Here is a 60,948-nt window from a genome sequence, read left to right on the forward strand (position 1 = left end):
ATGTTTTTTGCACTCGTTACGAAATATGCTATTTCATCACACTGTCCGTAAGACGTCGTTCCACGTAGCCCACAAATATTGTTAAACCACAATTTTAAAATTCTTTCATAAAATATATGCAAATGTGATTTTTTAAAAATGATAACCATATTCATTTGGAATAATTAAATTCGGTTTTCGATTTAAAAAATGATTTTTTTGAAAGAAATAAATTGTTTGTTTAATATATTTAAATCCTTTTTCTCAAAACAAGTAAACAAGTTTATTGATTTGTAACAAAAACATTCTTGAAATAAGTAATACATTTGAGATGAAGATTTTCATTTGATTCAAAAAAACATTTTTCTGGGTGTGTCACAAAATGAAAATTTTTTAAGAATACATCTAAGGAGTTCTCGCCCCATAGCACCAAAAACCCCATCAAATTCTTTGATTTCAAGTGAAAAAAACATCAAAGGAACAAAAATTTCCTCATTCTCACCATAATTTAAAATGCACATCTCTATTTATATTCAACAAATTGAATGACTAAACCGTTAATCCCTATGTCAGCACTCCTCAAACATCTATTCCTAAGCGTAACAACTCCGCCCAGTTCTGTACCATCTTAATAGTATTGTGCATTTTTCCATGTGTCAGTGAAAGATTCAAATTTAAAAGTCATCAGGAAGTTTGAAATGGTAATTAAATTCATCACCGACTTATTCTAGGACCATTTCGGGAAATTAAGGCATTCAAATTTCATGGACCCTAGCAGGCTCATGAAGACCGCCCCTAATAAAAGACATAACGAGAGACAATTTGAACTGTCCAACATCGTTAGTCTGTATAACGGATTCTCCTTTATTCCCCAAAATCATAAAACGGAAAAACCTATTACAGAATTTGAAAAGTAAGAAATATTAAAAAATTACGTACACTGAGGAATAAATGCAGGAAGAAATCCGTTTTTCTTCAACGAATTTAATCCTTTACGTCTCCACCCCTTTTCGGGAACACCAGAAATTTCGGGGCCTTGTCGGTTGTCGCTTGACTCAGCTCGAGCAAAGAAAATAACAAATAATATTGTAACGCCTGGATCCATTTAATAATAAATTACTCTATTGAAAGAATTTGGGGCGAAATAAATAATACACTGAGAAAAAAAATTCTAATATCTGAAACATATTTTCTTGAGACAAGTAATTTTTCTTCAACTGTTCAATTCTCCCAGGCGTCTCAACTCACGTGGCCCGAGAAAGGTCTCGTGTTTTAACATATTCTTGTTCTCAAGTATGATTTTGTCGTAAATGAACTCACTCAAATCGCGTATAAGAACCGTCAATCTTCAAGTATTTATTGTTTTCATGATTTTTTTTGTTATGCAGTTACAATATTTCGATATGTAATATATTTATGATATAATGCGGAATCATTTGCTTGTCTCAAGTAAATATGGTCTACATATCAGAAAATATTTCTCTCAGTGTACAAAGATTGCGCCCTTTGTAACGGAAAATGACAGATTGTGGGCACAAAAAACGGTTCCCGGATTTTTTTGCCCCGTGCAAAATACCGCGGAAAATTTTTCCCCCGAGAAAAATGTTCCCCAGAAAAGTTTGTAAGACCCCAAGGGAAAAAACCATGTAAAATTTCCCTAGAAAATATGAAATCAGACCCATATTCAAACACAACATCAATTCATTTTTATTTAATGTAACATCCACTATTTTCTAGAAGTCACCAATTTCTGAACATCACGAATAATTTACACACACTTTTTCATCAAAATAGAATTCAATTCTTCAAATAGAACATCTACAGTCTGACAAAATTACTGACACTTCAACAATCTAAAATTATTAATTTTTAATATAATCAGGAACATACAAATGTTCACATTTTCGTACGAATATAAATTGACTCATCAAGTTAAATATCTACAAGAAAACAAGATAGCCACATTTTGATGAAAATTGACAAAAATGAATGACAATAACTTCGCTCTGCCTGATTGGGGCTAAATCAAATTCAGATCCGATAGGAGAGGGGGTCCAGAAAGTCGAAAAAACCCGTGACGTAATATTCACTGCGAAAACTAAAGTCTGAATTTCAGACACTTTTGTAAACACTTTTCAAACACTTTGGGGGCGATTTTGTAGACACTTTTGAGACATTGAAATGTGTCTGAATCAATGGAGGTATTTCAATTTCAGACACCAAGATGTCTCAAATTAAGATACAGACATCATTTTCAGACACAAGCGGTATTTGAAATTTTTAGACATCAATTAGATTTTCAGACACTTGTAAAGATTCAGACGTTTTTTGCCATCTGCCATCTTAAATTCAGATGGTTGTCAGACACCTAGTTTTTGTAGTGGATGTATCAACTTTTCAGACATGAGAAATATCTTAAAAATTCATGTTTGAATGGACTTTGCCGCCTGAATCAGGTGAGATATCTTAAGGGTGAAATGTTTGAATCGCTCACAAATAACTGAATTTCAGACACAGAAGATATCTGAAAATGAATGCCTGAAATTTTTCAGACAAAAAATGTCTACCATCATTTTCAGACAGAAACGGTGGTTGAAATTTTCAGACATTAGTCAGATTTTCAGACACTTTTGAAGATTCAGACGCCTTTACCACCTGACATCTTAAATTCAGATAGCTGCCAGACACCTGATTTTTGTAGTGTTTCAATGGCCCTTTACACTTATCTTTTTCGGTACATTCCTTCAGGTGTGTCTTCATTGTAGCATCCTTAACTTTTCCGGGTCTCCGTAAACAAACCAACTTTCCAAAACAGCACGGAGACTTTTACCACAATCCCGCTAGAAAAAAACTTATCTGTTTTTTCATCGATATACCAAACAGTGTGAGAATCGCGACGTGCCATCTATTCCACAGGGCAACGTTCGCAGGTCCACAAATAAATCAGCCGAAACTGGAGGTGCACGTAAATCTGAAGACTCGACGGTCAACATGACTCGGCCATCACAACATTTTCATACGAAAGTGTTGTAAAGTTAATGCGGTGAATGTCACTGCGAAGTGAAATGCATAAAACTTTATAGAACCCCCAAAATAAGGGATAAACAAAATGAAATGTCCAAAATTAAAACTTGGCAGTAACCGTCGTCATTGGCTGTGTAGCCCGCCAATTACTTACCTTTATGGCTTTATCATTCGGAATGGCTCATTCAGTACCTCGAAGAACCTTTTTATTTTCATAATTCATTGCAGTAATTTAAACATTTTACGCCTTCCAAAATGACCGAACTAGATTTATGGGATCATTAAGAAGGGATACTTCCTTCATCGAAATGTATTTTTGAGAGAAGGGAGAGAAAGAAGTGGATAAGTGATAATTATGGATAAATATAAAGATTAAACATGCAGTAGTGCGAGTGAAAATTAAAAAAATTCACGTCCGTATAATATTGTTGACGATAATTTAAGACTAGACTTGTCAGAAACACTGAGACAATAAAATTGAAACTTCAGGGATAGTTGAAAAATAATATTATTTCGCAGGAAAGCGAAATCCAATTCGTTTTGGGAGGAAAGAGGAGGGGGGCTGTTTGAAATTTTTCGTTTCTCTGAAAATTCACTAGAATTCCAAATTTGTTAGCAGTATGGATTCTGGAATTTTCAATAAAAACGAGATTATTCAACACAGAGAAGAAAAAGTTTTAGTTTTGTTTAAAATTACGTTAAATCTTCAACACAGAGAAAAAAAGTTTTAGGTTTTTAGAACACATAGGTTTCAGGAATTCAGTACTTTTGAATAATCTATCCATAACCCTTAAGTGGTCGCAGCTCTTCACCGAGTTAATTTCTTGGAATCCTCGACCGTAATCACTGAAATTTAGTGGCAAAATTCCTGGTGATCCTAAAGTTTAGTGACACAATCAAAATTAGTGACAAAACATTCCCGATTGTTGATGTTCAAAAGCGGTCTTCAGCAATTTTAGGGTACACGGAGATAAATATTCAGTAAAAATTACGGAACAATTCACGTAATCCACAATGGGAAATCGTTTTCCGGCAATTTTTGTAGGCATGGAAGGAAAGAAATCTGAAACGTTCAGTGAATTTTCAGGTTCATCACCGAACAAAGTACAAAATTGTCACGTAATTTTTCCCGAAGAAGTAAAATCTTACAGAAACTTTCCGACTCATTATGCCTCCAAAACCAAAAATTCTTGAACGTTCAACAATTTTATGAAGCTGGTGAGTTACGTCTACGTTCCGTTCCGTAAAATTTTTCAATCGTTGAGGAAAAATTACGGAATGACATTCATTCACCCGAACCAATCAATGTATCAACTTCACCTTATTATTATACTCTATTTACACCAACAAATTATTACTGTATACCTCCCGAGTCGAATATCTAGACCTTATTCCCCCCTATTACCTTCTCGAGTCGAATATCTGGATCTTATTCTCCCCTATTACCTCCTCAAGTCGTATATCTGGACCTTATTCCCCCTATTACCTTCTTGAGATATTTTTTCCTCCTTTCTTCATCCTATACATCCTAAATAACTCCTTATATGATCCTGCCTCATCCTAAAAACGTAAAAACCCTTCTCAACTGATACTTTTTTCCCCCTTCTCCTCCTGTCGAATGAAAAGGAATCATAAATTCCCTGAATTAACCCTGATAGCCAGAATGATCTGTTTGTAGGCTCTTTCCAGGAGGGATGGAGTGGAAAACATTTTAGGGAGTCCAGGCAATAAATAGGTTTAACACACCTGTTTTCCTCCTGAACCCTCGGAATTTGGAAATAACTCGCACGTTCAGGCGGAAACCAGGGGGTCTTTCTGAATGTAAATACACCCTAACTTCATCCTGGTCCTCCTACTCATGATAGGTGTTCAAGGGGGAATTCAGGTCCTAATATTCGACTCGGGTATGTACTTATGAAAACACTTGGCTGAAGGCCCTCGGGCGATGGCCTATTGTAAGAAAAATTTTTTTTTGTTGTTTGTAATTTTCTTGCAATAAATTCCGTTAAAAATTAAAATTAAATTACGGAACGGCTTGTTGTCTCCACAACGGTGAGTCATCAGACGGGTGGTTAATTTTTACGGAATAAATTGCAGAATATCCATGTGGCAAAATTTCTTCAAATTCCAGAGGAAGGATCGCTTAATAACAATTTCCAAGAGGTGTAACAAAAATTTTACTCCAAAATTTTTAACAGTAAAGAAAGAAATACCAAATTCTGTCACATTTCTTCACATTATCATCATTAATCCCCGTTTTACTGAACAAATACATCATGAAAAACAGCATCAACCAATCAACTAAATCTCCTCATTTGTAAAAAGTAAATCACTCTATCGATGCGAGGAATGAACGAATGAATGAAGAATTGAATTTCCGCATTCCCAGCGTTGTTGACGGAAACTGTGACATCGATTTTCCGTTGAGAAACCCTAGTAAATCCCAATGAACATAGCGTCAGTCCCAAGCGCCGAGTAATCTCGATGGTGGTCGTGCTCGTTCATTCTTGTATTTTCCCCCGGTCCCTGGAAAATCGAGAGAATCACCACGCGTTTTGTCGACGCCGGCGCAATAGATCATTCCGATCGATTCACACAGACAACTTCTAGCATTGCATCGATTTATCCACCAGCCTATCCGACCTTTCAGCAAACTCCAATACTAGAATGCATTATTGATGAGGAATTAGAATCCAAACGATTCCTCCCATCGATCATGACATGTGTGTGCGATTTGTCAGAGCAGAATTTCTTGGCAATATTTTTTTCGGCATTCAGTCGACATAATATTCTGAACAGTTCGCCGTTGTGATTAAAATTCAATTACCTTGTGAAGAGAAAAATCGTGGGGTTCTTCATTGCGTGAGGTCCCGCAATTTCAAGGGGACCAATGTCATTATCATCAGTTCAGCATCAATTTGTCATATACATCATTTTTTTCCTGAGTTACAGGAAATGTACTTCAATGCAGAATTCTGCTTCCAAATTCATAATATTCTTCGGTAGCTTTGGTGTAGCGTGCAATTCGGGTCTCCCCACTCCCGCAACGAGAAAACAAGTAGAAACAATAATCAAGTTAGAGGGTTAAATGATACGAATTTTTTTTGGGTTTAACATTTTTTTTCTTTATTTTTTCACGCCATGTAAAAATCATTGTGAGTTGATTTTCCATCAACTTCGTAATTTTTCAATATTAGCAACACCTTTTATTAACTATTTCAATGTTCAACCACTCAAAACAATAATTTTTCTATACGATATGAAAAAAAAAAAAACAATCAGTAAGCCGAAGATGAGAATTTTCCTATGACCTAATTCAGATAATCTGAAAAAATAATGGCGTAAGAGGATATCATAGCCAAAAACACGAAAAACAATGTTTCCGCTTTACGTACAGGATAAAATGGGTTGAGTCCAAAATTGTTCTTACACTGTTAGAAATTTTTTGAAGTTTCATAGAAGATATTATACCAGTAAATCTCATGAGAGTGACATTGAATCGGATTTAGGGAAAAATGGTTATGAAATTTCAAGTTCTAAGTAGAATTCACGGAAATTCATAAGTTTCCAGTGGGAGTGAGATGAAAATTTTACAACTTGATTGAATTTTCAGTGGACCATGAATATTCAGAACCAAAACGACATGAATTTTCAATTTTTCCCTGAATTGTCCTGATTTTTCTGAATTTTTACAAAATAATTGAAATTAAAAATCAAGTATTTTATTGATCTCTAGATAATTTAAACAGAAAATCAATGGAATATTCAATTTTTCAATGACAAGATTTTCTGAAATTTCAATGGAACTTGAATATGATAAAAATTTCCGGAATTTGGCACGGAAAAGTCAGCCAAAAATTTTAAACAGTTCTTGCATCTATTCCTCCTTTCATCTCCATTTTCCTCTCCCGGCCAATCCAACCGATTTAATCGTTGTGAATTTGCGATCACCTTCCCGATCATTATCACACCTTTGGAATGCCTAAAATGCCCCGTGATGATTATCATCGCAGGATTAATTTGGTGAACGCTTTCATTTGAAATTGAATTCGAATTCACACCGTCGAAAATTCAGATGACGCTGCGACTGAAATTTCAAGAAATTTCTAACAGTGTGTTAGAAATTTTTTGAAATTTCATGGAAGATATTATACCAGTAAATCTCATGAGAGTGACATTGAATCGGATTTGGGTAAAACATGATTATGAATTTTCAAGTTTCAAGTAGAATTCACGCCAATTCATGAGTTTTCAGTGGGAGTAAGATGAAAATTTCACAACTTTGATTGAATTTTCAGTGGAACATGAATATTCAGAAACAAAACGATATGAATTTTCAATTTTTCCCTGAGTTGTCCGGATTTTTCTGAATTTTCACAGAATAATTGAACTGGAAAATTAAGTATTTTAGTGATTTCCAGATCATTTGAACAGAAAATCAATGGAATATTAGATTTTTCAATGACAAGATTTCCTGAAATTTCAATGGAACTTCAACACGAAGAAAATTCCCGGAATTTGGCACGAAAAAGTCAGTGTGTTACAAATTTTTTGAAATGTCATAGAAGATATTATAGTAAATCTCATGAGAGTGACATTGAATCGGATTTAGGGAAAAATGGTTATGAAATTTCAAATTTTAAGTAGAATTTCCAGTGGCAGTGAGATGAAAATTTCACAACTTGATTGAATTTTCAGTGGACCATGAATATTCAGAAACAAAACGACATGAATTTTCAATTTTTCCCTGAATTGTCCTGATTTTTCTGAATTTTTACAGAATAATTGAACTGAAAAATGAAGTATTTTATTGATGTCCAGATCATTTGAACAGAAAATCAATGGAATATTTGCTTTTCATTGACAAGATTTCCTGAAATTTCAGTGGACCTTGAAGACGATAAAAATTTCCGGAATTTGTCACGGAAAATTCAGCTGAAAATATTCAACAGTGTATGTTTTATGCACCCCACGATGTATCATATTCGCCCGATAGCTATTTTACCAACCGAAGACTTCCCAACTTCAGCTCGGTAGCCCCTTAATCAAACCCATCTGATGATCTCCAGGCTCCGCAAATCTCCAGAGATGAGACTTTGAGACACAAATTTTATCGCGGAGCGAAGTTCATTCGACCTGAAACCTCAGTTCTAAGTGGAATGTCAGTCCGCGTGCACCGAAATATAGAGACATTTGCAGGGGGAACTTGCAGCGTCGTGGTTTCAAATGCAAAAGTCTGGGTATTCATGACGTTAGGTTTATGAATTCTTGCCAACAGTATAAATGCTTTTTACAATTTTAACGCTATTTGCGGCAGTGGGGTTAGGATTAGTGCCACCACGACGAGAGGATAATAGGAATTACGAGGTGGACGTGGCACGGGATAAAACCGCAACGATTCAAGACTCCTCTGGATAGCCTGGGTAACGTAATCCGCGAGATGCCTGACGCCCCACAATTACTTAACCACGATCGTCGTTAGAAAAAAATAAATAAAATGAAAACGAAATTCCTCGAGGCAATGAATTCGTTTAAGTTGCAGATGAAGGTAATGATTAATGTGGATTTGGTGATCTGAAAGTATTCTCTCGGACTATCAACCGTTTTGACGTTATGGATGCATTAAAAATTTATCAGCAACTTCTGGGAACTGTCGTGTGAGAGTGCAGAGTCATGCAAAAGACGATATCAGGCTTTTCAGCGAGTAGCCTCGTCCACATGTTGACTTCTCCCCTTCTTATTCTCACCGTTCTGCCTCGTAAGTGATAAATCTCAGTGTTTTTTTTTGTACCTCTGTCTGTCTACCTCACGGGGGGGACTGAGTTTCTTCAGGTGTGCTGTTACCACGACTCGTGCGACTCAGGATTTGTGTAATGATACGTGATCAGCCATTGCTTCTTGCCGCTTTTAACTGCCACGAGGTACCTGTTTGACACTAGTGGAATTGTCGTGATTCTGTGTTGAGATTATTTGACACGTGCTCCGCAAAACTTACATCAATATTTTTATTTTTATTTTGAAGTATATTTCTACAATTTTACCAACATTGCGGGAAACAAATTTAAATTTTATATAGAGGAAAATTCATTAAGAAAATTTTAACGCCACACAGAGAAAAATTGGGTGAAAATTACCGAGAAAATGGTGGCAAATTTTACTGTGGGAAAGGTAATTGAGGAGCGAAATGTAATTCAATGAAAAAATTACTGGTTGTGGAGGATATTTTACGATTCGTTCGGTGAAAAAATATTTGCAAGGGTGGGGGGAGCGGTACATTGAAAGCTTCTAGGCCTGGGAGAACGCAACACACTATCAAGCTAAGACTTGTGTACGGAGAGAACAATTCAGTAAAAATTACCGCAAGTAATACCACGAGAGCTTCAAAATTATCGAGCAATTCCCGATAGGTTCATTGCAAACAAACGAAGGAGTCAGATTTTTCCTGAAAAACTTGACGACTTCGTTTGTGTGCAGGGAACCTTGAGGGAATTACTCGATTAATTTTGAAGCTCGAGTAGTATTCGGGGGGGGGGGGAATTTTTCCATCCAAATTTCTGCCAATAGAATTACACTATGAGACAAAGTCCATCTGTCAGTTTCAACGAGGGGTTCATTCGACCTAGAAATCTTTTGTTTTCCATATTAGTACATTAGAGTACAAGGGCACAAATTTCGTTTTCAACGAATGTGTAGTTTACAGGCCGAGCCGAAAGCGAGGTCTGTGCACACATTCGTTGAAAACGAAATTTATTATCGAGTGCTCTATAATATTTTATGTCAAGTCGTGCAGAAGTCGAGTTTTGAGCAGGCTGCGCGAAGCGCAGCGTGCGATAAACTCGACTTATTGCACGGCGCGACATAAATACATATAGTCAACATGAAAAATTCCCAGTTGAATTATCAAAAAATTATCAGTTTAATTTCGTGTTAACTATATAAAAAACAGTCGAATAGGGCAATCCTATTGGCTGAAATTTGGATGGGAAAAATTCCCAGAAAAAATGTAAAGATTACGTTTTGAAACGTAATTCACGAGCGAAGTAAAATTGAATAAAAAGTGTGAGTCGGAACTGAAATTGTACGAATCGCCACGTAAATTCTACGATTTATTCCGTAAAAATTAACCACCCGTCTGATGACTCACCGCTGTGGGGACAACAAGTCGTTCCGTAATTTTTCCCCAACGATTAAGAAACTTTACGGAACGGAACGTAGAAGTAATTCACCAGCTTCATAAAAATTGTTGAACGTTCAAGAATTTTTTATTTCGGAGGCATAATAAGTCGGGAAGTTTCTGTAGATTTCACTTCTTCGAGAAAAATTACGTGACGATTTCGTACTTTGTTCGGGGATGAACATGAAAATTCACTGAACGTTTCAGATTTCTTCTCTTGCATTCCTATAAAAATTGCCGGAAAACGATTCCCCATTGTGGATTACGTGAATTGTTCCGTAATTTTTACTGAATATTTCTCTCCGTGTGACTTGAAAAAAGAACCCGTAATAATCCCTGTATAGTTCTCGAAAAACTTTTCTCCACATTGAAATTGAGATTGTGTTCTTTTTCTCCGTGTCATACGAGGAAAATTTCTAAGGACTTCAGTAAAAATATCATATAAAGACGAAAAAAATGAACATGCTGCACGATAAAATTTCGTTGTCCGAAATTTAGTTCGTCTGAAATTCCGACACATTTTCATTTTATTCAGACGTTTTTTAGTGTCTGAAAAATGTCTACAAAAGGTGTGTGAATTCAGACATTCCTTTTTGCTCTGTACCGGTTTCATCGATTCTCTCATCAAACAGTGAATTCTCAATACCATTCTCTGAAATCCCAGTAGAACTGTCACTTGATAAAAATTCCGGAGAAGTCGACGGAAAATTTTATCGAAAAACTCTAACAGTGAAACTGTTAGATCTTGAGCAATCCAATTTCTGATGACGAATTTTTCATCCCAATTCAAGGTAAATAAATAGTATCCGACTTTTCAATTTAATCGATGCAATAATTCAAGTCATGAATCACTTTGATCCCCATTAAATTCACCACTTAATTCGCGAGGAAACACTCGAAAGGCATTTTAAAAATTCCATTTTTATAACTTTTGGAAATTTATCAGCAATAAAAATCTCTGAATCATTAAAAATCAGATGATGCGACAGGCGCATGCATTCGGGCGTAAAAAAATGCCACACAGCGTTTCGTACACAAGAGTTAGAGGGGAGGAGGAGGAGTTGATTGAATTGCATAACCTCAAAATTTGGTACCCCCTTGGTGGCCGTTAATTTACGACTTAGCTGCTAAATTTCTCGCATCTCCCCTTCACCTCACATATATACTCAATAATTTTGAGTTCATGTCGAGCGGTAGCTCCACAGCCGCGCACACCTTTTGGTTTCACCGCTTGACAAATGGTCGCATGTGAGTTTTATCTCTCCCCTGTTACTAAAGTATATTATCGAGGTATTATATCGACATAAATAAGTGTAATGTGAATAAGCGCAAGAAGTTGAATTTCACCAACATGATGCGTAGTAGATCGCTTCATGAATATTCAACCCTCTGCGCATGCGCAAAGGATCTCGCCAGGATTTATCATCATCAGATAATAACCTTTCTTATTTATTAGAATTTTATACCGTGAATCAAGTCAATTGCTCTCGTAACCAAGAAATCCAATTAAAAATTAGGGAAAGGAAATTAATTATTGAAACTTTGATGATGGAAATCAGTGGACTCATCTGGGTGAAAGAGTTATCGTCTCGTTAGAGAGACCTCAAATTCTTTATTGCAGTATTAAAACGTAATGAGTCGACTGTGATCATCGAAATGATTCCATATTGCACTGTGATTACGAATATCACTCCAAATATCGAGTGGAGAATCGAGAAATCTGAACTGAATCTGAACTGAACTTGAATTAAATATAATTTTTCTATAGATTCTGTTACAAAAATTCAGAAATTTTCAGAATAATTCGAAGGAGAAATTAAAAATTCCACTCGATGATGATGAAAGGACTAACAGCTGTTGCAAAAGTTGAAGTTCACAATAAATACAGAAGGAAAGGGTAATCAAAAACATGTTGCACTGTTAAAAAAATTTGGCTGTGCACTTTAGAAAATTATTTTTGAAATTTCAAGTAAAAAAGCTTGAAATTTCCACCAACTCCAAAGTTACGTGAACTTTTTGTACATTTCTTCATTCGTGAATCAGTGAATGTCTTGAATATTCAAGTAATTCTCGATTTCCAAGTCCATAAAGCACTGAAAAATGTTGAAAATTGGAAAAATTCAGGCACATTTCTAGAAATCTTTTGAAATTTCCCGGAATATATGATAGTAGTTCTCATGAGAGTGACATTGAATTGGATTTAGAGGAAAGATGGTGATGAAATTTCAAGTTTTAGGTATAATTCAAGGAAATTCACGAGTTTTCGGTGGGAGTGAGATGGAAATTTCACAACTTGATCGAATTTTCAATAGAATATGAATTTTCAAGAGCAAAATGGGATAAATTTTCCATTTTTCCTTGAATTTTCCTTATTTTTATGAATTTTTACAGAATAATTGAGCTGAAAAATCAAACATCTAATGTTCAATTTTGGCAATGAGTTTGAAAATTCAAGCTTTATAAGGGTCCAAATAAAGTTCACAAGGATCAAATTAAGGGTTATGAAGGTCAGAAACTAAGGGTCAGAGTAAGGATCATGGAGCTCATATGTGGGTCAGCCCCCTAGTATATTCTAAAATTTCCAATTAATAGAAAATTCTGCATAATTTGGTACTGAACCTTCATGTTTGGATTCTAAATTCAAGCAAAAGCAAGCTGGGGACTTCTCGTTTTTCTACAGCTGAAAACTTTGAAATTCCACTGAAATTCAAGCGAAATATGCAATTTCATAATTTTGCCCCCTCCAAGTCGCATTCAATATCCCTTTTCTGGAAATCACTACTAATCTATCCATGAAATTTCAATTCCAATCTAACCATGTGGAAGATCTAAGAAAATGCAGTTGGGAATGCAATTGCAGATTCTTCCGCACAACTCCAATTATACCTATGAGTGAGATTATTGTAACTTCCACATTCGTTGAACATGAAAAAACTGCATTTACTAGAATAATCCACATAAACAAGCAATTCATGGATGATTTGATCAGATAAAGTCAATTCAAATTAACGTTGGAAATTGGCATGTAACCATGAACTAACTTTCAATCAACTTTTAACAGTGTCAATAAACAGTCGAGGGACTTTCCTTATCGATATTTTTTTCAGCCACTAAAAGCCTCGTCATATTATGCTCCAAAATGGCTCAATTACTAGATAATTGACTGATTGAAAGAAATGTCATAAATTCTATTCCGTAGAGGAAGCACAGGTAAACAAAATAGAGAGGCAATTCGATTTGCGCACATTCAAAGACTTCTGATCATCTCTCGATACTCAAATGCCTCTCGATTTCGCAAGAAGGACTTCCGTCGCGAAGGTTCTTAACAATTTGTTATCTCTCCAGGGGCTCTCGAGTTTTTTTCATGAGTAATTTATTCATTCTAACGTATATTTTATTCTTCTCGGGTGAACATCTAATATTTAACGATGCTGATACCATTTGAAATGACTCCTCACTTGAGAAGGCGACTGGGCCGATAAACGTAACACGCCGAGTACTCATTACGAAGACAAGTCGCCTCTTCCTTCATTTTTGTTTTCTCTGGTGGGTTCTCTCGTGAGCCGGATCGTCAAGGCACTCGTAAATTGAGTGAAGAAGGAAACATCTTTAGCCACGGGTGGGCCCGTTATGGCCCGGACCAAACGAAAACAGCCCTGGACATTCCAGCTGGACATTCTTGACTCTACCAGGATAACAGGTATCCTCCTTTACGACTACCGAGCTTTTTATCTTTATTTCATTCTGTTTCACTCCTCTCAGCGTCAATGAGTGACTTAGAGAAGTCATTCAAATGGTATTATTGGAGGACTTTCTCTCGAGGGGTTTCTTGCGGATTCCATGCCATTTTGAACTTTGAAGATCGATTATAGGTGTCTAAAAACGAATAATTAGTACAAGAAAATTAACTGTTCGTTTGTCCCGTAGATGCTTAAAATGTTAAAAATAGTTCAGGGTCAGTTTTTAAAAAAATGTTTACAATAACAATTACGAACTAGTTTTTTAAAATTCGAATCTTACACAGCCAATTTCATTTTTTTAATATCAAAAATTGCACATTCATGTAAAATAGCCAGAAAAATGTTTCTGAAAGAATCGAGAATATAGTTTAAATGTTAAAATATATTTTCGTATATTGTCGTTGTAGGCGTCGAATTTTAAAATACTAATTCGTAATTGTTATTGTAAACATTCTTTCAAAAATTTTGAAAAAAATCGCCGTACTAAAAAAATTAGAGGCCCTGAACTGTTTGTAGCATTTCAAGCGTCTGCGAGGCAAACGAACAATAAACAAGTGATTTTTAAGCACTAATCATTCGTTTTTAGACATATATAATTGATCTTCAGTGCATGATAAAACTCCAGTAAACTGTAAGTTTTAAAACTCGTAACAGTCTCACCCTTAAAGGTTTTGATTTTCAGGAACAGGTCGATCGATCACTGATTTTCAGGAATCCAGCATCAATTATTGGTGATATTGACACTGACCTACGGAGTAGGATAACCCTGATAATCAATTATTTTTATCACTGAAATTTGGTGAAATTTGACATCATTAACTGTCTAGAATAACCTTGATCATCAATGATTTTTATCACTGAAATTTGGTAATGGATTCCTAAAAATTAGATATGGATCACTACAAATCAGCGACATCACTCTGAAAATCAGAGGTGGATCTTTTAAAATCAGTGACATTGCTCTAAAAATTAGTTATGATGTCACTGGAAATTAGTGATAATGTCACTCAAAATTAATGACCATCGCTGAATTTCACAATCGCGAATCCCTAATAATTGCGGATAAATTCCTAAAAGTCGCTCACTCCTGAATTTCCTGAATGTTGACAAAATTTGGTCTTTCTCCCTCATAATTTTTTTTATCAAAGACGGTTCTGTAAATTACAGAAAGTTTTCGTGTTTCTTACTTGATTCGAGTACAATTTTCCTTGTGTGATGATCTAATATGATTAAACACTGGAGAGAGGAATCGAAATTTCATGCACATGCAGTTAATAACAATTTTCTGACACTCTCAATCTCACAGTTTCATTGTCGAGCGGGAGTCTCGTAAAAGAGACGACTCTACCTGGGCATGTTTTTCCCTCAAGTGAGGTTTCTTCTCGTTCTTCCGCGAATGCGGTACAGGGGGTTGGGGGTGTGATAAGAGGAAAATCATAAAAACCCGAGAGGGTATACGAAAAGAGAAAAAAATATATAACTATCAGAATACATCGTAATGGTTGGGTGAGTTAAGTGTTGCTCCAGGAGACATCCGAGTGCACCTGCGTTTAGCGCGGTTAGTATTTAGATGGGTGACCGCTTAGGAACACCTTCGCCCAAAAATTTCGGAAGGTAGACACGGCGTAGTGGCCTAATGTGCCCCTCTAGTCAGTGTGACAGAAGGGCACATTAGGGCTCTCCACAATCGGCTGGCTGTACGACTGGGGTTTTTCATGGTTTTCCGTGCAGTCTTAGCCCGAATGGGGTACAATTACACTGTTAGAAAATTACTCTTGAAGTTTCAAGTAAAAAATCTTGAAATTTTTAACAACGAATAATTTACATGGAATTTCCATTGATCTATCTTGTTATTCATAAATCAGGCAGTATTCTTGAATATTCAATTAAATTTGATTTTTCAGGTTCATTCGACAATGAAAATTACTGAAAATCATAAAAATTCAGGCAACTTTTCTCCTGAATTTTCAATCTGTTGCTTAATTTTCGCGATAAGATTGAAAATCCAAATTGTCATTGAAAATTCAATGATCATTCATAATGAAAAACTTAATTTTATTGAATTTCCAAGATAAATCAGAAATTCCTTGAGCAATTCAGTCTGAAAGTGAATTCAAGTTCAGAATATTGAAAATTCAAATGCATCTGTTACTTAAATTTTAAAAAATTTCTCACAGTGTAAGAGTAAGACCATGATAACGCAGATAAAACTCAGAAGAGAGAAGTGGGAGAGGCAAGGCAGACGAATGGGAAGCCTATATGACTAAAATAAAAAATATATAACTTTTCAGTACCAAATTACGCTGAGCTCTTATGATTTCTATCAATTTTCATGAAATAACTGAAACTTGGATTTTTCAACACTTTCAACACAAAACTTTTCCAACAATTTCGAATTTTTGATGACGAAATTGCGTAAAATTATAATAATAAATGTTCACTGAAATTTCGACCAAAATTTTACAACACTGATGCAGGAGACAACTCGAAATACACCTGAAATGAGAAATTTTGTTTTTTTTTTCAAAGGAAATACATTCTGAAAAGAATAAGATGCCCGGTGGCTTGGCACAGTGGGTAAGTTCGTTGCCTCACATGCGAAAGGTTCCGAGTTCAAAACCCGGCCGAGTAGAATGGTGAGATCCAACCATTTAAGGGGAGACGGAACCCCTTTGTCTATATCAAATCTTAGAATTGTGTTTTCTCCTACAATTATTAATTTCTATCTATGAAATTACTTTAACGACTCGATTAAAACATTGTTGAGTCAATGAAGTAGTTTAATGGATAAAAAATAATAATTGCAGGAGAAAACACAATTCTAAAGATTCATATAAACGCAGGGGTTCCGTTTCCCCTTAAAGTCCTGATCATCATCGTAGCATACCCCAACCGGGTCGAAGCGATGTAGAGTAAGGATAAAAAAAAAGAATAAGATCCTCAATTTCAGAAACACTTTACCTTCAATTTTCCTAAATAGTTGCCTATTTCAATTAAATTTTTGTTTTACTGAAAGACAATGTTTTCTCTCCATAAAGTTCATTTTTCGAACGCATGGCATCATTCGAAATTTCGAAGCATGTATCCAAACGGGAAGAATAACCCCTCCCCATGCGGACGATATTTTGACTAGCAAGTGCTTTGACTTTCTTTCAAGAAAAATTATCAACACTTTCGTCGGTTATTTCAACATCTCCCCGAACATGCACTCGAGAGAATCAAATATTTGTGGATAAACAGAAATTTTTGCGCTACGCAAGGATTCACGAGTTGGACGTGCACGTGCGCAACCACAAGCATATACTCAACATTTTTCACTTTTTCACTGAATAAAATGTCTCCTCGGCTACGTGGCTTCAGCATCACCGCCATATGTTAATAATCACGCAGATATTTTACCATTAATTACAGACAAAAAATTCGAGGTCATTTGGAATTCACGTTGACCGAATATGTAACGAACTGGTTTTCGTTTCGATATTTTCGTAAATCCTCGTAATCTCCTTGCGGTATCGGTATTCCCAATGAAGTTCAAGAATTAAAAATTCATGATACTAAACTGTTAAACTGTCACGAAACACCTAGGAGTTGAAATTGTGATCAATGCGACGGACGGAATCTCAGACTACGGAATTAATTGGTCAATGTTAATAAGCGACATTTTTGGCTATTTTGGAGTTCATCAGGGGACATTAAAGTGTCTAGAGGTCTACGGTCACTGATCCGTTGCGTCACTGAACGAGTTTGTCTAATGCTCTTCACTTCTGAAGGACACGAATGTACCCAGACACCTAGGAATTTGTCTAATTAATTTCTCATTCATACACGGAGAGAATTAAATAGTAAACATTATCATGGCTATAGGAGAGATTGCTATGATAACATAGTAAAAGAGTTTTCAACTGTGCCTACATAGTAAGCTACATAGCATTACTATGGAACATAGTATTACTATAGTATTACATAGTAGTAAGCATTACTATGGAACATAGTAAGGCATTTACTATGGTTTAGGGATTAGTAAGCATTATGGAACATAGTAATGCTTACTATGTTCCATAGTAATGCTTACTCAGCATACTATGTTCCATAGTAAGCATTACTATGTTCCATAATGCTTACTAATCCCTAAACCATAGTAAATGCCTTACTATGTTCCATAGTAATGCTTACTACTATGTAATACTATAGTAATACTATGTTCCATAGTAATGCTTACTACGTCCACAGTATCTGTTACCATTGAGGAGCTTACTATGCCCCATAGTAACTATTATGATACTCCATAGTAGTCATTATCATGTCCATAGTAATTTACAAAACTTTAGTAACGTTTACTATGTGCAAATTTTGACATAGTAATCTTTACTATATAATAAAAAAGAAAATTGAAAAAAATGTTCATTTGGAATAATTTTATTATTTATTATAGGGCATTTCGTGTAATATAGGGAGGTCTACTATGTAACATAGTAATTATTGCTATGTCCATAGTGTCTAATTACCATCGAGGAGCTTACGATGCCCTACAGTAACCGTTACGATGCTCCATGGTAGTCATTACCATGTCCATAGTAATACTTACAAAACTTTAGTAACGTTTACTATGTGCGGATTCCGACATAGTAATCTTTACTATTTTATTTTCTCCGTGTATGTTTAAAATTAGGTAGATCGATGGGTTAATACTAAACCGGTATTTTTCGCGGTCTCGCATGTGTAATCATCACCTTTACACATGGATAATCGAGACTGATGGGGTCCGAAAATGTTTGATCGTATCACACCTAACTCATCGAAATTCGTGGCCAATTTTTCCCTGGTGTCTCGGATAATTGCTCGCGATATATACGATACATCTCAGTATCGTGGACCCGTGATTAAAATGCAATTAAAATAATTAAAATTTAATTCTTCATCTCCGATGGAATTTCACTGGACAAACTGATGTTCAAAGTGAGATGCTTTTTTGTAGTTATCTTTAGGATGCATTTATGGTCATTGAGTAGGCATTTTTGAGATACTGAAAAAATATAAATTAGGCGAAGTGTCGGATCCTGAAATATCTTAATTATTCGGTGAATCGTACCGGAATGAGAATTTTATAGCCTGAAGGGATTATTTTATCAAAAAAATGCACGGGCGACTGTAAAGCCGAACTTTATCATTTGCGAAAGGAAACATTATTTTTGTTAGTGGCAACATAATTCTTATTCTTGTATGTTCATCAAGTACTTTTCCACTCACATCATTACATTCAGATGAGAAATATTTTACCTATCTTTTGGATTCTTGAAACCACCCATAAATTTGATTGTTTACTTCCAAAATATTTCCTTCGATGAAATTAATCTGTCTATTAATCTCGCAGGGATACATACGAAAACATTCAATAGACAAACTTAGTAAATTCGTTAGACAATTCTATTGGATTTCTGTTGAATTTTCTATTAGTTTTTGGCCGATTCTATTAGAATGTTCAATAGAAAATATTCAATAGAAAAAGTCAGCAGAATTCGATTTTTCTATACAACTTATTCTGTTGAGGTATTTTCTATAGAATTTCGTTGGTTCAAATGTTTCACGTTTTTTCATTCTATATGCAATACAAGAGTAATTTCCCACTCGTTTTATACGATTTTCTTAATGAAAAGAAAAGAAAAACAGAATGAAAAAAACTTGGAAAATTTGAGCCGAGGAAATTCGGTAGAAAATATCTCAATAGAATAAGTTTTTTTTTTATTGTTTAAAGTGCTCAGCTCTGAATTGAATTATTCACACTGCCGCTTATTACAATAATATTGGGTGTAGCCCCTCGCCTATAACAGTACAAAAAAAGTTGTACAGAAAAATCGAATTCTATTGACTTTTTCGAAAGATTTATTTGTTGTTAATTTGAGAACGCAGATTTTGCTCTGTACTGTTAGCAAATGACTCTTGAAATTTCAAGTGCAAAAACTTGAAATTTTTAACAACGACGAATTTCTATATATTGTATTTCTTCAGTTAATTTCTTGAATATTCAAGTAATTCTCGATTTTCAGATCCATATTGCACTGAAAAACATCGAAACTTTGGGAGATTTAGGCAACAACTTTTCTGAATTCTCAATCTATTGAAAATTGAATTGTATGTGATGTTCAATTTTCACGATAAATTTAGAAATTCAAGCTTTCATTGAAAAATCAATGTTTGTTTAACATGAAAAATCCAATTTTCTTGAATTTTCAAGATGAATGAGAAATTTTGCGAACGCTTTCATTTGAAATTGAATTAAAACTCACAACACCGAAAATTCAGATGGCCCTGTGACTGAAATTTCAAGCAATTTCTAACAGTGTAAGGAGCAATGTTCTCAATTCAACTATATTTTTTTCAATTCTATAATAAAGAATCTCGGTGCTGCCTAAAACCATTTTGACATTTCTGACTGAAAGTTCCAGTTCATATCTAATTTAAACTCAAAGCGTTCTTTTTTTGGACGACTATTGGAAATAAAATGACGCAAGTACGTTAATCCACGGATATTCTCTTCGTCCTGATTCCCTGCAGGCGGTAGTGACACCGGGCATATTCATGATGCGTCGTAAAGATAATCAACCAAATGAATTTTTCAATCATTAAAAAACCCCTTGAATCGTGCTGAAACGGAACGGAATGATTTCTTTGGCTTCTCGGGCAGCTCAGCTGGATCCTCCATTGGTCAACGATCTTCGCCGTAAGATCCGCGCAGAGTGGAACACTTCAATGACTTAGAAACTCCCGATGAAAACCCGTGGAAATACACTTCAATATTTCCTTACTTCGTGGAAATTATTTGGAAAGATGAGAGGAGAGATATACGGTTTCTTATTCTCATCGATTTATGATTTAATTTCATGCGTCTATTTTTCTCGCTAACGGTACCAAAAAAATTGTATACGGTGGGACGCACGGGATGGTATCGACTAGGCAGGAATGTTATTTTTAGGTATTGAGTACCCCAATTTAAATGTCAGTAGTAAGTTTTAACAGCTTGGAGGAAAATTAAAAAATATAGTAACGTATTGGATGATATTTTATTACTTTTTCGTCACCAAATATCTTAACCCATTTCTTTTAGCCTTGATAAAATACACGAGAAAGAGGATATTTTTTGAGAAGTACATCTTCACTTATAGAAAAAAACTCATGACTGGAAAATTGACAAAAAAGGAATATCTTCCACTGCACGGAGAGAAAAGTTGGAGAAAAAAATACCGAATCGGGGGTGAACTCGATTTTCAGTTCTCTACAGGAAACGTGTCAGACGATTGGTGAATTTTTCTCCATTGGCCCGGAAAAATTTACTAAACGTGAGGGTAATTTGTGCGGAAACTGTAAAATTTACCGTGCATTCCATAAAAAATTATAGTGAACGTGAATGATTGCTCAATAGTTCGTATGTTTCTCTAATGGAAAATGATTTTTTACCGAACACGTGTAGTCTGATAATTTTTCTACGGCTAAGGAAATTATCGGAAACGTCACGCACGAAAAAATTTAATAGAAAAACCTATCGAATTCGTTAGAAAATCCTATTAAATTTCTATTAAACTTTCTATTAGTTTTTGGGTGATTCTATTCACATGTTCAATATAGAAAATATTGAATAGAAAAAATTAGCAGAATTAGATTTTTCTATGTAACTTATTCTTTTTATATATTTTCTATACAATTTGCTGGACTCAAATTTGCTAAGTTTTTTTCATTCTATTTTTCTTTTCTTCTCATCAAGAAAATCAAACGAAAAAACTTGGAAAATTTAAGCCGAGGAAAGTCTACAGAAAATATCTCAATAGAATAAGTTACATAGAAAAATTGAATTCTATTGACTTTTTCTACTGAATATTTTCTATTGAACATTTCAATAGAATCGGCCAAAAACTAATAGAACAGTGCAATAGAAATTCAATAGAATTTTCTATCAAATTCGATAGGTTTTTCTATTAAATTTTTTCGTCCGTAGTGTCACGTGACCCCGAATACTGCACTGTGATTGGCCGAATGTTGCTCTTCTGAAAATTACTACTGAAAAATCCATGAATTTCCTTGAATTCTAAACAAGGCTGTCACAATCATTTCTCCCCTAAATCGAATTCAATGGTACTCCTCTGTAAATTCATCGACGAAATATTTATTTCTTTATAACCGTATACTGATAGAAAAATTTATTTTTATTGAGATATTTCTTAATATACTCGAACCAATTTCAAATAAATAAGAGCTTACGGTGAATATCAATTATTTATTTTTGAAATACCTTCACTTGAATCAAATAAAGCAGTCCTTGGCGTCAAGTCACATGTATTCACCGCAAAAATGGAGTTCTTTTTTTTTAACCTACAAGGAGAGAAATGTTCAGTAAAAATTACGGAACTCACAATTCACTCACCGATTACGGAATCGACTCAGACCATTCAAGTGACGGTATCGGAATTTTTCACAGGAGATTCAGATAAAAATTACAGAACGCTCCGGAAAAAAACCGTGACAGTTCCGTAAAATTTCCTACAACCACATTTCGCTCCGAAATTACAGAAGAGATACGAAATTTTTATTGAATATTTCTCTCCTTGTAATATAATCTTCAGTCGAGAAATTATCTACTCTCATGAACTGATCAAAAAGTCGCACCTAGGAGATCAACGATGATTACATTGAGGAATCCATTTAATGTTATTTTCTCGAGTGAAGCCGATGTTCAAATTGCGCTTTCCGCACATCACATTGAACGAAATTTGTGCTATCCAAATTTGCGTCAAATTTATTGTAAACTAATGCGATTTTTTCTAGTCAAGAAATCTAAACTTCTTTCAACTCAACGACACCTTAATACAATCTCAAAGCTATTTCCACGTAACAATATTCATCCTGACTCGACATACGAAATTCTCACTTTAAGTAGAATTCACTTGGAACAACTTATGATCGTGTTGATTGAGATAACAACGTATTTAAACATGAGAATAATGTTGATTTTTGAATAAAAGAACGAATTTCTGGAGTTAGCAAACTTTTGGCTAGAAGAAAATCAAATACTCTCATTATTGCGACAAATAAAAGGAACTTTAATTCTAGAGAAGTTCGATTTCTCTCTCAAATGATAGTTGCCCGAGTGGAAATTTCACTCAGTTAGCTTGGAACTACATTAGTTTTAGGTTCAATACTGGTCAGAATTTATTGATTAGACTTTCGGATCAGGATCTGATGAGATTCTGAATGGAGCATCTGTATCCATTGTGGCGGAGTGAATTGTGATTCTATTCTGAACAGTCAAATCTCGACTAGATCCGTATCGGATCCGGTACTGTTCAGGAAGATCGAATCCTAGAATTGTGACCAGCCATGGACCCAAACAAGCGTTACATTTCTGATCCAAAATTGATCAAAATCAATTTTTACTGGTCAGCCTCTTATTCTATCCTAATTTGAATTTCCACTCGGGTGATTCAAATAAAATTCTCTTGACAAAATTAATTTTTTCTGTCAGTGTCTATCGGTCGAAGTCAAATTAATTTAATTTTTGAGGATATATTCATCGTCGTAGAGGTGCCCAAGTGCGCGCCGGGAATCTGGATTTGCCAAGTTGATTAATTTGTTAACGAAGCCTAGTCATTCCTAAATGAAGTAATGCTCCAACGACATAATTATCGCCCAGAACCATCGAGTTGATGCCCATTAAACAACTTACGACTCCAACAACATGAATTGATCCTAAAGGATTAGCTTCTATTTTCCAATCCTCATAAGCACTAAAACTCACAGTTGTCTCTTCGCGTGCCGGGCGTTATTTTTCAACAAAAATACGAAGAGAGCCATCCTCGAGGCGACATTCCTTACCCTTAACGATCGTCAACTGCGAACGCGCACCACCGCTCGTTAAAATTAATTGATATAGGAAGTGTCGAGTAGACGAGCACCGTGGAATAGCACCGTGAAGGTATACCCAATGGCGCTATGAAAAAGTGAGGATGAATTTTCCAACAAGGTTTATTCATATGCTAAACATTGTTGCAGGAAATTTAATCAATTTGAGTTTTTTTCTTTTTTTTTGCTTCATTTTGTATCGGAGGGTGAGTGCGTCATTGTGAGGATGATTTTTCGCGCGGGCTATTGTGATTTTGTTAATGTGCAAACGTCACCTGTTGCCAACAGGTGCACAGCGCGAGAAGAAAATCACGCAGCCTACGCACGAGAAAATAGGATGAGTCTGCGGGAGAAAAGAAGCGGCATTAGAATGAAAATTGTTGTTTCTTTGGTGGCATCATGCCGTCTAAAAACATATAATCTAGAGGGGACGAGCGGAGTGGAGATACGACAAGGGGATAAAGTCAGTCTTTCTTATTAGTCATTTTATCGGGCAATTTGGTTTATCAAGCGGCAGAGCTAATTCATTTTATCCACGGAATCGCTTATAATGAGATATAAATACTTGAATAATTTGATAATAAAAATTATAAACCACCTAACAGTATGATGGTCATTAGTTAAGTATAGATGTTTTCATGGATAATGGAGTTATCGTAACTGTATTTTTCGACCTGATTAAATTGAATTTCATTCGGTCGGCTGAATAGAAATTATCATAATTTTGTAAGTGGAAAAGCTGTCAGGCTATTTGACAAAAGGTTGTTTTTCAAGAAAGTCGCAAAAATTTCCGCAAAACACCCAAGTAGGGTAGGCGGTGCATGTACCGCTCAGTTAAGAGGGAAAACTACATATTAGAACGCTCATTTTTATGCTATTTTGGGAATTTTTTTGAAGGGGAAGAAATGATTGGAATTAATTCTAACTGCGAGGTCATTTTATTCACATTTCAAACTATATCTCTGAATTTTTTCAAGTATTTTTCCTCGAAAATTTCAAAGTTACAAGCTGCTGTTCATAGAGGTCCGTCGTCAGAGTCCACTTTTCACGTGTAATGCTCAGGTCGCAAATTTCACCTGAAAGCAACGAACAGAATTTTTCACATCATTTACATGTTTTTCTATTAATTGAATCAATTGTTAGCTGAAAATATTGGAAATTGACAAATTGAGAGGCGTCTGAGAAAAAATGTCTTAAAACTCACTTTCTGAAAACTCACAATTTGATTGAAAAATCAATGAAAAATATAAATTTCAGGTCACTCATTCACGAATATCAGTGAAAATTGAAAAAATTCTGGCAAATATATCCTTTAATTTTCAAACAATCGAAAATTCAACGGAATTTGGTATTGAATACTCATGTTTTGATTGAAAATTCAAATAAGTGAGGAATTCTTGCCTTTTCGTTCTGCTTAAAATCGTAGATCTTGTAGGAACGACGCACTGATAGAAAGGATTAGTTATTGTTAACGAATGGATTTGGTTGTCGACGAGGGTCTATTCAGTTTCACCAAATATTGATTCGTTAATAGTTTACAAATCCGTATTTGAGGAACCTTTTATGACTCAATTTTCACTTTTCCAGTGAACCATTTGTTAACTATTAACGAATATTCATTTGGTCATATTCAACTCTACCATTCGTTAGTAGTTAACAAATCTCGTTTGGAATAAATGAATCAGTCTATCAGTGTGGATCTGCATCGTCTCTACAAGACCTAAGAACTTGAAATTTCCCGAATCTCACATGTGAAACACCTCAGTCTGAACTATAAATTTTCCTGTAAACTAATATCGAGAATGATCCTGGTTCCCCTCCTGCCTACTCTAAAATCCTATCCAACAATACCCTGTGACGTCACAACATGTGGAACGCTATATCAAATCCCGTCTTTAGTGAAATTCGTAACGCTGAATGTCAAAAATTGAATGGTTGAATTCACTTACGGAGACATAAGAAACACATTCTCAAACATATTACAACGAAGGGCTAATAACCCCCAGATCGAGTGACACCATGACTGGTGACTGCACTCGATTTCACCTGACGACATCAGTGATTTCAATGACTGCATTGAATTCACGATTTCATTTATTTCGAGCATACGATTTCCAGTGATTTCATGACTCATCATGATTTCATTAACTCTATTCGACTGAAATCAATGATTTCTACGTAATTAAAATCACTGAAAACTCAATGACCCGAAATTGAAAGAATAATCGAGATCAAATAATTATTGATCAAAACGATTGATTTTATTATCATCATAAAACATTTAAGGAACGCTTGCAAATTATTATGATTTCTAATAAACGAATGAACAATACTAGAAGTACTTTTTTACTTCTCTCAAAATTTTTTGGTCAACTTTCAAGTGCTCTTCATCATCAGACGTTGGAGGTGAAATTGTTTTTCGATATTGTTTAATATCAACATAGCCCTGAGACGTCATTGGCTGTGACAGTAACGTATCTGAATTTGTCTTTAAAATGTCCCAACAACACAAAACACCTATATCTTTTTTGTTACCACCAATACGCGCGTATGAACCAGAAAATTCTCGAACCAAAAATTCTAAAACGATTGTAGAGCGCGGTGTATTTTCGGTCGAGGGATTCCCTCGTGATTTCATGGATTTCATTGACTGCAAATGATTTCATTGTGACTTCAAGAAATGACTCCACACTGATAGAATGATTCATTTATTCCACACGAGATTCATTAACTATTAACGAATGGTAGAATTGAATATGACCAAATGAATATTCGTTAATAGTTAACGAATGATTCACTTGAATGGCGAAAGTCAGGTCATACAAGGCTCCTCAAATGTACATTCGTTAACTATTAACGAATGAAGATTTGGTGGGACCGAATAGACCCTAACCTCCAACCAAAATCCATTCGTTAACAATAACTAATCCGTTCTATCAGTGCATGAATGGGAATCACGAGATTTCTATGATTTCACTGATGTCAGCGATTTCATGGGTGACTCCAAATTGATTTCACCAGCAACTGACACCATGATTTCAGGAGTTGCTAGCCCCTCGTATTAGAAAAATCCAACTAATCCATCGAAAAAGCTAAATAGCCTACTGACCACCATTTATCTTCCCCATCGATTTGTCTATTCCCCTCTACCCCTAAAACAACCGGCAAATGAGTATCCCGGTGACTCCGTAAGGACCGCTCGTTAAATCCCGTTGCTCAAACCATGCTCGGACTCATCCATTGGGCGTCGTCCCATGGAAGTGGAAAAAGTCGGCTCGTGCCGCCACGCATCGGCGATCGTACCGCACAAGAACAAGGGTAAAACTTGGTGCTACAAAGAGCCCTACAAAATCAAAACAAAACTGACTATATAATGACAAAGTGAAGACAGGATGAAGAAGCTGCGATTACATGTGGTCCGTTTTAACGCACGAACATGAATCGGCATCCCGTTCCACTCTTATTACGGGCAATATAAGTAACCTTGGATTGTGCAATATGGATACGCCCGGGATTTCCTCGTACGCCCCCGGGAGAAATCGCAGTATCACTGTTAGAAAAAAAGACTCAAATTACATGACTGGTTTACACTTGAAAATTTTCGTATGTAATACCACAAGAGCTTCAAAATTATCAGGGATTTCCCGATAGGTTCGTTTGTATGCAGGAAACCTTAAGGAAAATACCTGATTAATTTTCAAGCTCGAGTGGTATTCGAAAGGTTATTTTTCCAACCCAAATATCAGGCAATATAATTGGCCCATTCGACATCACGTGGTACAAGCTACAGGGTTTTCAACTGATAATTTTTTGATAATTTTCTCTGGTAGTTGCTATATAAAAAACAAAACATCATGCAGTCGAATTAACCCCTCGTCAAACTGACAGATTGAATTCAATTGTATCGGTGTGTTAATTATAAAATTTTCGTTTCTCAATTGTGAGTTTCGTCTCATGGTCCAATTATATTGCCCGACATTTGGATTGGAAAAATAATCCCCCGAATACCACACGAGCTTCAAAATTAATCGGGCATTTTCCTCAAGGTTCCCTGCATACAAACGAAGTCGTCAAGTTTTTCAGGAAAAATCACTCGTGCTTCGCACTCGTGATTTTTTAACCTGAAAAACTTGACTCCTTTGTTTGTTTGCAACGAACCTATCGGAAAATACCCGATAATTTTGAAGCTCTTGTGGTATTACAAGTGATTATTTTTCCAACCCAAATATCGGGCAATATAATTGGCCCATTCGACATCACGTGGTACAAGCTATAGGGTTTTCAACTGATAATTTTTTGATAATTTTCTCTGGTAGTTGCTATATAAAAAACAAAACATCGTGCAGTCGAATTAACCCCTCGTCAAACTGACAGATTGAATTCAATTGTGGTAATCCGAGGAGTTTTATTCGAAATGAGTGTTAATTATACAATTTTCATTTCTCAATTGTGAGTTTCGTCTCATGGTCCAATTATATTGCCCGACATTTGGATTGGAAAAATAATCCCCCGAATACCACACGAGCTTCAAAATTAATCGGGCATTTTCCTCAAGGTTCTTCAAGGAAAAACTTGACTCCTTCGTTTGTTTGCAACGAACCTATCGGGAATTGCTCGATAATTTTGAAGCTCTCGTGGTATTACTTGTAGTTATTTCCCCCTAGCTTTTGATAATTTCCCTCTAGCTCTGCAATTGTTTCTCTAACCAAATAACTGTCAAATATTATCCTGTGGAGTGAAAGAAAGTCATGAAGAAAGTCAAAATGAGTCGGTTTGGGAAGGATTACCGATTACCAAAAATAATCCGTCGAATACCACTTGACCTCCAAAATTAATCGGACATTTCGCTCACGTTTTCCTGCGTATCAACGGTCGGGATAAGTTTCTCTTTCAACTCGGGATTTTAATCTGCAAAACTTCTCCCTCTCGTTGCTACGCAACAAAACAATTAAGAAATATCCGATAATTTTGGAGGCCTCGTGATATTACTACTGATTATTTTTGCACCTATGCTTTTGGACAGTCAGAGCCAATCAGAATGCAGCATTTGATGACAAATGACAGGCTGGAGGAAGTTTTATTTCGGATATTTCGCACTAACATATATATTTTTTCGGTTATTTCGTACTCACATACATATTTTTCCGGATATTTCGTACTAACTCTTCAATTGTTCTCGGATGACATTTTGAGGTTGCGTAAACGACACTCCTGACCAAAATCCGTACGTGAAAAATAATCCGACAAATACCCCTCGTGCTTCAAAATTATCTGGTATTTCCCTCAAACTTCCCTGCAAACAAACGATCGTGTCAAGTTTTGCAGGAAAATCCCTCGCGCAAGCGTTTGGGATTTTTAAACCTGCAAAACTTGACACTTGACACTTTGTTTACAACGAAGTTATCGGGAAATACCCGATGATTTTGAAGCACTCGGGGTATTACTACTGAGAATTTTTCCATGGAAATTTCGGCCAAGAGAATTGCACCATGAGACAAAATCTATCTGTCAGTTCCAGAGGGGCTCATCCGACCAGGAAATCTTTTGTTTTTCTTTTGAACCTCTGGTGAGGGTCGGGTGAGGGGCTCACCCGACCAGGAAATCTTTTGTTGATATCATCAAGAAAAATTACCAGTTAAATTATTAAAAATTATCAGTAGTAACACCCCAAGAGTTTGAAAATTTAAAAAAGCATCAATTCTGGGGGCGAAATATTTTATGAATTCAGTAGAACATCACTTGGATTTTTTTAAATCATCATTCTACGGAAGAAAACCGAAAAATTTCTCTTGAAATTACTTCTTGTTATTTGCATAATAAAAAAAATATTTTTTTTTTCGCAGCCAATCATGAAAGATACGGGTGGGCGGAATTACCCACTGAGAGGTACAGGCACCACCTCCCCAATTCAAGAAATATTTTGCGTGCAACCTTACGGAATGATCACGAATGCCCCTCCTTCCCGAGTTCCCATCTCATTCGTATTTACCATAAGTAACATCTTTGACGAGTAAAATTAGTTATATCAGGTATCCCATGCCAAATGAGTCAATGGCTGACCCTCACCCTTTTGGAAAATAATCTCGATGTTTCTACAATAGGGGGACTACAAAAACTATCTCTCAACTTTTTTCAAATTTTTTTGACAGTCCATTTTAGAGATATGATTTTTTCTTTATTTTTTTCATTAACTCGGGTTCCATTCCGCCGATTTAAATTTATGACGGCTCAAAATTTTCTATTTTCTATCATCTATAAGAAGATTTTGGGTAATCTTTTTTTTCAATCCCTAGGTGCTCATAATACCGAATTTTCAAAAAAAAAAGAAAAGAAAAACTTGAATTTTTAAAATTCTGTCACCTTTTATTTTGTTCATTTTTTTTCAGTAACTCTTATAATCAAAACAAGTATTTTGAGCCATCATCCATTTTGGGTTTCGTCCTGGATCTATTTGATTTTTAATTTTTTTTCTCGAAATTCTGCGAATTTGGTCAACACACTCCAAAAAGACTTCAATTATGTATCAGAAAAATACGTAACACATAAGTATATATTTAAATTCACTTCATACTGTTTATAATGAAAGTCAATCAACGCCATTTTGGGGTATTTTGACCGAATTCGTGGAATGTCGAGAAAAAAAAATGAAAATAAAATAGATCTAGGACGAAACCCAACTTGTACGACGGCTCAAAATACTTGTTTTGTTTACACGAGTTACTGAAAAAAATACGAGAAAAATGAAACGTGACATAATTTTGAAAATTCGAATTTTTCAACTTTTTTTTTTTGAACATTCAGTGTTATAAGCACAGAGCGATTGACAAAAAAATACTCAAAAGATTTTTATAGATGGTAGAAAATCGAAAATTTTCACGTGTCATAAATCAAAATCGAATGAATAGAACTGGAGTTATTGGACAAAGAACGAAAAAACCAAGAAAAAATGATATCTCCGAAATGGACTGTTGAAAAATCTGAAAAAAAAAAAATTCCCCCAATCGTAGAAAAAATCGAGATCAGTTTCCAAGAGGGTTGACTCATTTGACATGGAATACCTCATATAGTAATCAACCTCCACACTATTCTCTTTTACCCCATTGTCCATCTTACCTCGCTATCCCTTATTTACCTGAATTCCGCTGATTCGTACTCATCTACATAAAGCTTCATATAAATTGATACAAATCAGGGGAATTCAAATTGAAATAAAATTTATAGGTGCTATTTTTTTTTATTGCATTATTCATCTTCAATGACAAAGTGCCTTTAAATTTGGGTGGAACTGTCATTGGATAAAATTTTCAAGAAGTACCGGATATTTCAGCGAAGAATTTTGACCATTAAGGCAGCATAAAATTTTGGATGGTTCTGAACACCTCGTGTAATGGTTCGGAACACCTACTGACGCATTTCCCAACTCCATCAAATTTATCATTCTCCATAAATCACGGCTTGATGAGACAAATTTATGGTCATCCATCCTGTTTTTTTCGTGTTTTTGGTTTTTAAGTGTTGAATGGGTGAGCTCGTATATGAATTAATAAAAAAAAAGACGGGCAATTAACATTATTAATAGCATCACAAACATTGTTGAGATTTATGGTAATTGGCTTCGATATTGGCACGTGAATGTGAGCTCATGACTTTTATTCGTTTTTTTTTAGAATGCTGAGGGAAAAATGCTACTGTGGCTTCTGGTTATTTTGGGTGCCTTACGGTTTCCGTGCGGGGCAGCGCAAGAAGTTTCTGTTGTGAGACATGTCGATGGAGATATTTTCATGGTTGAAGGTGAGTTGATAATGATTATCTTGTTTGGATAGTCCATGAAGTTGATCGCTAATACCTACATGATTAATGAACAGCCAATTCTATCGCACTAACAGAGACGAACTTAAATTCCATGAACAGTTAGTAAGAACTTTCAGAAAACCGATATTGAATTCAGTTTAGGAGTGAAAAAAATGAGCTTTCGAACATTCAATGAAATGAAAGGTTGGCACAAAGAAGATGAGAATTCCCCAACAAACTTGAATGCTCAATCAAACACACACGACAAAATTTAATAGAAAAACCTAGCGAATTCGCTAGACAATTCTACTGGATTTCTATTGAACTTTCTAGTAGATTTTGACCGATCCTGTTGAAATTTTCAATGGAAAATATTGTATAGAAGAAGTCCATAGAATTTTTTTTTCTATGCAACTTATTCTATTCAGATATTTTCTGTAGAAATTCCTTGGTTCAAATTTTCTACGTTTCTATTCTATTTTCCTTCCCTTTTCGCCAAGAAAATCAAACAAAAAAATTTGGAAAATTTGAGCCAAGGAAATTATATAGAAAATATCTCAATAAAATAAGTTGTATGGAAACATCGAATTCTATTGACTTTCTCTGTAGAATATTTTCTACTGAACATTTCAATAGAATCGGCCAAAAACTATTAGAAAGTTCAATAGAAATCCAATAGAATAGTTTTGCGAATTCGCTACACGGAGAGAAAAATAAACACGTTGTCAAACAAGTCTTGTTTGGGCCAACAAAATCGCTAGTTGAAAATTGCCAAAAAAGAAATTGTTTGGTTCGAATTTGAAAGTCTCAAACATGAATAATTGCTCTGCTTTCGACAGCAACGAAATATTTGGCGCCAGAAGCGGATAATTCACACCAGACGGTACCTTTTCAGGATGAAAATATCTCATATAGAGGAAAATTTATCAACAAATATTTTATCCCTAAGTTACAAGATTGCTATCATATCATTATGATTGTTTCATTTAAGGGTTCATTTCTTGTCTGCCATTATTAGACAATCGAAACGAAAAACTACTATTTCTTGTTTCGCATAAAACGAAGATTTTTCGGGAGCAAAATACGTATGGGAGTATCGAATAAGGAGTAGTGCTAGAAATGACATTTCTTGCGTGTACAGAGAATGCATTTTTTTGAACTACTAAATCTATTTTTGTGACAAAAAATTTTCATTCCGGCGCACTCTCTGCATGTTTGGCACAAAAAAATCCTTTTTCGATAATTTTCAAAAAACTATTTTCTTGGCACAAGTCAGACTTGTTTGAGAACTTTGTCGTTTTTCTCTCAGTGTAGGGTTTACTATGAAATTTTTCCATACGTGAAATATTAAGGATGTTCGACACCGTTTTGGCTGAAATTCACGTTTTTTTTCCTTTTTCTGGCGAATTGTCGATCGGATTGACGGAAAAAATATAACGTTTTTGTGTTCTGTCATTATTTAATGGCTCACGCAGTGTCATGGTGGTGGGATCATTTTCCTGCGTTTTTTCTACAGTTTTGTGATTCCTTTTAAACGTTTAGCAAAAATGCACAAAAATGATCGCACCACCTTGCAACTTTGCGAGTCATTAAATAATGACAAAATGCAGAAACGTTATATTTTTTCGCGTCAATCCGACCGACAATTCGCGAGAAAAATTTAAAAAACGTGAATTTTGACCGAAAAGGTGTAGAACATCCTTAATGTTCAGTACCGCATTACACTGATTTCCCAGATAATTGGAACCTCAAGAATACAATATGTATCTGAATTTTCCTGATATTTACCAAATTGTTCATCAAACAGTGAATCTTCAATGTCCCAATGCCTTGAAATTTCAGTGGACCTGTCATTTGATGAAAATTTCCAAGAAGTGTGCCGCAAATTTCCGCAAAAATTTCTGTCTAATTTGACTATGCTTTCCCTGATTGAGTTCATACCGAGAAAGTTCGGAAAAATTCCAGAGTTAGCGTCTGTAATCGATGAATCTTTTGAGAACGTACGAAAGTAATTGTGCCGTTTCGACTGTACGGCAATGATCCAGGCAATCCTCCACACAGTCGCAAGACTCAACCAGTTTTTCTAGATTTTCCTGCTCATAATTCAGTGCCATCATAAACCACAAACATGGATCGATGTACTTCATTATGAATAGCTGTTAAAACCGGTAGAATCTCATTTAACTCTATAACTTATATATTACGAGACTGAAGGTGACGCTCTCGCGCGCCTCCATAACGTGAAGGATAACCTTAACAAGTGGATAATTACTTTTGTTTCGCTTCAGTATAGCTATTTTCACTAATAAATTACAAATACTCTAAAATGGAAACGTTTTGTTGTGGGAACTATTAGAACAATCTGTGAATCATCATGACCAAACACCTGCTTGCACGAGGGTCTTGCACAAGGGCGTAACACAAAACCGTCATAAAAAAAATATATAATTGATATTAATGCGATGGTAAAATTGACAAGAATACAAAAAAATGAAAATGGGTGTAACCTTAGCAATCAAACTACCTGTCTAGTAATAGAAATTCGAGACTGACGTGCTCTCGTTCTTCGAGTCATCTTAATCTCTCTCTCGCTCTCTCATCTGCCGGAAATACTAGGCTCAAAGGTCTTTAATGACTATAACATCATCTTGAAAAGTTCTAATTTCATTTTTTGCATGTAATTTGGTTATCACTGCCGTCTATCAATTTATTCCTAGGGAAAAGTAACAAATTAGTTCGATTACTGCTTCATTCGAACACTAATCAGTTGACCCTGTCTCGAAAATTGGATCATGGATCCAATTGATGTTGACGAACAGAACTTTCATGCAATATTATAAAATCTTTATAGAAAAATTTCGACAAGACTGTCCGCCATAGAGAAAACAAATTTTTGGATTCCAGTAAAAATCTCTGAATTTCAGAACTCTGTCGTACTGAAGCTCGCGAACAAAAGATCGCCACATTAAGTCAAGTTTTCACATTCTAAAGAGGACTTCTCTGAAAAATCGGAGAGAATAGTTTTAATTTTTAATCATTTTGTCTTGAATCTACACTAATTGTATTTAAATTAGAAGGGATATTCTCCTTTATGCAGTTGTAAAATTCAAAACTTTTGGGTTATTAAGGATATCCAAGTACTTTAGCTTCTTTTTCTCCAATAAAATGCTTTTCCACTTTTGTAAGTGAACATCAGAGCTTTTATTTGAACCCCGGAATGATAACGAAATGATATTCTTGGCCACCAAGACTGGGCCTCTCTCGCTCGACAGTCGTTACCGTAGCTAATGTTTATTGATTTAAATGATTAAAAAAATCAAACATAATTTCCATTCAATCATTTTTATGATTGATTATCTTCTAATCACCCACTCCCTAACGCATCTTTCCCTGAAAATCCCTAATTTGTTAACTTAAAATATTCACCTTTAATCTGCCCCTCATCACCCAGATTCTGATCCTCGTGACCCTTATTCCGATCCTTGAGACCATTTTTTTACCTTCATAACTCTTATTCTAACCCTCGTGACCCTTATACTGACCCTTACTTGATCCTCTTGACCCTTATGATCCTTATTCTCACCCTCATGACCCTTGTTTGATCCTCGTGACCCTTAAATTGACCCTTATGATCCTTATTCTGAACCTCATGACCCTTGTTTGATCCTCGTGACCCTTAAATTGACCCTTATGATCCTTATTCTGAACCTCATGACCCTTGTTTGATCCTCGTGACCCTTAAATTGACCCTTATGATCCTTATTCTGAACCTCATGACCCTTGTTTGATCCTCGTGACCCTTAAATTGACCCTTATGATCCTTATTCTGAACCTCATGACCCTTGTTTGATCCTCGTGACCCTTAAATTGACCCTTATGATCCTTATTCTGAACCTCATGACCCTTGTTTGATCCTCGTGACCCTTAAATTGACCCTTATGATCCTTATTCTGAACCTCATGACCCTTGTTTGATCCTCGTGACCCTTAAATTGACCCTTATGATCCTTATTCTGAACCTCATGACCCTTGTTTGATCCTCGTGACCCTTAAATTGACCCTTATGATCCTTATTCTGAACCTCATGACCCTTGTTTGATCCTCGTGACCCTTAAATTGACCCTTATGATCCTTATTCTGACCCTCGTCACCATTGTTTGGCCCTCGTGACCCTTATACTGACCCTAATTCTGTTTATTCTGTCCCTCGGACCCTTATTCTGACACTCATGACCCTTGTTTGACCCTCGCGACTCTTAATTTTGGAGTCTTAATTTCGTGTCCTAAATTTTCATCACCAGAAGTCGATTCGCACTTTTATAATATAGAGAAATGTTACATTCTTTTTTTAAAAGATGAATCGTCCTCCTCACCTCATAATCTTAATGAAGACATTCTCTAACTTTGATTATCTCTTCAGGCTCCTGTGAAAACGCCTGCGTTCAACTCAGCGGGGGGACAGCCTCACCCTATACACGTCAATTATCCGTGGGATTGAGCAGTATCAACACCACGTGCATTTGTCAATGCAAATCGAATACCCCAATTTTTCGGGAAGACCTCAACATTTGCGTGAGCGATATTCATGGTGAGTAAGACGCAATACTTCTTTCGGGTAAACTTGGTTAACTCGTTTACGTCCCCAGGGTGTCAACCTATCTGATTGAAGAACGATTACATTCATTTCAGAGGTCATGTAATTTTTATCAACGAGATGTGTCATTATGGAGCAAGTATTCAGGCTCCTCTGCGTGAAAAAATGTTTCCACAATTTGAACATATTCATTAGTATCCAAATTTTAACCATGAGAGAAATTGCCACGATTCCTCCAACACGCGATATTAAGGTAACCCAAATCCGGTTATTCAAGATCGTTTACCTTTTTTCCGTGCTCTCCCTTCTCTTTTTTTTGTTTACCTTTGCGCGGGCTTTGATCAAGGAACAACGAGAAGACGATGATGGGACGGAATTGATTGAATAATAATTTCTGGTCACGTGCAATATTTCGGGGGGAGAACTGCGTACGCGGAGATAATGACTTGTGTAAACATGAGAATTTCATCGGATCAGGTGTGTTATTAATGGGAAATCGATCAATAATATCAACAGCTAAGAGTCGAGAATAATATTCACATTAGTCATCAGGAACGGCTGAATTATCATACTGGATTCATTAAAATTCGGACCAAAGGATGATGGAAAAGATGGACAAATTTTCAATTTGAGAAACTCGATGGATCTTACTTGCCCATCAGGGAGGTGAAAGAGAGATTCGGTACTTTCTGAAAAATCGTCACCATCAGTCAACACTTTCACCGACCAATGTCGCTTCATTCTCTCGTTTGAAGACTTTCGAAGACTCATTTATTGGATTAATTTTCTTTCTTGATTTCGCTTCAATTCGAGTTTAATCCAGTCGAGAGTATCTCAATATATAAAGCTCAATATATACAGTCGTTTCTACATCTATGATTGAATAGAATAATTGCTTCAAAAATCATAGTTAAAAATTTCAGGTAAAAATTTCCGGTAGACTTTCGGAAATTTTGATCGAATATCAGTTCCGAGGACATTTCAATAAATTCTGTCGATGGAAACGGTGAAATTCAATTCAATTATTCCATGAAATTTCATAGAAATCAAGAGAGTTCAGATTAATATATTCTCAAATTTCCAATTTGAGATAAATTGACAATTCAGTGTTATTTAATACTGGAGATTCATGTTTCGGTTGAAAATTCAAATAAATAGTCGAATTCCCGTCTATCTACTGCTCAAGAATTGGAATTCATTGCATGCCCAATAAAATTTGAGATTTCATGATTTTTTTTGGCCGTTGAACATTTTTGGTAGAAAATTTCGGTACGCATGTTAGAAATTTTTATCAAGTAACAGTTCCACGTAAATTTGATAGACTTTTCTAACGAATGCGCTAAATTTCTCTACGGATTTTTTTCTGGCGCGCGAAGATAAGTGATCCCTTAAATCCAACGCGAATGCCAAGTAGCGCCACGCTACGGCATTCGCGTTGAACGGAACGAGCGGAAAGATAGAATGTCACCTGCCTTGATTGAAATATGAAACTTGACAATCCGATGGGAATTAAAAATTGTCGAGCGATCATTAATTGGATAATGTGAAATTTCTTAAACTAATTTTTGATCAACTAAGTAATCGTTAATCTTCAATGGCAATTACTAATTGATAATATTGAAGAACACGCAGGTTTAAAATAAATAATAGTTTATTGCAATTAAACGAGGCGAAGAAAAATATAACAGGAAGTGTAAAAAACGGAAAGAAAAAGAATAATGAATGACAAAAGAATGACGCGAACTTCAGAGGAGAGATTCGGGAGAAAGAACGGAATAAATAAATTATGGAACGCAATTGAGAAGTTGAAGATTCGTTACAATATAATGGAAAATTTGAGATTAATTGATTATTAATAATGTAATGATGAAAATTTATTTAATGTTATTGAATGGTTTTATAACTATTGTGAAAAAATAATTGTATTTAAATAATATAATTTTTCCGATGGCTGCTACAAAATTGTCCATAAAATGTGTCTGCAGTAGGGTTTTAAAAGTGACATTTCATTCAAACGCCGTATTCTCCTTTTGATCAAAGAGTTTGGTCTTTCACAGAACTATATCTGTAAAAACGCGAAATCTTTCATTAAAAAATGTCACTTTTGAAAAACTTTCAAAACTCCCCACGGAGAGAAATATTCAGTAAAAATTACGGAACTCACCATTCGCTCGCCGATTACGAAATCGACTCAGAAAATTAAAGTGACGGTATCGTAATTTTTCGCAGAAGATGCAGATCAGCATTGCGGAACGCTCTGGAAAAATTCCGTGACAGTTCCGGAAAATTACCTAACAACCACATTTTGCTCCAGAATTACGGAAAAGATACGTAATTTTTATTGATTATTTTTCTCAGTCGGATTTCAGCCAATCAGAGGGCAGTATTTCAGGCTGTCAAGCAGTTTTATTTCGGAAATTTCTAAAAAATTTCCGACGAAAATTCACTAGTAGCTTTTCAAATGTTTCTCATCTTTCAACGCATTTCACGTTTAATATTCTGTGTGACAGACAAACAAAAAAGTGGGTTGTGAATATATGGCTGTGTAAATGTATCCGGATGCTATTCACTGCACTCTGCTTGGCCGAAATCCGAGTGGAAAAATAATCCGTCAAATACCACTCGTGCTTCAAAATTAATCAGATATTTTCCTCAAGCTTCTCTGCCTAGGAACGTGTGTGTCAAATTTTGCAGAAAAATCCCTCATACTTCGCACTCGGGATTTTAAACCTGCAAAATTTGACACAATCGTTCCTAGGCAACGAAGCTATCGGAAAATATCCGATAATTTTGAAGCACTAGTGATATTACTACTGAATATTTCTCTCCGTGCATTCGCCTCCCGAAAAATGGCATCGATTGCTCTCAGGGTGTCCATTGATTTCGCATGCTCAAGTTAGTTCACATGATAGCACAATAGTTTCGGATTTTATCTTTCGGCATTTAGAAAATAAGCGCTACACAACTAATTGAGTGTAGAAGGATCAAACCCCTACTCCGGAGAAGTCTACTTCATATGGAGAAAAGTACTTCTTACAGTAATCTATTATAAAAGGGGGCGCGATTATAAACCTTCTGGGTATGAATCTAATGCAGTCTTCAGGTATATTCATTCTATCAAAATCAAGATCGCCACCTTTTCAAAGCCAAAGGAAATCAGGAGAATGACGCATGAGCGTACGCGGCTCTGGGTCGTGCGAAAACGATAAATAAAGCGACTTCGTCATCACGTGGATCATCAGTCATCGACGGCAATAAAACTCCAGGTTCAACTGCGTATACTGATGGCCGAGTGTGCAACCCGAATGAAATTATCACGACCCTCCCCGGGACGTCTAGACCGTTCTTCTTCCATTGATCATACATAAATATTCTTCGACAAATTACTGGACAATTCAATATCAAATTTCAAATGATTTATCGATTGCACGGAGAGAAATATCCAATAAAAATTACGTATCTTTTCCGTAATTCCGGAGCGAAATATGGTTATAGGAAATTTTACGGAACCGTTACGGAATTTTTCCAGAGCGTTCCGTAATTTTTACCGAACATTTCTCTCCGTGTGGAAGATCTAATTTATAGAGAATTTCAATGAAAATGCAAGCAAGTTCTAAATTCGAGAGATGGGTGCACACTGAGAAGAACAATTTTTTTGAGTAGTAGGACTTTATTTGTATCAAGAAACTCATAACTTGAAAATTGATAAGAAAAGAATATCTTACACCGAGACAGAACAACTTTCGGCAAGGGATTTTGTACTTGACCAAAAAATTACGTCTGAAAAAATTCAATTGCAAACCCTAGCGAATTTGCTAGACAATTCTATTGGAATTCTATTGAACTTTCTATTAGTTTCTAGCTGATTCTATTGAAATATTTAATAGACAATATTCTATAGATGAAGTCAATAGAATTCGATTTTTCTATACAATTTATTCTATTGAGATATTTTCTATAGAATTTTCTCGGCTCAAATTTTCCAAGTTTTTTTGTTTGATTTCCTTGATGAAAAGAAAAATCGAATGAAATAAACTTAGAAAACTTGAGCCGAGGAAATTCTATAGAAAATATCTCATTTCACTGATTTTTTCAATAGAATATTATCTATTGAACATTTCAATAGCATTGGCCAAAAACGGATAAAAATTTCAATAGAAATCCAATATAATTGTCCATCGAATTCGCTAGATTTTTTTATTAAATTTTTTCCTGCATCAAGTCAGGTTTTTGCATTAAAATATTTTCGATTTGAGACTGGAAAACTATTGAATAAATCACTTTCTTGTCATAAACAAATTTATCCTCGTCTTTGACACAAGCACAAAATCTCTTGACGAATATTTTTTTTTTCTTACAGTCAGTGTAAGATATTTGCTTCTTCTCAATTTTCGAGCCATGAGTTTCTTGAAACACGTGAAGACGTACTTCTTAAAAAACAATTTTTTTCTTATAATCAGATATCTATCGGGAATTTTCAGAAATTCATAGGGACAAGAAAAATGTCGAGAAAATTTTTTGGTAATCCATAAAATTCTCCACTAAACTACGCCTGAATGAAAATTCTGAGGCCTAACCACTTTTAAAACTTTCATAAATCAGTTGATATTAAAGTATTGGAATAAATTCGCGTGTAGTCTGGATTTTCCCAAACTGCGTATTCTCCATTTTTCAACATGAACTGTAAATTATCTTTATTCCGTCTCCCCATCTCGAAACTCATTTGCTTTAAAAAAAGTCGACAACTATCTCATTATCAGGCTCAGAAATTACATTCAAATTTCGAAGCTCACTTGGCGATCCTTGCTCTGAGTTCAAATGAATTCTCCGACCCAATAGTCAATATCAATACAATTCCGAGGAATTTCTGATAGGCCCCTGAAACCTTTCCTCTCCTCAAGCAATATGAAAAGCGTTTTCGATAGCCGGATGGGTGAATGGTGAGAAGTAAGTCAATTAAAATATCAGAAGAGATCATCGAGAAGATTCTTCTTCTCAGGTGAAGCGCTGCAAAAAAATCAGAGAAAAATTAAACAAGTTTAATTTGCTGGGCCAATTATACAACTCCTCGAGCTTTTCAAGGACCAAAAAGTACCGCAACGCGGACAGGTGTCTCAGCGGGTCACCGTCACCACTGAATCTGGCGACCCGGTGTGGCAGTGGCCCCGTTGACTTCCGTTGAATTAATGGCACCCACTTTATCAGAAAAGTGGTTCCTCTCACTTCTCTCCAAAACCAGACATCTTCCGTCCCTCAACCCCACATAATTTCTCGTTTAATTTATCAGTTAGGGGCCAGAAATCCTCTGACCCAAGTTTACGGTGCCAAAGTTCAGGAGAACATGATTTTTTCCAGACGTAGAAACATTTCATAAATTAAAGAAGAGGATAGAAAAAAACCCAGGGAAACGGGAAAAGTCGCAGGCGCGTAAATCACGGCTTGTCCAATGGAATCGTGGTCTCCCGGGACTGTACGAACGGCCTTGGATAAGATTAACGATTCACGTTGAGTTACATTCATCGGCCCGCTATCGCCTATGGCGAATAATTCACGGTGATTTTCGACGCATAAATTCACTCCCCTCGATTATTTCTTTGCACATGTCTCTCTTAGTACCTAATTGTCAAGGATATATAAAGAAAGCATCGAGAGGGTACAGTGTGAAATGGGCATGTGACTGAGACAATTTCTTTAAAATCGCCTGAACGGCAGCTAGAGGGTTAACTCGTGATGAAAAGGGAGATACAAATCTCACCACTAGGCGTCCGCCCCCTCCCCACGCACCCAGAAAAACGTATTGATTCAAGTCGACGTCGGCTTGATTCTAGTCGACTTTCGGCTTGATTCAAGTCGAGTGACTCGGACTCCATCGATCCGAATTTCGGACCTGATAAAGCAGAAAAGTAGATTGCTTCAAGAAGAAACGTATCACGTCGATTCTTTGACTTGATTTGAGTCGATTTTTTGCTTGATTCAAGTCTATTTTCGACTTGATCCAAGTAGATTTTACGACTTGATTGAAGTTGATTTTTTTTACTTAATTCATAGTGATTCTTGGGAGTTATACAGGGGGCGGTTGAAGAATTGACTTGAATCAAACCGAAAAATCAACTGGAATCAAGCCGAAATTTGACTTGAATCAAGCCGAAAAATCAACTTGAATCAACTCGAAAAATCGAATAGAATCAAATAAGTTGATTCCCGTTATGATTCAGTCCGATTTAATTCAGACCGACTTTCCGGTTCGATTCAAGATGATTTTTTTCTCGTGCGTTGCCGTGTATAAGAAAAATGAAGAAAGTGACTAATTGTTGAAAAATATCAAAATGATATCAAAGAGCACGGCCCCTCGAGAATTGGAAAATCTTAGCTGAGTGAGGCTCTCATACCTTCACAGAGGAAATTGTTTTTTGCTTTTATGTATCTCTAAATTACCAATGATCTATCCCTGATTTTCAGGGATTCTTAACACTTTTTTTTCAATAAGTATTTTACATCGATCTTACTCAGTTTCGACTGTACCACGGAATCTGATCCAACTTTAAATAGTCATATCGCACCATATTCTACTGGCCCAAATCTTGAACCCGGGACCTCGAGCATATGAGCCAACGAACTTACCCATTGCCCCAGTTTACCGGGATAATTCTTGACACTGTAATCAACATCAGTATGCTGATCCCTCAATTTTAGTAATAGAGTAGAAACTCGGAGAAAATTATTTGGTGAATTCCACCAACTAGTTGCACGGAGCGAAATGTTCAATACAAATTACGGAACTCGCAATTCGCTCACCGATTACGGAATGGTCTCAGAAAATTTAAGTGACGGTATCGTAATTTTTCACAGGATATTCAGATAAAAATTACGAACCGCTCTGGAAAAATTCCGTGACAGTTCCATAAAATTTCCTACAACCACATTTCGCTCCGGAATTACGGAAAAGATACGTAATCTTTATTGAATATTTCTCTACGTGTGTCAAAAAAAATGAATTACCAACCAGTTAGTGAACCTCAACAACTAGATGGTGAATTTATATATTTTTTTCCGCATATTTAGCTTCAAAGACTCTGTCACCAAAATTGAGGGACAAACCCCCTTAGATTCCGGTTTTGTGTCTGATTTTCAAGATCATGCCACTAAAAATTGGTAACAAAATCACTTAATTCGAAGATTCCTCACTCGTTAAATTGTAGAATCACAGATCTATAAAAATCTATAAGAATTAGAAAAACCAAAACTTTTTCTTTTCAGTGTTTGAAATCTAGTATGTTTATACACTGAGAGAAAAATCTGAAGTTCGATTTACAATAAGAAAATAGTTGACGCATTTTGGTGAACGATACGATTTTTTTTTGTATGCGGCACATAACATTATAGTAACTTCACAAGCGTAATTTTTGCAAATCAAAATGCAGTTAAACTAACGAAAGTTCAAAAGTAACCACGACAAATCTATCGTGAGGAGAACTATAAAATAGTAGCAATGACTACATTCCATTGTAGTAATTACTTCTCCGGCCATAGTTACCGTAACCCATGAAAAATTGTTGAGGATTTTTTGACTATAATTCGATGGTGATGGAACATAGTCAGAAGAATTATATTTTTCTCTCAGTGTATGAAAAAGCATACATAAACGGCCAGTATGATTTAGTGACCTACAACCTTCGGCTGTCTTATTCATAAGCATTCAAAAATCCTCGGAACTCCGATTTTTTACAATATGAAAGAAATCCAAACAATTTAGAATTCCGTACACCAGTAGGTCTTCATCAACAACCTTGCCTCATGGTTCTGCCTCTCTGTGAAATTCCAAACAAACTCGGAAACTCACGAGAGGACATATCTCCGCAGATTCCATCGATTTTTTTCCAATCGTCAAATGAATTACAGTTAAATCCCATTGTTCCTATATTCAAGTTGAACTGACTTCGGTATCTCGTCCCTTGATTTACCGCTAGATTAGATAAGCAAAGTCACACTGCGTTGATTGCTGATTATTCACGAGTCATTGTTTCGGTTTTTTCTACAGAGTGCAGTGTCGCTGGGTTTCTCGGTAGTTCTGGAGCCATTGAGAAAGTGCCGTACGTTTTTCTACCGCAATGTGGGCAGATTGTTTACCCCCAAGCGGAGATACTGTTTGAAGGTGTGTAGTAAATTTAATCATCCATAATTTTAGACTCAAGGTGATTATTGTTCAGGCGTGAAGACACCAGTCTGCGGAATTGTGGGAGCTCAGCAGCTGGGGAAGCCGGGCTGGTCGGAATTGAGGAATCTCTCGAGTCCGGAGCCACCTTTTAGACTATTTCGCGATGAGGGGAGAGCATTTCTCAGGTGGACCGGTGAGGCTGGACTCAGGGAGGCTGCTGAGGGGAAAGTTGTGGTTACCAGACTCACTTGCCGCGATGCAGATCCAAATGCTAGTTATCCGGGAGTTTTTACGCCGTGTGTGGCATTTAGAATTGCTGGCTCACCGTCAAAGAGTGGTAAGGAATTTTCCGTTATTAATTCATTTGATTTTCAATCATTCCGCGAATATTCTTGAGTTTGGCGAATTCATTGAGGAATATTTTAAGAAACTTTAGAAGAAAGATTAGGGGAGACTACACGGAGAGAAATTTTTGATAAAAATTACCCTACCGCTTTATAAAAGTGTATCATGAGTCATCGTTTCCTCATTTCTATCCCGAAATTTAGTAAAAATTAATATATGTGGACGTTCGCATGAAAAGGGACCACTTTTTCGTCGATTCTAATTTCCGAGATATTCACGTTTTTCTCTTGCTAACTCGCATTTGAACCCATGTTAAATTATTTTTTCGATCTTCTTTAGCGTCGTCACTCTTTACGCTATCAAGTTCATTCTGGGCTCTGAATGTTCAGAATCGGATCAAGATTATGGGAATAAACATAACTCCAATAGTGCCAAAGTAGTCGCTTTTCATGCGGACGTCCACATATAATGATCAAATTTTATTCTAAGTTAGAGAAATTTTATCCTGACGCATATTAAATTTTACCCTTCCAGTCCAGTAATTTTTATGTTGATAACAACGAAAATTCTAGAACGGTTGGTAAATTTTACCCTATCGGTACAGTAATTTTTACTCTACGGGCACGGTAATTTTTATCTTTATCAGGATAAAATTTCTCTAACACAGAATAAAATTTCATCAGCATATATTAATTTCTACCAAATTTCGGGATGGAAACGATCACTCATGATACACTTTTATAGAACGGTAGCATAATTTTTATCAAAAATTTCTCTCCGTGTACTATAACTTTTTTNTTAGTAAAAATTAATATATGTGGACGTTCGCATGAAAAGGGACCACTTTTTCGTCGATTCTAATTTCCGAGATATTCACGTTTTTCTCTTGCTAACTCGCATTTGAACCCATGTTAAATTATTTTTTCGATCTTCTTTAGCGTCGTCACTCTTTACGCTATCAAGTTCATTCTGGGCTCTGAATGTTCAGAATCGGATCAAGATTATGGGAATAAACATAACTCCAATAGTGCCAAAGTAGTCGCTTTTCATGCGGACGTCCACATATAATGATCAAATTTTATTCTAAGTTAGAGAAATTTTATCCTGACGCATATTAAATTTTACCCTTCCAGTCCAGTAATTTTTATGTTGATAACAACGAAAATTCTAGAACGGTTGGTAAATTTTACCCTATCGGTACAGTAATTTTTACTCTACGGGCACGGTAATTTTTATCTTTATCAGGATAAAATTTCTCTAACACAGAATAAAATTTCATCAGCATATATTAATTTCTACCAAATTTCGGGATGGAAACGATCACTCATGATACACTTTTATAGAACGGTAGCATAATTTTTATCAAAAATTTCTCTCCGTGTACTATAACTTTTTTAAGTCGCGGGCTATTGGAGTGAGATTTTTCATACATTGAAGATCGATTATATAGGGTGTCTCAAATTGAGGGGATACACGGAGAGAAATATTCAATAAAAATTACGTATCTTTTCCGTACCTCTTGAGTAAAATGTGGTTGTAGGAAATTTTACGGAACTGTCACGGAATTTTTCCGGAGCGTTCCTTAATTTTTACCTGAATCTCCTGTGAAAAATTATGATACCGTCACTTAAATTTTCTGAGTCGATTCCGTAATCGGTGAGCGAACTGTTCGTTCCGTAATGTTTACTGAACATTTTTCTCGGTGTACGCCAGTGAAATTTAAAGGTCTTCACTGGGCCTTGGGACTCATTAAACAGTTTGTGATATATGACGGAATGTAGAAATAACTAGGGAGAATTACGGACCCGATCGATTTTACCCCGTATAACCACGAAAAACTTCATTTTTTCCTGTTTTCACAATCAAAATGCCTCTTGCGCCGTCGTTCTCATACAGTTTTAGCTTTTTTTTAACGTTCGTTACACTCTAGTGAATAAAGGTAAGCATCCGTTTTACTTTATTCGCAATAGATCACGAGTAAGTGAATTTTGACTTTCATAAATTTTCTTTTAAGCCCGCCTTTTCGCTTCTACCTGCCATTTTTTTTGTTCATACAAATTGGATTACGCATGATTACAATGTTCAGTTACTAACAACAATTAATTTTTAGTCCTACTCTAGAAACGGGAAAAATTTATGAAATTCAAAATTGATTTATTTATGATGTATTGCGAATAAGACAAAAAGAATGCTTAACTTTATTCTTTAGAGTATTACGAACATTTGAAAAAAACAATGCTCTCCGTGCGCATTACTCGTAATGCGCAAGGAGAGCATTACGAAAGTAAAAACAGCAAAAAAATGAAGTTTTTCGTGGTTTTACGGGACAAAATCGATCGGCTCCACGAATTTCCCTAGTTCTTCTCATATCCCGTTAGATATCACAAACTGTTCAAAGGTCCATGTCTAAAAAACTTCCGTGAAAAAAACTTCGTCAAAACAACTTGGTCAACTAAATTTGGTCAAAACAACTTGGTAACAAAAAAACTTGAAGAAAGAAAAATTCGAACAACCTGAACTTCAAAAAACTTGAAAAAGTGGGGTAAAATGGACACTTTTGACTTTTTTTTAAATATTCATAACTCAGAAACAGATTTATCAATTGAGCTCCAACCTCATCACAAAGAGGAATTATTGTTCTTTCAATTGAAAAATAGAATTGTTCTATTTCATGAACAATTCAACACGTCATGAATATTTTTTAAAAAGTCAAAAGTTTCCAATTTATCCTACCCTCCCCTATAAAGAAAATTGCAAAAACATTGAAAAAAAAGTTCATATATACAGACACCTTCTAAAAATCACATATTCGGTCTTTTTGGACCATATTTAGTTGCCCTGACACAAAAATTTTGAAACATAAATTTGTTGAACGAGCTTTGTAAGCTTTGTAAGCTTTCGTTCGGAAGGAAAAATGGAAAAAATCGAACGAACCACAATGCAAACCATCATATCCAAAATGAACAGCATTAAGTCTTGATTACAAATGATTTGACACAAATTCATATCCACGAGGAAATAAATAATACAATTGCACTCTGAAATTCCAATCACAAACACTGGTGTTACCTATGTTCTTACAAACGGCCAGATAACCTAAGGTTTTTATTGTCGGAGGTTCAATTTTTGACAAAAGTTCAATTAACCAAAAGTTCACTTCCCCAACTTGAATTTAACAAGAATTTTTTAACGCAGTTTTTTAGACGTGCTTTGTCGTTCAATGGGTCCTAAGGCTCAGTGGAGACTTATAAATTTCACCAACGTATCCCCGTAAATTTCCATCCATTGTTATCTATAGTTCTCTCTCACTCTATTCCGTAGTTATCAGAGAGGTATCGTTCGCCTCATCGACTCAAGGTCCCGGAGGTCTCTCCAGCTTCGAGTACACGGCAATTGGAATATCCTCGGTCCTCCTGGCGTTGATCTACGTCGTCAGCGTTTCTTTGTATCTGCACAGTCAGAAATCTCGTCGAAAGAAACTCCAGGATCCGGAGATTGCCATCACAGCTGGTCGCGAGGGCACGGTATTAGTGAAGAGCAACCCCTTGTTGGCGTCCAGACACTTTGAGAGCGACTCAAATAGTGTGAGAAGTGAGAGCGACCATGGGGAGGACTTGAGTCCCAGTGACACCGACCCGGGTTTTGAGAAAGTCACTTCCGCTGTCATCCACCCGCAGACGTTCGTGGAGCAGACAGACGGTCCCTTTGGGTCTCCAATCATTGGTGAGAGGATTCCCGATGAGGATGTCAGGATTGTGGAGACTTTCGAGGGCACGCATGCGGTGGATAGTTCGATGCTGCCAGGGGTGCAGAGGCGAAAACTGTATTTCAATCCTGCGTACTTTGAGAGACAATTTCTCCTGGTGAGTTATTCATTCAATTCGAAGCAGAAGTGATGATATCCATCAAATTGAAGCTAAAATGTTTATTGATGAAGACCTTTTTGATAGTCACTTCGGTTTTCCAGAGGAAAATTATCTTAATATTTTGAACTTATACTGTAACTATAAAGTCAGCTGTTATAAATGAAAAGTGGTTTCACTATTCGTCGTCATCGTCGTATTAGTTGAGGGATTTTTTTTCTCTAAATTCTCATTCTCTTTGAATTTATTTAATGCCTAAAGGTGATTAGGCGGCTTTGTGAGGCGAAATTGGAGGGAGGATTTCCGTAGTTCCCCGTAGCTTAGTTGGGTGAGTGCCCGGCGCGTAACTGGGAGACCCGGGTTTGAATCCCGGCTGGACGGCGCGGGATTTTTTTCTCTCTAAATTCTAATTCTCTTTGAATTGATTTAATGCCTGAAAGTGGTTAGGCGGTGTTGTGAGGCGAAATTGGAGGGAAGATTTCCGTAGTTCCCGGGAGCTTAGTTGGGAGAGTGCCCGGCGCGTAACTGGGAGACCCGGGTTCGACTTCCGGCTGGACGGTGCGGGATTTTTTTCTCTCTAAATTCTAATTCTCTTTGAATTTATTTAATGCCTAAAGGTGGTTAGGCGGTGTTGTCAGGCGAATTTTGAGAGGAAATTTCCGTAGTTCCCTGTAGCTTAGTTGGGAGAGTCCCCGGCGCGTAACTGGGAGACCCGGATTTGAATCCCGGCTAGGCGGTATGGGATTTTTCTTTCTACCTTCTAGTTCTCTTTGACGAAAAATGACTTTTCGTTTACGGGATTCACTTTTCGTTTACTCTCGTGAAAGTAACCAAAAGTACCGCTTTATGCACAAAAATCTGTAAACAAAAAGGGACTTTTCCAAGCACGCGTTTACCAAAAACTGAAAAAATTCATGCAAGTTCTCCATTTCAGTACTAGCGTTCTGAAATCCATATATTTTCACTGGAAACCAGGTACTTCCAGGGACATTTTTAAATGGCACAAAAAAGAATAAACATCATTATGAATTATTGTTCCAGGCTCCGCCACCAGCAGCCATAGAATTCCTCCTGAAAATCCGCGAGGTGATTTCCATCGCAAAACACAAAATGGCAGCCAAGCGCTTCGTCCCGTCCCTCTCGGGGATCCCCGAGGAGGAATCAACTTCCGGACGTTGCAGTTCTTCCGAGAACAAGCGTGCAGGTTCGGTCCAGGAGTCTGTGGCACGTTCCAGAAAGTCCCAAAGATGCACCGGTTGCCCCGGCTGCACAGACTCCCGTCCCAATCCCCCTATTCTCCCCGACAACTCGCGACCAATTCCCGGTGAGAGTAGAGTCAGAGCCTGGTTGGCGGACGTCAAACCCCCAGAGCGTCGTTGGAGGGACCTGGAAGACCACCGAAAGAACTTCCAGGAGAATGTGCGAACCTTTGCGAGAAGTCTTGAACACCTGCGCGATCCCAAAAACGATTTCTTCAAAGCCGAGTCTAGAAACGGTACTACTACGTCACTCGCTACCTGGAAGGACAATCCACCGATGCTGAGGACCTTCCAGCACATAGCGAGGAGCGAGATCATGGGCGATGATGACCAGCACAGCATTTCCAGACGATCCACCAAGTCAATGTTCGAGGACACCAACTACGATCGCTTCTGTCGAACAAGAAGACGTCAGCTCGAGCTGTCAAACGGGCCGGAAGACTTCCTCAACGCCAAAGTCCGGAAAGCCATCGAGAACTCCTTCATAAAGCAAATGGAGGAAAACGCGGCTCTTGAGAACGCGATGCAGGAGAACGAGAGACGCCAGAATGAGCAACGTTTCTCCCCCGACGGAAGCTCAGAAAAGACGAACAAAGAATCTCTTAAATCTTCTAAGACCGTCAAGAAATCCCCCGAGAATACAATCAGACGAAAGAAATCACAGGCCCCTCCGGTTCCCACGAAAGACCTCCCAGACATGATCCCAGAGCTCCCAACTTCGAAATTCCCAGTCAAAACAATCATGGATGCGGTGATAAAGGAAATGGTAGTCGTGAAAGCCCTGGAACATCACCACAGATTAACCGACTACGAGGTGGACAGCTTGGAGAGGACGAATCGTCGTAAACGGGAGAAGAAACCAGTAGCCAAAGAGAAAGAATCACCATCGTCCACACTCACCCCCCAGACAAGTAACGAAATAAAAGAATCAGAAGTAGCGGAGAATGAGCCGAAGAAAATTGAAACAAATGACGAAGTGCTGAGACGAAATTATTACAATACTCTACCGGAATTGATTTCCCAACGGCCCGAAGGTTATTCATTGGTCAGTGAAGTTTATGTTAATGACGGGTATGCGAGTCCAGCGAACAGTGATGATTCAAGTCCGGAAATTAGTTATGAGCCGGAAAATCCTGGACACTTGACGATAAAGGTCCAAGACTCGCCGGACAACTATGTTAAACAGGATGAGTCCGAGTATGAACCAGACACGCTCGACAGAAAACCAATGAAATTGAAAATCAATGGAGATGTAATTTATGAGAAAGGACAGATGAATGAGTCTTTTGTGGATTCTTTGGAGAGGCCTGCGCAGATTTTGCTGAGGAGTAAGGGGAGTTTTAGGGATGATATACAGCCGAATAGTCCCGATGGCTCCTTGTCAAAGGGTTATGGAAGTCTTCGAGAGATTTATGAAGCCAAACTACACGCAAATGCTGCAGATTCGAATTTGATGAGTAGTTATGGCTCGCTCAGTGACAAGTTTGAGGAGAATGGGACCTGGAAATCCTCGAAGTACTTGACACCTGATCAGAGACAGGCGAGGAGACAGAGGAAGCAGAACCAACCGGATGTGGTGCCACTGCCACCTACTGAGGGGATCTACGAACATCCGAAACCACCGAGAAGAAATGACGGGTCAAAAAACGAACGGGACAGGAGCTCAGCTGAAGCAGGCGCCCCTACGGCCGGCGGACGCCCTCCTGTCCGTGTTGAACATCTCGTAGGGATGAAGACATTGGACAGAAAATTCTTATCAGATTACAAGGGAAGCCTTGGAGCCCTTCCAGGGCACTCCATGAAGAGGTTCAGAAATGCGCAGCACGGAAAGGTTGAGGACAGCGGATATCTTTCCAGCACGGATAGCAATGAGTCTCAGAAGCAGGCTATAAAGTATGACTTTGGGAGTGTCTCGGAGACTGATGAGACTGAATCGATTTGCGATGGCGCTAGTGAGAGTGGAGCGGAGAGTGTTGGGACTGATAGCGTCTTCTTTGGGAATTTTAGGAGACTTTCTCATGGGGAGAGTTTCACCAAGAGCATGGACTCCGGGGTGGACATTGGGGTCAGGAGCAATGGGTTCAGGTCTCTTGGGGTCGAGAGACAGGCGAGTTTCAATACCAGTGATAGTGAGAATGAGAGCTTTGTTACGGTTCTGCCGCATGGGGGCAGCAGAAGGAATAGCTTAGTTCTTTAAGGAATGATAGAAGGCTACCGCTTTCTCGAAATTTTCAAACAAATTTCCTGCTCAAAGTTATTAATATTTTTTTAACCCAAAGCACATTGATATTTATGATCGCTTCCTGGAGATTAATGTGCTTCGATTTGTAGAAATATCGATAAATTTCAGCCGGAAATTTGTTCAAAAAATTGGAAAATTAGCGGGAATTTGTTACCCTTTAAGAATCCAAGTACTTTGGCCATTTATTTTCGCTGGAATACTTTTCCACATTTATACGCATGCTGCACGAATGTCAGAGCTTCTATTGGAGTTTCATTTAATGCTAGATTACCGAAAATATCGCAACGATTTTATTTTTTAAAATTTTTGAAATTTCGACCTCAGAAGTTTAAATAGTAAAATCATTATTATTCTTCAATTATCATTATCAATCGTTATCATTATTTAATTATCATTATCATTATTTTATTATTTAAAGTTTTAAAGATTCTGACCCGAAAAGTTTAAGTAATAAAATCATAAGGAATGTTCTTTTTTAGAGTGATTCATGGAGGAATTGATAGATTTCCATTTTCGAAATGTTTTTTGAAAATTAATGAACATAAGAATTTTGATTTTTGGAGGTCGGTCAATTTTTGCGGAAGTTTACAGCAATTGGGTGGTCATGCCACTTCCGACGCGTGGAGTAGCGCATGCATACACCGAGAGAAAAACAAACACGTTGTCAAAAAAGTCTTGTTTGGGCCAACAAAATCACTAGTTGAAAATTGCCAAAAAAGAATTTGTTTGGTTCGAATTTGAAAGTGTCAAACATGAATAATTGTTCTGCTTTCGACAGCCACGAAATATTTGGCTCAAGAGGCGGATAATTCACACCAGACGGTGCCTTTTCAGGATGAAAATATCTCATATAGAGGAAAATTTATCAACAAATATTTTATCCCCAAGTTACACCAACACTGAGAGAAAAATCTGAAGTTCGATTTACAATAAGAAAATATTTGAGGCAATTTTGGTAAACAATACGATTTTTTTTTGTATGCGGCACATAACATTATAGTAACTTCACAAGCGTAATTTTTGCAAATCAAAATGCAGTTAAACTAACCAAAGTTCAAAAGTAACCACAACAAATCTATCGTGAGTAGAACTATAAAATAGTTGCAATGACTACATTCCATTGTAGTAATTACTTCTCCGGCCATAGTTACCGTAACCCATAAAAAATTGTTGAAGACTTTTTGACTATAATTCGATGGTGATGGAATATAGTCAGATGAATCATATTTTACTCTCAGTGAAGATTGCCATCATATCATTATTATTCTTTCACTTAAGGGTTCATTTCTTGTCTGTGATTATTAGAGAGCCGAAACGACAATCTACTATCCTTTGCTCCACATAAAACAATGATTTTTCGGGAGCAACATACGTATGGGAGTATCGAATAACGAAGGAGTAGTGCTAGAAATGACATTTCTTGCGTCTACAGAGAATGCAATTTTTTTGAACTACTAAATCTATTTTTGCGACAACAAATTTTCATTCCAGCGCACTCTCTGCATGTTTGGGACAAAAAAATCCTTTTTTGATAATTTCCAAAAAACTATTTTCTTGGCACAAGTAAGACTTGTTTGAGAACTTTGTCGTTTTTCTCTCAGTGTAGTATTAGAGCCGCGGGATGCACCCGGTTTTCAACCGCGGACTAGTGCGTAATTTATTTTTTAATCCATTAATTATGATCAAGATGTATAGACAATGCATTTTTTAATCAATTTAAAGGCCCCGAACCCTCTTCAATAAGACTCTATGGGGTGAATTCCGCGAAATTTTCATTAACATTCAGTAATAATGACTCGATATATTTCAGAGAGACATAATATTTGAAATTTCTGCAAGAAAAAATGTCACACAATACATTAATAAATATTCAATGACATCGGACATCGATTTCGATCTATTTTTACCAGTATCCGCACCTTTTGGAACCATTGCGCCCTCTATAATTGACTCAAAATTACATTTTTATCATCTCTCAATATGACGGACTTTTCTGGGGGTGTCCCACAGGTCTATATAGGGTATGTTGAAAATTCAAAATCTTCACCAAAAATTACGAGTGTTAGAAGGATAAAGAACCAATATATATTTAGAATCTTTTGACGCAAATTTTTGTTTCAAAGTTTTTCTGCTTCCAGAATATTCATATTGAGAATAATCCCGGTTCCCCTCCTACCTCATCCAAATCCCATCCAATCATTTCCTATGACGTCACAAAGATGTGGAGCGCTAATCAATTCCTTTCTTTAATGTAACGAGATCGGCCGCACGTGCTACGCACGCGCCTTCTCATCCCTCACGTAGAGGCACTTTGGTTTCAGACTTACGCTTACGCTTAGTCGAGATATGTCGAGATCGATTTCTCTTCTTTTTACGATAGGATCCTTCCCTTCTTTAATTCAGTAGCGAAGTGATAAAGCGGTTTAAGTAGACTTATCTCCCAGTTGAGTTTTTGAGGAATATTCCCGAATCTAAGGGAGATAACGAAATTTTCGTAATTACATTTGTTGTAGCTCTCAATCGGCTCTACAAAAAAGGTTTTAAAAACATTTTGCTATCTCCCTTAGATTCCGAGATATTCATTGAAAACGGGTCAATAGTCAAAATTGACCTGTACCGTTTTATCACTTCACCACTGAATTCTATCAATTCGTTGGGCTCGGAAGACCCTACGGGTGTATGCACCACTCCACGCGTCACAGATAACAATACCGCCCAATTATTGCAGACTATTATATTTTCCCCAAAAATTGAGTGATTTTCAACAATCGAAATTCATTCTGTTCGTTAGATTTCTAGCAATATTGTTTGCTTAAACCATTTTTTTATATCTACCAAAATTGCAGCGTAAAACGCATTAAAATAATTTAATTGCTAATAACTAGTGACTGCATAAACACATTGCGGGCTAAGTTACAAATTCAGTTTAGGCACATCGAAAAACATAACATAGCCAAGTTTCAACTCTTCACATAAATTTCATACTTTTTCCTATCAGCGTGTGGACTAAGTAGCCACACGCTGACGGCCTCCTCAGGGCTTTGAGCAATTTATTATTTGAACATTATTCAATTTTGAGGAGAAAACGTTAAGAAAAAGGAAATTTTTTTAATTCTTCTCATGCAATTTTATTCATATATTTGATGATTGAAAATCTTCAAAGCTATCGTCAGATCTTCATTATTTCCAAATCATTGAGTTCTTAATAATTCATTAATAATTCTATTTAATAAGTTTCAATAGTAGAATAGAAAACGAAGTTCATCCGAGTTTTGACTCAACTTTTCCGTCTTTTGGAAGACTTAAGGATGTACTACAGTACCCTTTCGGCCAAAATTCACTTTTTTGTTTCATTTTTCTGATAAATTACTGATCGGATAGACGCAAAATAATATACCGTTTTTGCGTTTTATCATTATTGACTGACTCACGAAGTTTTATGGTAGTACAATCATTTTCCTGCATTTTTTCTAAAGTTTCGTGAATTTCCGAAAAGTTTTAGAAACAAGCAGGGGTTCGAGCCTTTTTGGGCGAAGCCATCTGACCGTTACTTTATGTGTTATAAACCTTTTTCTTTCTTTCATTTCTACCGATTCCATTGGTAGTAAGCTTCCGAATGGGATAGAAGGCATTCGGATAGAAGGCATCGAAACAAATATTTTGAAAAAAAAAATTGAAATCGGTTGTGTTGTTTTGAAGCTATTGCACATAAAAGGTTTTCAGAGAAAGTCGAATATCTCGGAAACTACCTATGCGATAGAAGCTCATTTTCAATAGGTAGTATTGTTATCATGAGAGGAAGATTCTGTACAAGTTTCAAGTTGATATCTCAATTTTTGCACAAGCTAGAGTGATTACAAGGATTTTTATGAAAAAACAGAAAAACGGAAATATCTCGAAAACTTTGTATGAACCGGTATATATGTTTTGATTGATTCGGATAGAAGACATCGAAACGAATATTTTGAGGAAAAAAAATTGAAATCGGTTGACTAGTTTCGAAGATATTAGCGAAAAACGATTTAAAAATGAATAGCTTTTTCTCAAAAACTATTTGATCAATCGGGCTGAACTTTTGCACAGAGTTAGTCCTTGTTAAGGTCTATAATCTGACAAAATTTCCGATTTTTTGGAATGAGTTTAGCCAATTAATTACTCAATTTTCTAAAAATTACCACCGGACAGATGGCGATGGACATTGACATCGACAGACATGGTCGCCAAATTTCGAATTTTTACGTTTCAGACCATTCTACACCATTTCCAACCAAAATTAGAGAATGTGAAAACAGCACGATTACAATGCTTCCATTCGGAAGCAAAAACGCAGGGAAATGATTGTACGATCATGAAATTCCGTGAGTGATTAAGTAATGATAAAACGCAAAAACGGTATATTTTTTCACGTCAATCCGATTAACAATTTACTAGAAAAATTCAAAAAATGTGAATTTTTGCGAAAAGGGTGTAATATATTCTTAAATAAATATTTTGGATATTAAGTTAATAATTCCTGGAGAAAGCGCATGGAATTCTCCCAATTCAACAATTTCTAGTTTTACGAATTAATCTGCATAAGTCGGAGTGGGTCAAGAGTTTCTAATTAATGTGCCAATCGTCTGTGAGCAAAGAAGGCGAGTAACTTATAATTTTAATTCATCATTATCAATTTTTATTGAAAGTTTTATTTGCGGATAGCAAACAAGTTCGTTGGTCGGGTTTAGTTGTCATATTTATCATTCTCTAGCGAATTTCGCCGGAAATGGGTCCGAGTCTTCTGCTCGTCGACTTTCTAATTGTAAATATTTATTTTGTATTCTATTATCAATTTATTTCAGTTGTAATTTATTAGCTAATATTTGTTCTTCGCGAACATGTGCGGCCGGTGGTGCAATACTAGATGTAGTCCAATCCATTTAGTTACAGTGATTCCTATTACACGACACGACTCTAGTCTCTTGAACTTTCTCATGAAATGTAGTTAATAAATTGCATAAATTATAATTTACGCAAAATAAGTCGTGCAATTTGTCAATTTGATAAGTAATTTTAGAGAAAGAATAGGTCACAACGATATCTTGCCAAAAAGGTATTATTTTTGTACAGTGAATATTTATGTATCTTTTTTGGTAATTCTCAGTTGAAATAATTTTTTAGTGAGGTGACATAGAACTTTTGTTATTCATGATTCAGCTGTGTTTCCAATCTCATTCTTCATTCATTGTTTAGGTGCATTTAGATTATCATGTGTAAAGTTCGCTTTTTCTTTAGTGATAAACATCTATCGGATTAAAAAAGTATAGGCTCCTGAGTTTGAGCTTCATGCACTTTTTTCTTCCTCAGATTTTTTGATGTGTCTAGAACATATTTCTGAGAGCAAAAAATTAATACCGATATTCACACGTACGAAAAAATTTAATAGAAAAACCTAACGAATTCGCTAAACAATTCTGTTGGATTTCTATCCAATTTGCTATTATGTTTTGGGTGATTCTATTGAAATATTCAATAGAAAATGCTCTTTATAAAAAGTCAATAGAATTCGATTTTTCTATGTAACTTATTCTATTGAGATATTTTTTGTAGGATTTTCTCGACTCAAATTTTCAGTTTTGTCGTTTCATTTCTTTGATGAAAAAAAAAATAGAATGAAAAAATTTGAGCCGAGAAATTTCTGTAGAAAATATCTCAATAGAATAAGTTGTATAGAATAATCGAATTCTATAGACTTCTCTATCGAATATTTTCTATTGAACATTTCAATAGAATCGGCTAAAAACTACCAGAAAGTTCAATAGAAATCCAATAGAATTATCTTGCGAAATCGCTAGGTTTTTCTATTAAATTTTTTCGTGTCTGCAGTAACGTTGTAAGACCGAAAAACTCGGCAGCACTAGGGGCCTATACTTTTTAATCCGATACTAGAGACTATTATTTATATTTTATTATCATTTTCATTCTAGTAATTTCTATTATTTGTTTAGTCTGTTCTGTTTAATTTCATTATTGACACTCAGCGCACGCTTGCAAGTACCTGCCAAATGTATATCGACATAATTTTTTTACAATTTTTCAATATTTTTGTTATTAGTTGAATTGAGATAATTATGATCATTATATAGTTTATTATTTATTATGTTCTTAGATTTTATATTTATTGCGTTCTCTTTAAGTAAAACGAAGTTATCGTTTTGATCTTTAATTTATTGTAAGTCTAGGATTGAGAAATAATCAAATTTATTGTAAATTTCTCTCCTATGTTTCGGGAATTTTGGTGAAGGTGGAATTGTAGATTGTAAATTTTATAATGTGAAATAAAATGAATATATTTGCTTTTGTAAACTGTTTTGTTGAATTTCCCGACATCTAAAATGTGGACACTGACATTATCTGCACATTCGAAACAATTACATGACTTGAAAAATTATTGAAATTCAAATAAAACCAATGAAAAATACTCGTGAAGTAATACTCATTTTTCAATGTTGATTCACTCATGAAACAATAATAGACTGTACACTGAGAGAAATATCCACATAATATCACAATATTAATTTCTTGCCTCAAATATCGCATCTCTTACGGATAAACAGCTTGGCGATAAAGTGAGAATTTCTTGCCTCGAGAAATCGTTTATTTCGTGTCAAAAGATGAAAAAATTACTAAAAATACTTAAAGGTTCGATTCAGTGAATCATTGATCAGAGACTTTCATATGGAATCGGTACAGAATTTAAAATAGGTAATAATGGCGAATGTAGCTTTATAATCCGAGCCGAAGGCGGGGATTATAAAGCCACATTCGCCAGATGATACTTTTATCACCTAATGACATAATATACTATTTCTAGCTCATATGATTGCAACCCTCACCTTCGGCTCGGGCTGCAAACTCATATTCGTCAGAAAAGTTTTTTTCGGCCTAATTACGAAATATACGATGCCGCTTTAGAATGCATTCCGACAGGTATGTATTCGTTTCTTTTCGTTCCGAATATATCCGCTGAAGTTAGTGTTGCTTTGTTTATTAAATATTCTTTTCTTTCGTTTTATTATTTTTTTTATTTATTCATCCATATACATACCCTCTCGGGTCTGGACATTTTGTTCCCATCCCCTTTTTATATGCGTTACCATGGCCGACTTACTTTTCTCCAACTGCACCCATTCGGACAAAGATTGCCAGGGAAACCATGGAAAACTTCAGTCGTGTAGCCGGCCGATATTGCAGAGATTCTATTGTGGCCATCGGTCACACTGACTCGATGGGCACAGTAGGTCTCTGCATTCGTGCCTAGCGCCAGTAGTCGCATCATAAAATTATATTCCTAAATTATCCTAAATGATTCTTAAGAGGCAATGGCACTTACCATCAAAGTAGAAACTGGATTCCAAGTTTATTCGTTGTCAGACGACTATTCAGCAAAACCCAAATTTTTATGCTATAGATATCAAGATTATTGACGATGTAAGAATTTGGGTTTTGCTGAATAGTCATCTGACGACGAAAAAACTTGGAATCCAGTTTCTACTCTGATGGTAAGTTCCATTGCCTCTTAAGTAAGTTTATTACTTCTTTTCACTGCAATATATTAGATATATTGCTCATTATCGACGAAGCAACGGCACTCGCGAGGGGGGGGGGGGGCGGTAAAATTAAGAAAAAATGGTTTTTATATTAATTTTTGATTCCCAAACTGCAAATTATGTTCCTTTACAATGCCCAAATGATTTTGCATCGATTTATGATAATTTAAATGACATTTGACAACTTCATCTGCTAACTATACGCCGTGTAAAAACAAATCAATTTTTAAAAAACTATTAGTTCCTAAATGATAAAATCATGATGCTAAAGTAGCCCAAATGATTCCCAAATGATCTAAACTGATTTCATCAGAACACTCATTATTTCCCTGCTAATTATATGGCCGTGTCACATTTTCGTTCTATTATAATGACACATTAAATTTTTTGTCGTTCCCTTTTATTTTAATAAACGCCTTTTTTGTAATACCCACGTGTTTCAATATTCGCAACCAAAAACTCCCGCCCTGCATTCCAAGGGATAACATCAGTTTCTTTCTTATCATCCTCAGGTATACTAAAATAATGTGATGCCCCACCAGAGGGATTCAGTCCATCCTCTTTGGGAGGGGATAACGGCTTCAAGCATAAGGACAGTAACACGTTTTATCAACTGGCCGACATTTCAACTAGGTCATTTCAACTGCGACATTTCAACTGTTTTTTTCAACTACGACTCTTTAACTACGACTTCTCAACTACGACTATTTAACTAAGACTTTTCAACTACGACGTTTCAACTAGATTTTTCCATGCATAAGACGTAGTTGTATGGTTTTTTATTTTTATGATGTACATTTTTTCCAATCTATTACAATAGTTTATTATTATGAACAGTTTTATTATTATGAATTATTTTAAAAATATAATTAACATAATGAACATTATCGCAATACATTTTATAAATTTATGGTTTTTCATTTTAATTGTATCATTTTTTTTTATCTTATCACACAGAAAGTAACATGATGAACTTGATCTCTATGCAACTTGGAATTTCAATAAATAATTGATAAATAATAACGAAATAGCTTATAAGTAGAACAGTAAGTGGGCAAAAATACACGAATAAATGCAATAAATAATCGCTGTACAATGACGCGTAACTAATGAGAATTTATAATTTGATGCATTGGGCAATTCCCCTCAGATAATCCTCAAAATTATCCAGTGCATTCTCGCGATTAACAATCGTCCTAAGTCTCGCATTTGTGCGGTATCATCGTTATTTACGTATTCCGAATGTTTTTGAGAAATATTAGATATATTGAAATTTCCATTGGATAGCTGTATGTTACAAAGTAGTTGTC

General features: G+C 36.1%; 1 protein-coding gene across 1 annotated transcript; it reads left to right on the forward strand.

The window, feature by feature from the left end:
- The first annotated feature begins 33,512 nt into the window (after window positions 1-33,512).
- Window positions 33,513-52,007, forward strand: LOC107047702. Its single transcript, XM_029126729.1, has 6 exons — window positions 33,513-33,604; window positions 35,986-36,182; window positions 44,227-44,340; window positions 44,396-44,680; window positions 48,010-48,551; window positions 49,593-52,007. The coding sequence occupies exons 1-6, from the start codon at window positions 33,513-33,515 to the stop codon at window positions 52,005-52,007; spliced, it is 3,645 nt and encodes a 1,214-aa protein (XP_028982562.1).
- Window positions 52,008-60,948: the final 8,941 nt, after the last annotated feature.

The sequence above is a fragment of the Diachasma alloeum genome, unplaced genomic scaffold, assembly GCF_001412515.2.
Source record: "Diachasma alloeum isolate Michigan unplaced genomic scaffold, Dall2.0 Dall_scaffold_78908, whole genome shotgun sequence".
NCBI lineage: Eukaryota > Metazoa > Arthropoda > Insecta > Hymenoptera > Braconidae > Diachasma > Diachasma alloeum.

Coding starts and splice junctions, on each gene's coding strand:
- LOC107047702 (XM_029126729.1), top strand. CDS start 33,513: ATGCTTTCCCTGATTGAGTTCATACCGAGAAAGTTCGGAAAAATTCCA. Junction 44,341..44,395: donor AGCGGAGATACTGTTTGAAG/GTGTGTAGTAAA, acceptor ATTATTGTTCAG/GCGTGAAGACACCAGTCTGC. Junction 48,552..49,592: donor TTGAGAGACAATTTCTCCTG/GTGAGTTATTCA, acceptor TTATTGTTCCAG/GCTCCGCCACCAGCAGCCAT.